Source organism: Garra rufa, chromosome 18 (genome assembly GCF_049309525.1).
Source record: "Garra rufa chromosome 18, GarRuf1.0, whole genome shotgun sequence".
Taxonomy (NCBI): Eukaryota; Metazoa; Chordata; class Actinopteri; order Cypriniformes; family Cyprinidae; genus Garra; species Garra rufa.
This window is the reverse complement of record NC_133378.1, coordinates 13,429,667-13,500,103: the sequence shown is the minus strand read 5'-3', so window position 1 is coordinate 13,500,103 and position 70,437 is coordinate 13,429,667. Positions and strand designations below refer to the sequence as shown.

General features: G+C 35.9%; 1 protein-coding gene across 1 annotated transcript; it reads left to right on the top strand.

Moving 5' to 3' along the window:
- Window positions 1–10,306: 10,306 nt before the first annotated feature.
- LOC141290523 (PR domain zinc finger protein 5-like) lies at window positions 10,307–62,283 on the top strand. Its single transcript, XM_073822650.1, has 11 exons — window positions 10,307–10,530; window positions 13,708–13,791; window positions 24,606–24,728; window positions 33,119–33,293; window positions 38,404–38,581; window positions 38,675–38,770; window positions 38,875–38,996; window positions 45,651–45,730; window positions 58,584–58,668; window positions 58,759–58,916; window positions 62,170–62,283. Exons 1-11 carry the CDS (start codon window positions 10,432–10,434, stop codon window positions 62,281–62,283), a joined length of 1,314 nt encoding a protein of 437 aa, XP_073678751.1. The 5' UTR covers window positions 10,307–10,431.
- The last annotated feature ends 8,154 nt before the right edge of the window (window positions 62,284–70,437 follow it).

Genomic DNA, 70,437 nt, shown 5'->3' with positions numbered 1-70,437 from the left:
GTTGTACATATCATGGCATTTGTGTTTGAAAATTATGTAGTTCCTACCCTTAACCTATGCTAAACCTACAGCCAACAAAAGCAAACAGGATAAAATGTATTTGCTAAAGCAACCATGCAATTTTAACCTGTTTTCACAAGACTTTCATGCTTTTTTTTTTTATCTTGACTTGCATCGAAGTGCTTCACATTGTTATTGCAATGCTGTATCAGGTGCGCTACTAAGCAAGTTTACTTTGTCAAATATGCCATCTGAATCTGGCAAAATGTATTAGTTTTCAAATCATGCACTACACTCTTAAAAATAAATTCATCTCTTTCTTACCTTTTTATAATCTGAAGAACCTTCTTTCGCCACAAGGAACCTTTTGTGAAACAGAAAGTTTTTTCAGATGTTTAAAGTTCTTTATGGATCCATTTAGATGTTCTTTTATGGCACCGTGAAGCACCTTTAATTGTAAAAGTATAGGGTAACAGTCATGAAGTTAAAAAATTTAAATTGTGTTAAAATAACATTAGAATGTCGAAGCTACTCTTTCTTATACAACAGCAGTTGACCATGATCTGTTAAACTCCAAAAAGAGATATAAAAGCAAAAGGTTGTGTGCAAAAGTTCATGTCTTCTAAAGACATATAGCTTTGTGTAAGGAAATGTCTGAAATTTCTGCCATTTTTCACAAAAAAATCTCCCATCATAGCTCTCAAACTTGCACTTTTGCATACTCAAACATGGCGAGTCACAATCAGATTTTGGTGTATTCATGTTCAGTGTTGGGGGTAACGCATTATTTTTTAATTTACTTACTTTTTTAAATAAGTAACGCCAGTTACCCCCAATTTATTGATTGAAAGCTCTCCTGTCCCAATGTTGAGAGAAATCGGGAATAAGATAAATGTGAACATGCATTAATTCATCTCACTCACAAAAAAAAAAAAAAAAAAAAAAAATGTGTCAGTATTCCTCAAAATTAATAAAAACAAAATTATTAACCAGTGTCTTTGCTGCTGACCTTCGATTATCCAATTCATTCATACTAATAATAAAAAAATTACTAAAGATAAACTAACATTTGTTCTTTCTTTTTTTTCTACTTTCTACTGTACAGACATGAATTTACTTTTCCTTCAGCCTGAGGCTTTTGGTGTGAAAGGGTTTTTAAATTAGCCAAAAATAGAACTTTTTATATTAAAAACAAACAAGCAAGCCCTGCACAGATTTAAAAAGTAATGTACTGCATTGATCTGTGGCAACAATATTTGTCTGTTTTCCCAGAATATGTAAAGATGATGCATTTTGATATATATATATATCAAAATGCATCATCTTTACATATTCTGGGAAAACAGACAAATGACTAACAATAGCTAGTAGCAAATCATGGCTTTGCTGAACTGTGATGTAAACTATATATATATAAAAAATGATATCCTACACTCACTTCTTGTTTCAATAGGAAATGCATCATTACATCATCACAAGAAAGAAAATGCATGCATTTTTAGCTCAGTTCTTTAGCTCAAATGCATGTGTTTGTGTGTGTGGTCAGCATTAGTCTGTGATCAGTGACTCTAGCTGAGAGAGTAAAAGTTGATGCTCAAGTGTGTGTGTGGGTGTGCGTAGGGTCAGGTCAGGGGTCACTGAGTCCTAATCGATGCAACTCTACATCCACAGACTCCTCACTGCAGGCATAGCGACAACAGGGATCAGCGGGGTCCCGGAGGTCACTGGGGGTCAGGGGATGGAAGAAGATGGGCCACACAGAGATCACTCTCACAACTTCTGTCACTCCAAATACTCTTCATCTCTACAATGCATTCAGTAACCTCTCAAAGACCCCATGAAATAGTCCGACAAGCAGTTTTTCCCCTTTTGTTGATGCATTTACTATTGAAATAGGAAGTTGGGGAGGAATGTGTTGATAAGCTTGATGGGCCTTCATATTAGACTGTCCATATACCATTCATATGTATTTTTGTTTTCAGACCTTGTGGATTTCTTTATTCAACATGTATTATCTTTGTTGTTTTTGTTTTTCCAAAAGAGAATAAGGTAAATATGTGCATCTACTATGAGTTCATTTATTACACTGGTTGTCTCAAATGTACTTAATATGCAATAAAAGGCACTAAAAGGATTTCTTGGGAAGTTTTCTATTGTGTATATCAGGGATTTTCTAAAAACGTTCAATGTTACAAATACTACTATAAAGCTGAACAATAAAAGCCTTTCCATAGTACACATTTATTGTTAGATAACTAAGTTTACACCAGTTTACCAAGTACATTATTAAGCTTGCTAAAGAAATTCCTTACGAACAGTGGCTCAGGAAGTGACATGCATGTAAATGCTAATGGATAGCTTATCTGCAGGAAATTATAGTCCTCTTAGGTTATGAGCAGTGTTGGGGGTAATGCATTACAAGTAATGTGACTTACTTTTAAATTTAGTAATGCATTGCTTTTAAATTTACAAGAAAGTTACATTTTGAAATAAGTAGCGCAAGTTACTTATTTGTTTTTTCCCATCTAATCACTGACATTTCTCCTGTCCCGTATTGAGAGAGTGAGGTGCCACTTCCCGAGGCTTATTAATTTCACTTTTGGTTAAAAAAAAAACACTTTTGGGTTTTTGTTATTAAAAACAAGTAAGCAAATCCAATTCAGGTAACCAAAAAAATAACACAAAAGTAACATAAGGCATTACTTTTCATAAAAAGTAACTAAGCAATGCAATATTGTAATGCATTACTTTTAAAAGTAACCGCTCCCAACATGAAGTCAATAGGAACTGTCACGTGACCCTGTAAGCCAGAAGTTCTTGAAATAAACAAGCATGGAAAAATGAATAAACAGCAGTGTTGAGTATGTTACTAGTTACTTCTCACAAATAGTAACTGAGTTAGTAACTGAGTTACATCATTATAAAGTAACTAATTACCAGGGAAAGTAACTATTGTGTTACTTTTTGAAAAATGTTCAAATATGTCAAATAACTTGGATGCCTCCAATATTAAATATGGCAAATGAATAAAACATTGTACACTAATCTACACTATTTTAATGTTGCTGTGGGACAACGCGAGACACCTTTCAGGGGCTAAATATCATGTTATTGGGGTAGCTTCAACCAGCGGACATGAAAAACATCCCACGGCAACGCTTTTGTCGCACCGATGCGGCCGTCTCGTTTTTTCCGCGAAAAGAACTAAAAATTCTTTGTCATTTTGAAACTGCAAATGGTCTAATTTTTTAGTGTGTAAAGTCATAATAACTAGAAAACAATGTGCTTTTGTAAAATAAATAAAATAAACAGGTTGCGTTCTCTGCAATCTCTGTCTTCGTCAACTCTCTTCACAGACACGTAAATAAACCTGAATCCCCACGAAATATATGTATAGAAAGCTTGAAATGTCTACATTTAAAGGTGCCATAGAATGGAAAACTGTATTTACCTTGGCATAGTTTAATAATATCAGTTCTGTACATGGACATGACATACCGTGAGTCTCAAACACCATCGTTTCCTCCTTCTTATATAAATCTGGTGTTTGCAAGAGACCACTGAAAAATAGGCTAATCCTAACATAACGGAGACTATTATGTAAGAGTTATTAATTAACTCTTTAATAGTTACGCCCCCAACATTTGCATAGCCCAATCATCAGAAGTTCTGCAGCTAGGTTATTGTGAAAAAAACCAAAGCGAGGACAATAGCGAATTGGCAGATCACGGGAATAAATGTTATGTTTTAGGTTGTGCAGGAGATGTTAAGTGCAGGGATGGTCGGTGTCTGTAGCTTACTCAGAAAGTCAAGGAAAACAAATAAGGTGATCTAATAAAATAAGGCGAGCCACTGGAGGGACATGGTTAGCTTACTGCTAGCGATAGCCTGTTATATTGCAGTACATAAGATTTCACTTACCACATAAACAGAGAGATGGCTGTGCGGACGATGCCGAATGATTTACAGATCCTGAGCATCACTAACAAGCATCTAAACTTATGTGGTAAGTACTGCAGTTTCAATAAACCACATATTAATAGCGGCACGAGCTCCGTAAATAAATATATATTTTCCCCCATGTGTGAGCTACTGAATGAGCCACTCTGTGAAACAGCCAATCAGAGCAGAGCTCATCATTATAATTCAGGAACCTTCCAAATAAGGTAATAACAGACCATTTCATTCTAGGGACAAATCCTAGGGTTGTAAATGGACCTGTAAAACCGTTTCTGGAGAATTTTTGCCCTTTCCTATGCCATATACCTTCTATGTAGATTTCAGAGAACAATTTAAAATATTGTATCAATGCATTCTATGGCACCTTTAAATGTGTAAGTCACGTCGAAAATAAATATTATCTGATAAAGTTGTCCGTATGATACAAATGTGAACTCCAGTATTTCCCATCTAAACTTATATCTAATGTAATCACGGCCACAAGCGGCTTCGCTTTTCAAATTTTAAAAATCCACATGAGATGCGCGGACATGTAGGTAAACGCCCACCTCCGTGAACGGCTACTTTTAGTTTCTGAAAGAAGATGCGCTGAGAGGAATAAAGCCAGACTTTACCTCAGAAGAATGCAATGCGGAAATTATAGTAATGCCCAGGGACGTGCACAGACATTTTGAGGGGCAGGGGCTCAAGTGAAATAAAGGGCACTTCTCATAATTACGTTTTTTTTTTCCTTTTTCTTTTTTTTTTTAACAAAAAAGTATATATATTAACGCAACACTGACTTCCTTATAAAAAAAAATAATTTAAAAAGTTAATTTTATTTTCCTCAAACTCATGCAATTGTTTAATTTTCAAAAGATGTCTACAAAATAATCAGTTCACACAGAAACCATGGTCTCCTTAGTATTCACTGGGTTTATAGAGCAGCAAAGGAAACCATTCCACAATGTGCATGTTTTGAAAACATTTTCTATGCTACTAGAAAAATTCAATAAAAGCCAATGTCATGTATGTATTTGTGGTTGTATGGAATACTATTTTATAAAGGTTTAGAGGAAATAAAAAAAAGTTAAATTACTCATAAATAAAAAGTTAATTTATAAATATTGTTATTTTTAATGTTAACTTATTTCTACTCAGTTTTATTGATTAATGTAGCAGATGCAGTTACTCAGATTTACTACATTTTTTAGAGTGTACTGTATCAATCCTCCATCTGCTTGCATCTGTAGATTTCTTTTAAATTCACCAATTTATGCTATGATATATGCTTATTACTAACTTATTTTATTACATGATGGCTTGGTTGAATTCCAATGTAGAATGCGGTCTGTTATTTCTTGATAAAAGACCGCTGTGCGGAGTATGTTGCGTTCACACCGGACGCGAATGAAGCGGCAAGCGCGAGTGATTTACATGTTAAGTCAATGCAAAGACGCGAATAGCCATTCTGCAGCGCGAAACGCGCGAATGCGGCGGCGCGAAACTCGCGAATAGCGCGAATGAAGCGGCGCTTCAGAACTATTCTTCAATAAATATATTTGTTTGACAGGGAAGCTGTGCGCAAACAGGAATATATATTATTTTTCAAAAAAAAAAAAAAGCACCCCAGAAAAAAGGGCACTTTCTCTCCAGGAATATAAAGGGCAGGTGCTCAAGCCCCCTTTGATGTCTATGTGTGCACGTGCCTGGTAATGCCGCATTTTATTGTCAGTAACAGCTTTGTAACAGGGAAAACAGTAACTTGTTTGATTACTCGTTACTGAAAAAAGTAATGCCGTTAGAAATGCCATTATTTTAAACACCGCTATTCCCAACATTGATGAACAGTGCATGACAATGCCTTTGTGTGACATTAACCGTTCGCCATAAGGTGTTGGTTGTTTAAATCAAAAGGCACGGAGGTAGTGGTCTCTCTACACTGCTGCAAGTACATCTTGTAGGCCCGATGATGGCTTAACTGAGGATAAAAGTCGATGTAGGAGACCTCCAAATTTGTCTACCTACTGTTGGAACTTCCAGGTACACAAGCTGGTTGTATTTTTTAAACTAGCTCCTCTTCTGCTTGCTCCTCCATCTCTTCTTCCTCCACTTCGGTCCTTGGTTCCTGAACAGGAACACGTGGTTGAGCCGGTGTACTTACTACAGCAGGGGGCGGGACCATTTTGTAAGGCACCAACTCGTGGAACCTCCAGACTTGAGGAGACTGGATCAGGAGCAGCTGAGACAGTATCCTCAACTGCTGGAGGTGCTTCTGAGTGACTGACAGATGCCACTCCAGCTCTGCCAGTTTCAGTTTGGGATCATCCCCACGCAGATGAGGAACACCAGAGCAGTCCAGCTATTGTGAAATCCACCCAGGCCTTTCTTGGACTGCAGTGTGTACCAGAAATGTGGCTACTGGCTGTACCACGTGGTGCAGACCCAATCCATTTTCATTGTCCTGAAAAGGAACAAGCATCGGAACTGATTCTAGGGGATGGTTCATCAAGGGCTGTACGAAAAAATGTCTCGGTTGCAATACCTCCTGGTACCCATGACACACCAAAAAGACGTCCTCCAACCTCGCATCAAATGACATCAAAAAAATAGAAGAGGTTAAAACCTACATTTACATACAAACTGACGCCATCTTACTTTTTAGCTCAACTGTCATTGAATCGAATGGGATTATGGGATGTCATAGGCAACGAAAGATACGCTCCCTTCAAAAATTAATCATATGAAGGTATCCCAGTAGACTGGATTTGACATGAACACTGGATTCGGATGTGCCTTGTTATCTTTGTCTACCTTCGTATATGCTGCCTGTGGGAGCCACATTTTTCATCTTTCGGATGCAGTCTTATTTACAGATAATTTACCCCCTTGTCATCCAAGATGTTCATGTCTTTCTTTCTTTAGACGTAAAGAAATTGTTTCTTGAGGAAAACATTTCAGGATTTCTTTCCATATAGTGAACTTCCAAAATACAGTTTCAATGCAGCTTCAAAGGGCTCTAAATGATCCCAGCCGAGGAAGAAGGGTCTTATCTAGCGAAACGATCTGTTATTTTCTAAAAAATTGACAATTTATATATATTTTAACCTCAAATGTTCATGTCTAGCTCTGCGTGAACTCTGTGTATTCTGGTTCAACACATTTAGGGTATGCTGAAAAACTCTCATTTTCTCCTCCAACTTCAAACTCGTCCAACATCACTGTTTTTTCCTGTTTTTGTAAAGGGCGTTTGATCTTCTTTGTATGTTTACAAACTGGGTCAGTACTTCTGTAGCGATTTAGGATGATTTTGAAGTTGGAGGAGTTTTTCGACATACCCTAACTGTCTTGAACCGGAATACACAGAGTTTATGCAAAGCTAAACAAGATGAGCATTTTAGGTTTAAAATATATAAATTGTCTTTTTTTTTTTTTTTAAATAACCGATCGTTTCGATAGATAAGACCCTTCTTCATCAGCTGGGAATTGTTTCGAGCCCTTTGAAGCTGCATTGAAACTACATTTTGGAAGTTCAAACTCGCTTCATGATGCCATAGAAGAAACTTTTTTGTCTAAATGGTTCCATAAAGAACCTTTAACATCTGAAGAACCTGAATGTTTTCCTCAAAAAATAAAAGAAAGATATGAACATCTTGGATGACAAGGAGGTGAGTAAATGATCTATAAATCTTGGTTCTGGAAGTGCACTTCTCCTTTAAGCAAGTTTGACAAACACCATTGGTCCTGATAACTGATCGTCCAGAAGGTTGAAATTCATGTGATGTCACACCTGTATAGAAAAGCCCACCTAGAAGGTAAAACAAGACCTTCCTCTGCTGACTATCGTTTATTATTATTATTATTATTATTTTTTTTACCAGGTTTGTAATTAACTAAGACAGTGATATTAAAAAACTAAACTTAGTATACACCTTGTTGATGACGCATAATATATACAGACAAACAGACAATCCTACAATATGAACACAGCTTGCTAAATAGCATATTAAGCATTTTCAATGGAAAACAAGAAAATGCTTAATATGGCTAAATTCATTAATGCGTTTATATTCTGGGGTCATCTGTTTGCCTCTAAATAGTTGTATCATCAATAAGGTGTATATTTAAGTAGATCTTTCAATGACCCTGGCTTAAGCATTTTTCGCATTAAGCGTTTTATTATATCCTGCTGTAGTGATTGAAATACTGCAGTGGGTGCTGTATATGGATCGCAAGTGCCCAAAACTTGCAGTTTGTTCACATATCTTTGTTTTATCCTTTTGAGAGGTGATCTAAATATTTGTGACTTGAAACAAATGGAAAACACAGGCTTTCTGCAATTCTATGGATGTTTTGCCACCAAGTCTTCACACCAGACATGTGACTAAAAACTATTATGTACCTTTGAGGTACAGCTGTCCAGCACAATTCACAATTGTACAAACCATTGAATATGTACTAAGAAATTACCCACAGACACTGGTTTTAGTCTAACGGCCCTTGGCCTTAAAAGCCCTGTGTGTCTGTATGCCCATTTTCCTGTTTTTCTCAACAGAAACCTCTTTAAACGTCTTTAATACATCCAGGTTGGCAAAAGGGCCATTACACTGCATCTAAACATGCATGGCACACAAACACTGAGCTGTGATTGTTAGCGGGAACTCATATTCACATCCATCTTACGTTTACTGCGGCTGATTGTACGACCGGCTTGTTTATAAAGCATTAAATCAAATAGCTTTGAAAATCAATTAAAGAAAACACAATGTGTACATGAAACAGAGACCACACAGACAGACTAGAGGCTAATGTTCATACTGAGGTGCATTAGCTCTGTTTGGAAGTCAGATGTAAATATAACATGTCAGTAAACGGGTTATGTTAATTTAATTTAATGCTGCTATATATTTAAATCGTTAAACTGTCGTTTAAATTTATAGGGAGCTGCGGCAATTTTGTTATGGGATGCCTCCTTCCTTTGCTGAGCATGTTGAGTAGGCAATTTAAAAAAATAAATAAATAAATAAAAAAATAAAAATTATATATATATATATATATATATATATATATATATATATACTCAATATTACTCATCTTTTATTTAAATTTGAACAAAAAGTGGCATGTCCAAAATTATTCATACCCTTTGCAAACTGTCACAGTCTATGGGAAAATCCAAAGTTCTATACCATTCCAAAAAGTCCAAGATGTTCTAAAGCATCCTAATTACCCTGATTCATTGGGAACAGCTGTTTTAATCAACTCAACAGGTGAAAAACAGAAGCTCTCTGCTGTTGGTTTGTGGACAGTCATGGCTAAGACAAAGGAGATGACTGAGGACCTGCGGCTGCGCATTGTGGCTGCTCACAAGTCAGGAAAGGGCTATACGACCATATCTGAATGTTTTGAAGTTCCAGTGGTTACAGTGCAAAGTATTATTAAAAAATACAAGACGTTCTGTGCTGTGAAAAATCTCAGAGGACATGGTCGGAAGCCAAAAGTGACACCTGTGCTGGCCCAGAGGATAGTGAGTGAGGTAAACAAGAATCCAAGGATCACCATCTGATGAATCTGGGCTCTGCTGGTGGCAACATCTCAAGGCAGACAGTCCAATGGACACTGCACACCGCTGGGTTCCACGGACGCAGAGCAATGAGGACACCACTTCTCCAGGTAAGGCACACAAAATCCCGCTTGGCTTCTGCAAATGCTCATCTGGTCTGGACATGCAAAAAGCTGGTCAGCAATTATAGGGAGTCTTTGATTGCTGTAATAACCAATAAAGGCTTTTCTATTGACAATTTAGAAGGGTATGAATAATTTTTGACATGCCACTTTTTGTTCAAATGTAAATAAAAGCTGAGAAATATATTTTTTTTTTCCCACAATGATACCTCTTGTACATCGTCTTATTATCTTCTGGGAGACGTCTGTGTCATTTCTACTAAAAAAAAAAAATGCTGGTTGAATAAAAGTAACTTTAAGTCATAATTTGCCAGGGGTATGAATAGTTTCGGGCTTGACTGTATATACTATGTATTGTACTGTATGTATTCATGTATTGTGTATTATTTTTAATAATTATTATTAGCCACACTATTATTATTTTGCTGATATTATTTGTTGTATGTGTTATATTAATTCTATTTCGTTTTTCTAGAATGATATGATGAACTTTCCTGTGCAAGTAAAATATGTAGCTCAAGGCAACAAACTTTCCACCAATCAGATTACAGAAACCAACTCCGTTACTGCCACTAACGTAGAGGCTCAGAAACTTTCGACCAATCAGAGCGCAGAAACACATTCTCTGTACGGCCAACAGCCAATCGGAACGCAGAACCAGTCTCCTGTACAGACAGTAACATGGAAGACCAGACTGGACTGAGATTTACAAACACAGCGAGCAGAGAATATCAAAGCAGCTCCTAACCTGTCTTTCCGAGCGCGTTTCCTCTGTTTTGTTTTGAAGAAGGCTTTTTTTCTGAAGTAATGAGAATGTTGGGCATGTATGTGCCGGACAGATTTGTGCTGAAGTCCTCTAAAGTTCAGGACGGGATGGGGCTGTACACTGCCAGAGCAGTCAAAAAGGTTCGTGCATATAAAACAAACTCTCAGCATGAAAGATAAAGTATGCGTAGTGCGGTAACTTTTTTTTGGCCTACTGGTTTTACTCTGCGCGTAAAGCATTAAGTATATACGCTGGTTGTAGTTGCATTCCTCTGTGTATGTGCTTACGTATGCTGCCACGTCCCTTACAAACAATCACCATGGTTACCATCGTTTCCGCCAAAAATGCATCATGCCAACCACCGTTTCCGCTATAATGTACAAGTACTGGAGCAATACTCTTTGACTGGAGTTATTGATATTACAGAACAACTGTGGGAAGGCGTTATTAGCTTCCTGTTAGAATCCACTGGCATTAAAACAACAACAACAACAACAACAACAAAAAAAAAGAAACAAATATCAAAAACTGTTTGAAAGAGAACCATGTTAACTTTTAAGTTAAATAAATCAATAAATAAAGTAAATAAATCAGGTCAGGTCCTTCTCATATTTCACCCCAACATACGAAAATAGAGATTTTTTTTTTTTTTTTTTTTTTAAGTAACAGTAAAACATGTTGGTGTAAATTAATTACAATCAAGTAATTATGATTATCTTAAATACATAACATATATATTATATTTTGCACTTAATAATTAAAAATATTTCCACATAATTACACTCTTTTGCAAATATGCCCTTGTAAAAAATAAGTACACTTTTATAGCACATACAGTTGAAGTCGCAGAATCTGCAAAATGTCAGTTGTTTTACTAAAATAAGAGAGATCATACAAAATGCATGCTATTTTTTCATTTAATACTGACCTGAATAAGATATTTCACATAGAAGATGTTTACATATAGTCCACAAAAGAAAACAATTTACAAAATTTATAAAAATGACCTCGTTCAAAAGTTTACATACACTTGATTCTTAATACTGTGTGGTTTTTTTTCTCTTTATTTATTTAATCAGGGACAGTGCACAAACAACATTAGTCTAAAATAAGAAAAGATGTCATGTGCCAGTTACCTGAATGATCCACAACTGTGTTTTATATATATATTTTTTTTGTTTAATGATAGTTGTTCATGAGTCCCTTGTTTGTCCTGAACAGTTAAACTGCTGCTGGTCTCCAGAAAATCCTTCAGGTCCCACTAATTCTTTGGTTTTTCAGCATTTTTGTGTATTTGAACCCTTTTCAGCAATGACTGTATGATTTTGAGATCCATCTTTTCACACTGAGGACAACTGAGGGACTCATATGCAACCATTACAGAAGGTTCAAACACTCACTGATGCTCCAGAATGAAAACACAATGCATTCCCGGCTCTTAATGCATCATGTTTCCTTCTGGAGCATCAGTGAGCGTTTGAACCTTCTGTAATGGTTGCATATGAGTCCCTCAGTTGTCCTCAGTGTGAAAACATGGTTTTGAAAATCATACAGTAATTTTTGAAAAATGATTCAAATACACAAAAATGCTGGGAAACCAAAGAATTTGTGGGACTTGAAGGATTTTTCTGAAGAACAGCAGGCAGTTTAACTGTTCAGGACAAACAAGGAACTCATAAACAACTATCACTAAAAAAAAAAAAAAAAAAAAAAAAAAAAAACAGCTGTGGATCATTCAGGTAACAACACAGTATTAAGAATCAAGTGTATGTAAACTTTTGAACAGGGGCATTTTTATAAATTCAACTACTATTTTCTCTTGTGGACTATATGCATATGTCTTTTATGTAAAAATATCTTATTCAAATCAGTACTAATTACAAAATGCATGCAATTTTTTTTATGATCCCTCTTATTTTGGTGAAATAATTAACATTTTGCAGATACTGCAAGGTGTATGTAAACTTCTGACTTCCATTGTATTAGGAAAATAATATACTTTAAAATAATATATTTATAAGAGCAAACTAAATGTAATAATTTCAGACACTTACTGTTATTGCATGTTATTTAGAATTAAACTGAAAATGTGATATAACATATAAACGTATATTAAACGCAGCTAGTTGAACTTAGTAGCGCAAATGCACCCACGGATTTTGACTTAATAACATTGGTATGTCATTTCATAATTACTTTGATTATCTTTGAAATATGGTTTAAGTGTACTGTCAAATGTACTGACAATCATTTATGTCATTTCTGTTGAAATTTGCATGTCATGAGTTTAAATGTGACCCTGGACCACAAAACCAGTCATAAGGGTCTTTTTTTTAAAATTGAGATGTATATATTATCTGAAAGCTGAATAAATAAGCTTTCCACTGATGTATGGTTTGTCACAATATTTGGCCGAGATAAATCTATAAAAAAAAAAAAAATCTGAGAGCACAGAAAAATCGTATCTAAAATCAGACTAAAAATCTGTGAGAAAATCACATTAAAGTTGTCCAGATGAAGTTCTTAGCGATGCATATTAGTAATCAAAAATTAACTTTTGATATTTATGGTGGGAAATATACAAAATATCTTCATGGAACATGATCTTTACTTCATATCCTAATGGCTTTCAGCATAAAATTGATCATTTTGACCCATACAATGTATTGTTGGCTATTGCTACAAATATACCTGTGCTGCTTAAGACTGGTTTTGTGGTCCAGGGTCACAAATATGTTTGTAATGATACAGTTGCATTTTAATATTTGAAAAAAAAAAAATCTAACTTTAAATGTAATATCAAATTACAGTCTAAAGTTAAAATTGTAATGCTCTGTACATGTGCTTTAGTATGTTAGTCAACACATCAAAATAAGTGTACTTCTTTAAAGCATGACAAAAGATTATTAAAACATAATGATTATAACCTTATATTTCTTATAAAGATTCAACCAGAGATCTCTTGTTTCAATTTTTACTGGTTGTCTTGATTTTTCAGTTTGTCTGATCTTAATTGGGCCAATCATCTTAAGAATTCACAACATCTGCACAAGCCTTAGAAAACGTCCTCAGAAGATTTCATACCATTTTTAATATATATTACATGTTTTGAAACTGTCTGAGGCTTGTATCTCTAAGTGTACTGTCTCAGAATAAGCTCTATAAGTGGAGAATGAACCCATAGAGTCTTAAAGATCCTGCAGAGCCTTTCCTTGATCACGTTCAGATAGCACACAGCCTCACAGAAACTGCTGGATGTGACATCAAAGCTCAGTCACATACACACACTCACACACACGCTGGCTCTTTCTTCACAGGGTGAGAAGTTTGGTCCGTTTGCAGGTGAAAAGCGAATGCTGAGTGACTTGGATGAAAGCATGGATCCACGACTGATGTGGGAGGTGGGTGACTAGACTTAACAATCATTCCATCGCATTACCCACAATGCATTGCTATAAGCTTTTTGTTTTTGTGTCACTTGGGAGCACTTCAAAGGCAACTTGTATCTTGGCTGTTTTATGATTGTACAACATTTATGTTTTTCTGAGGAGAATGTGGGAGGTTGCCCATATTAGTTCATGTTAGAGTGTTTGTCCGGGTTGCTGTGGTGTTTTGAGTGGATTTTAATTTGTTGATTTGCTAGGTAGTACCTAGAGGTTTATGTCTCTGTGATATATATGGGTCATTCAGTGTTATATCAACCAATTTTCAAAAACTTCCCCAGGTCAAATGATTGATTTTGCTAATATTTGTTAGACATATTTAGTGATGCAAGCCAAAAGATTAAATGTCATGGATGAATATTTACTGAGTAATCCACTATTTTGTAGAGGGGGTTCAAAGTGGCAATTTTCAGCTGAGATTCAGAGTCAAATTAAAAGGGGGTGAAACTGACTTCTGAAAGATGGCAGCGTCATAATGTTATTTTTACACACAGATTGGTGGACTTTAGCAATCTTTGTTGCATTATGTGCCAATAGTGACAGGTCAAAAATGAGAAAACAGCACTTTTCAAGTTTTTTCTCCAAGGTTTGCACGCCTGTAGGTCAAGAAGTATTAAAGATATCCTAACGCCCTTTTAGATATTGGTTCTAACAAACTTTCCATTTGGCATCTTCATTTTTTAAGGACCTGTATGGTTTGGTTCCAGAGATATTGGAAGTTCAATATGAATGCCTTTGTGCCCTTTTAGACATTGGGTCTTAACAAACTTTTCCTTTCCTTTACTCATTTTTATTCCACTTTAAATACAATAAGTATCAGCTGTATACAAAGTGACCAACATTTGGTTTTCAACCAAATGGTTGTTCTGAAAAAAGGAAATGAGATACATCTCTAGTTTTAACATTATTTGTTGTAACATTATTTCAAGTGACCCACATTTGGTTTTGACCACTGAAAAATTATCAAATGAAATGATTTTCTCCTGGAGCCATAGTAAAATTCCAATTTTGGTTCTCTGGAACCAAACCATACAAGTCCTTAAAAACTGAAATGCCAAAAGGAAAGATTGTTAGGACCCAGTATCTAAAAGGGCGTTAGGATATCTTTAATACTTCTTGACCTACAGGCATGCAAACTTTGGAGGAAAAAAAAAAAACTTGAAAAGTGCTGTTTTCTCATTTTTGACCTGTCACTATTGGCACATAATGCAACGAAGATTGCTAAAGTCAACAGATTTTACTAATAGAGACACCAATCTGTGTGTAAAAATAACATTATGATGCTGGCATCTTTCAGAAGTCAGTAAGACCTTTATTTATCTTCTGAACCCAAAAAGATTTGGCGCTTTAAATGTTTTTTAAAGAGATGGTAAAACTAAACCATATGAATCTCTTTATGCACTTGTAAACATTGGGTCTTAACTTTTCCTTTACTTTACTCATTCTTATTCCACTTCAAATACAATATCAGCTGTATACAAAGTGACCAAGATTTGGTTTTCAACACTGAAAATGGGTAATATTCAACAATCTGAATATGGAGCCTGAACAACGTAGGGCCTTGAAAATGAAAATTCCCAAGAAAAAATAAAACTCATGAAAAACTATAATCTACAATCATATTGCGATATATTTAATACTTCTTGAATCACAGGCACACAAACTTCAGAAAAATAACATTTATGCCACTCAGGTATGTTCAATGTGGTTGTTCTGAAAGTCTGAAATGAGATACATCTCTAGTTTCAACATTATTTGTTGAAAATAAGTAACATATTTTTGCAAAGTGACCCACGTTTGGTTTTTGACCACTGAAAATGTGTACAATTAAATTATTTACTCCTGGAACTATATTGACATTCAAATATCTCTGGAACCAAACCATACAAGTGCTTAAAAATGAAGGCGCCAAAAGGAAAGATTGTTAGAACCCAATATCTAAAAGGGTATTAGGATATCTTTAATACTTCTTGACCTACAGGTAGGGCTGGGCGATAAAACGATAACGATAAATATCGCGAAAGACAAAAGATCGATATCAATAATAAATGTGTTCGATAAAACGTTCGATATTTTGTATTCTACGTCAGCCCGCCCAGCCCCCCTTTAACGTTCAGTTCATAGCGCCAGATCACAATAGAAGTTAAGGTTATCTTTCCTACAGAACGGGTCCATGTTGTTGTATTAAACAAACTAAATAGCCTTATGTTATTTATCTTATTCACACGACGGAATGTGATTTCTGTCTCTACATGATCGCGCGTTTACAATGTCTCCTCACAGACGCGATCGCGGACTCCATTCATAAAAACGGACTTTACTATAGGGCGGAATGCCGCGGAATTCGTCGATTTTTGGACCAATAAATCAAAAGTTGGTCTGTTAATTAATTCAGATCGCGATATGGACTAGTGTCTGTGAAAACTGAAATGCAAAAAGACCGTTTTAATAAGAATCCTGCATGTTCCGTTTGCCTTTATATGTATGAATGGAGGAGACTACTCGCATACTGCAAACGTGACGCTCCCGCTAATTTTTGGCCTTTGCATCTCACATGAACAGACAAACTCCAATAAATACATCTCCAAAGCTGCTGTGAGTGTCACTTTTTGTCAGTTTTACCGTTTCATTAGTGAAACTAGCATCATTCATACTGTATTACACACTGAAACTTCACGGCAACCTGTCAAAATAAAAGTGCGGTTTAACGTGTAACAATATTAGTCTTGTATTACCTTGTGTACATGGGCGTAAATCCCGGGGGGGACGGGGGGGACATGTCCCCCCCCATCCGAGGGTTGTCCCCCCCCCTCTAAAAAAATTATTAAAAAAAAATCGCACTCTCTATTGTGAAAAATATATGTATGTATACCTACTCGTGTAAGTAGAAAAACCCCCCGCAAAAAATGCATTTAGAAACAGTTGAGTTCCCCCTCCCCTTCCTTACAGTGGTTTGGCCCACTGCCTGCTTTACACACACGAGTCAGGTGTGTGGCTGCGGCTCAATTAATGCTGAACTCCAGTAAATAGGGTATTTCATTAACTTTAAATAAAGCGATTCTCTTTAATGTAGTTGATGCAGACTCATTCATAAATTAGTTGCGGCAAAAATGCTGATTACCGATGTAATTTTCCATGAATCTGCTATATTAGCAATTAAAACATTACTTATCTAGTTAACGTTAGCTTGTTTACCATAGCTTGTTGCATAATGCAATGCAAGACGCCAAAGCCGTTTCCCATGCATTGTTTTATTTGTGACGACTTGGCATAATGTTAACTTAACATTAACGGCCACAATTACAATGTTGCAGGTATACCTCACTTCCTTGATGTCAAGAGATAAACTAGCGAGCGTTATCAGTAGGTCCAGCCTTTAGCCCTTTTGTTAGCGCGTCCGCCTCCCGTGCCGGAGACCCGGGTTCGAGACCCGCTCGTCGCGAGCGTGTGGCGTTTCATTTAGCTGTGCATTTACTAAATGAGCACTGTGTTACGTCCGAACAAACCTCACTATAAATAAAATTGTAAACCTTTTTTTGTTTTTGTTTTTATTGTTGTGTATCTTTATAAGTACAATTTGACTGTATTATTTTGCGTCCCCTTCAAAAATTGCTCATGAGAAATTTTATATTTATTGTCCCCCCCTACTGTTAAATGAAATTTACGCCCATGCTTGTGTATAATGTAGGTGTTTATATGTTCACATTTAAATAATTTACATAAAACAATATATATGATAAAAAATAAAATAAAATAAAGAGTCACCACCTAATTGTTGAAAAAAATACTATTATTATTAAACCTTTTTTTAACTGAATATAATTTTTCTTCTATGTATTAATTTTAACAGTAAAGCTCAATTTATTTTTATTTTTAAAAATAAATCAGTGATTTTGTTTTCATTTGATTATCAGAAAAATTAATACAAGAATTTCTGAAAAAAAAAAAAAAAAAGATTGTAGGGCCCTATTGTTCAAAATGTTGAAAGTTTTGGACTTAATTTTTCATTTAAATAAATATTTTTGTTATTACACAAAGTATAGGCTAAAGTACCGGGAAAGAAGTAATGTTGGCTACTGGCAACCAGCAATCTGTGCAGAAATAAATATTATCAGCCAAGTACTTTGCAACAACCTCTGACCTGTGGTCAAGCCGTACTTCTGGGCCATACATTAGCTTGACCATTCACTTCATCGACAATGAATGGGGTTTGAATTGAGGATTAAGAGATAATTAAGTGTATATTGTGACTTATGTTTACATTTTAATTATTTGAGTTTTCCATGGTTGTTGACATTTCTGTCTTAATAACTGAGGGGATTATGATCAGAGGCAGGTTAAGTTTAAAATAAAAATGCTTGAGTGTAATATATTTTTCTCCTGGTCCTTATTTTAAATGGGTCATAAAAATATCAATAATTATCGATGTCGACCGATATGAAACACTGATATCGTGATATAGTTTTCAGCCATATCGCCCAGCCCTACCTACAGGCATGCAAACTTTTGAGAAAAAAACTTGAAATGTGCCGTTTTCTCATTTTTGAGCGGCCACTATTGGCACATAATGCAACAAATATTGCTATAGTCAACAAATTTTACTAATAGAACCAGAATGAGTAAAGTAAAGGAAAAGTTTGTTAAGACCCAATGTCTAAAAGGGCACAAAGATATCTTTATTACTTCTTGAGTTGCAGGCATGCAAACTTTGGAGAAAAAACTCGAAAAGTGCTGTGTTCTCATTTCTGAATTGTGACACATTGACACATAATGCGACAAAGATTTCTAAAGTCAACAGATTTTACTAATAGAGCCACCAATCTTTGTGTAAAAAGTCATTTTTAACCCTCTATAATAGACTGTCAAGAGAGGGACAGAAATCACTCTTGAAGTATGTAAAAGTTTGTTAAGACCCAATGTCTAAAAAAGCACAGAGAGATTCATATGCATATGCTGGTAATTGCAAAGACTGTCAATAGAGGGACAGAAATCTCTCAGACTTTATTAAAAAAAGATAAACAAAGGTCTTTCTGACTTTAGAAAGATGGCAGCATCATAATGTTATTTTTACACACAGATTGGTGTCTCTATTAGTAAAATCTGTTGACTTTAGCAATCTTTGTTGCATTATGTGCCAATAGTGACCACAAAAAAAAATGAGAAAACAGCACTTTTCAAGTTTTTTTCTCCAAAGTTTGCATGACTGTAGGTCAAGAAGTATTAAAGATATCCTAACGCCCTTTTAGATATTGGCTCCTAACAATCTTTCCTTTTGCCATTTTAATTTTTAAGGACTTGTACGGTTTGATATTGGAATTTAAATATGGTTCCAGCAGCAACTTATTTAATTGTACACATTTTCAGTGGTCAAAACCAAATGTGGGTCACTTTAAATAATGTTACATCAAATAATGTTAAAACTAGAGATGTATCTCATAACCACAAGGAACAGAGGCATGTTATTTTTCTCAAAGTTTGCGTGTCTGTAACTCAAGAAGTATTAAATAGATTGCAATATGATTTTAGATTATAGTTCTTAATGAGTTTTTTTTTTTTTTTCTTCTCTGGAATTTTCATTTTCAAGGCCCTACATCGTCCAGGCTCCATATTCAGGTTGCTGAATATTACCCATTTTCAGTGGTTGAAAACCAAATGTTGGCCACTTTGTATACAGCTGATACTTATTGTATTTAAAGTGGAAAAAGATTGAGTAAAGTAAAGGAAAAGACCCAATGTCTAAAAGGGCACACAGATATCTTTAATATTTCTTGAGTTGCAAGCATGCAACCTTTGGAGAAAAAAACTTAAAGTGCTGTGTTCTCATTTCTGAATGGTGACCATTGGCACATAATGCAACAAAGATTTCTAAAGTCAGCAGATTTGACTAATACAGCCACCAATATCTGTGTAAAAATAACATTACGATGCTGCCATCTTTCTAAAGTCATTTTTAACCCCCTGTAATAGACTGTCAATCAAGGGACAGAAATCTCTTAGACTTCATTAAAAATATCTTCATTTGAGTTCAGAAGATAAAAAAAAGGTATTTCTGACTTCTGAAAGATGGCAGCATCATAATGTTATTTTTACACACAAATTGGTGTCTCTATTAGTGAAATCTATTGACTATAGCAATCTTTGTTGCATTATGTGCCAATAGTGACCACTAAAAAATGAGAAAACAGCACTTTTCAAGTTTTTTCTCCAAAGTTTGCATGCCTGTAGGTCAAGAAGTATTAAAGATATCCTAATGCCCTTTTAGATATCGGGTTCTAACAATCTTTCCTTTTGGCGCCTTCATTTTTAAGGACATGTATGGTTTGGTTCCAGAGATATTGGAATTTCAATATGGCTCCAGAAGTAACTAATTTAATTGTACACATTTTCAGTGGTCAAAAACCAAACGTGGGTTACTTTGCAAAAATATGTTACTTATTTTTAACAAATAATGTTAAAACTAGAGATGTATCTCATTTCAGTCTTTCAAAACAACCACATTGAACATACTTGAGTTGCATATAAGTTATAGTTTGTGTGCATGTAACTCAAGAAGTATTAAATACATTGCAATATGATTTTAGATTATAGTTCTTAATGATTTTTTTTTATTCTCTGGAATTTTCATTTTCAAGGCCCTACATCGTTCAGGCGCCATATTCAGATTGCTGAATATTACTCATTTTCAGTGGTTGAACCAAATGTTGGCCACTTTGTATACAGCTGATGCTTATTGTATTGCAAGCGGAATAAGAATGAGTGAAGTAAAGGAAAAGTTTGTTAAGACCCAATGTCTAAAAGTGCACAAAGAGATTCATATGCTTTAGTTTTTACCATCTCTTTAAAACATTTTTGAAGCATCAATGTGGTAATTGCAAAGACTGTCAATAGAGGGACAGAAATCTCTCAGACTTCTTTAAAAAAGATAAACAAAAGTTTTCTGACTTTAGAAAGATGGCAGCACCATAATGTTATTTTTACACACAGATACACACAGATATCCTAACGCCCTTTTAGATATTGGGTTCTAACAATCTTTCCTTTTGGCCATCTTCATTTTTAAGGACATGTATGGTTCAGTTCCAGAGCTATTGGAATTTCAGTATGGCTCCAGGAGTAAATAATTTAATTGTACACCTTTTCAGTGGTCTAAAACCAAATGAGGGTCACTTTGCAAAAATATGGTATTTTCGACAATGTTAAAACTAGAGATGTATCTCATTTCAGACTTGCAGAACAACCACACTGAACATACCTGAGTGGCATAAATGCTATTTTTCCGAAGTTTGCATGGCCGTAGGTTAAGAAGTATTACATATAATGCAGTATGATTTTAGATTATAGTTCTTAATGAGTTTTATTTTTTTTCTCTTCATTTTCAAGGCCCTACATCGTTCAGGCTCCATATTCAGATTGTTGAATATTAGCCATTTTCAGTGGTTAAAAACCAAATGTTGGTCACTTTGTATACAGCTGAATACTTATTGAATATAAAGCAGAATAAGAATGAGTAAAGTAAAGGAAAAGTTTGTTAAGACCCAATGTCTAAAAGGGCACAAAGATATCTTTAACCAGTTAAAATGTCTGTTTAAAGTATATAATTGAAGTACTGTTTTTAAAGGTCTGCTAAAGTTTATTCTCTCATTCATTGTAAGTCTTTTGGACCTTTTTGCCAGTTTTCTTTTTGTATACCAAACAAAAACATCTCTCAACAAGTCACATGATTAGTGGTTTCATTCATGTCTGTAGCGCAAACAGTGCAGGATGAGTTGCACACCAATGTTTAATACTTGCGGTTAGAGGTTTGTTCAGATAATGCTAACACTAATGGTGATGTTTGTCTTTGCGAAGACCACTAATATGGTGTTCAGTTTTTGTATCCTTGAGATCACTGAGGTCTGCCTGAATTTTAACCATCTTGGAGAAGTTGTTGCCCCTCTTGTTGAGACAGACGCATCACTGCTCATCTCCAGGCAACCATTAATTGGACGAGACGTGCCAGCATGAACTCAACTCACGCTGACTCTCCCATGCCAGACACGTCTCCCAGTGCATGCCGTATCTAATATCCCATGAAATATCTGCTCTTAAAAGATTTGGGTTTATTTTCAGCTGCATTAAAGTTTTAATTATAACGCAGACCGGGTCGGGTTCACCCACATTAGAGTTGTGATTTATTGATCTGCCTGTCCTGATGACACTATTCTGCTCAAAGTATAGTGAGTTTAACTCTTAAATTACACACTTGTGCGTATAATTATTATGATAGATCATCTTAGTATGCAATCTTTCTCTGCGCCGCTCTTTCATTCTGCTGGTGTGTTGTGATGAAGGCAATTTTCAGGGAATTTACCTTTCAAGGTTAGTCAAAATAAGTCGCTATTAGTCGGCGTTTCAGTAAGTTAAGAACGAGAAATGCCTCAAAATAATAATTTGTATCCAAAAACAGTGGGCCATAGATGCTCGTCAGATTCGGGGAAAAAACATTCCTGTGGGAAGTGAGCAATGCTCCTGATTTAAGACTGGAATTTCAGAAACCAGCCTACTGTCTGTGTGCTTACAATGATGAAAAGATGTCCTGTTTGAGAATATGATCACACAAACATAGGTTGTACTTGTACTTGTGTACAATGCAGCAACTGTACTCTCAATGTAATTCTGTTGTGTAAGCAAATTTGTTAGTAAAAAGTGCTTGACAGCTGCTGTGAAGGTACATTGAAATACATCATCACTGGATACCCTAATAAAAAAGTAATATATTTAAAATACATTTATTTAATACTTAGTATAGTGCAAATCTATTAACGTATTTACTGACATATCGCTTGACACTTACCAATATAAAAATGACTAGTACACTTTATGTGGAGTGCTACTTGTGCACAATGAAGCCTAAAATGTGTTTTAATATAACTTTTAATAAGGATTGTATGATCTTTGAGTATCGGTCTTCAAATGCAAAATATTTAAAGGAGTAGTTCACTTACAGAACAAAAATTTACAGATAATTTACTCACCCCCTTGTCATCCAGGATGTTTATGTTTTTCTTTCTTCAGTCGATAAGAAATTATGTTTCTTAAGGAAAACATTTCAGGATTTCTCTCCATATAGTGGACTTCTTTGGTGCCCCCGAGTTTGATCTTCCAAAATGCAGTTTCAATGCAGCTTCAAAAGGCTCTAAACGATCCCAGCCGAGGAAAAAAGGTCTTATCTAGCAAAACTATCTCTCTTTTTTTAAACAAACTCACTATTTATGTACTTGCTAACCTCAAATGTTTGTCTTGTCTATGTCTGCGTGAACTCTGTTTTTAGGGAATGTCCAAAAACTCCCATTTTGTTTTCTTCCCCAACTTCAAAATCGTCCTACATTGCTGCAGAAGTACCGACCCAGTGTTTACAAAGTGAACATGCAAAGAAGATCAAACGCCTTTTACAAAACAACAAAAAAAAAAAGGTAAAACAGCGATGTAGGACAATTTTGAAGTTGAAGAAAACGAGATGGGAATTTAATTTTTTATACCCTAACTGTATTGACCTGGATTACAGAGACGAGACAAGAAGAGCATTTGTGGTTAAAAAGTATATAAATTGTCAATTGTTTTCGAAAACGACTTATCGTTTCGCTAGATAAGACCCTTCTTCCTTGGCTGAGACTGTTTACAGCCATTTAAACTGCATTTAACTGGCATTTTGGAACTTGGGGGCACCATAGAAGTCCACTATATGGAGATAATTCCTGAAATGTTTTCCTCAAGACACATAATTTCTTTACGACTGAAGAAAGAAAGACTTGAACATCTTGAATGGCAAAGCGGTGAGTAAATTATCTGTACATTTTTGTTCTGGAAGTGAACTAATCCTTTAAAGTGCACCTTAATTATAATTGCAACAGTTTCATTTTAGCACAGTCAAATATACTTCAGTATATATTTAGCTGGACTTCAGCACTACTTCTGCACAATTAAAGTGCATTAAACACAAAATTAGTTCCAATTTAGTAGACTTTAAGAATACCAGTTTAGTATACTAAAAATGCAATTGCAGGGTATTTTGATTAAGTACATAAATATGTCAATGTATTTGTAGGATATTTATTTTTCAATAGGGTAGACTTGCCAACATGGTTGTATCAACAAAAAATGTAAATATACTTGCATAATAAGGGATCTATTATTACAATTCTGGTTGATATTTCTGCTTTTTCCATGTTACGACTGATAAATGGCAGATAAAAATGTATACGTTTCTGTCTAAATTAAAATTCTCACGGATCTATGTTCACTGGAGAAGAGACTCTAAATGCGTAATTTTGGGTCCCGTCTGGACGCTACACTCTTAAAGGTGCTTTAAAAGGTTCTTCACAGCGATGCCATTGAAGAACCTTTTTTGGTTCCACAAAGAACCATTCAGTCAAAGGTTCTTTAAAGAACCATCTCTTTCTTATCTTCTTATAATCTGTAGAACCTTCTTTCACCATAAAGAACATTTTGTAAAACAGAAAGGTTCTTCAGATGTTAAAGGTTCTTTATGGAACCATTTAAACAAAAAAAGGTTCTTCCATGGCATCGTGAGGCACCCTTATTTTTAAGAGTGTGTGCAGTTCATGAAAGCATCTTGAGTGGTATTTCCTTTGGAAAAACCTTTGGGTTGTTCATTGAAGACCACACTTTCATTGGCTGTTTGTAGGTTGTGGAGAAGCAGCTTTGAAGAGCAACATTGCCACTTTGATTCTGACTGAATGGTTTGTAATCTTTTAATCTCTTCTCTTCTGCAGGTTCGAGGGAATAAAGGTGACGTGCTGTATATCCTGGATGCTAGTAACCCCCGCCATGCTAACTGGCTTCGCTTCGTACATCAGGCCCCTTCACAGGAGCAGAAGAACCTGGCCGCCATTCAGGTATGACAAGATGCCACAGTCTGATAACCACAGAGATCTCTTTACACACTCTTACATACACACTGTTGCTGGGTACTGACTATATAGATAGCTGACTTCTGAAGAACTTTTATTTGGATGACTAATTTGGAACACTGTGTAGACAAAAGGTTGTGTAAGTAAGGCTTGACTCATAATTGAGTTTGGGGTGAGAATGTTGCTAAGCTTATACTGGAGGACTTTAAAGGTGTGGCCACATTTTCATGTGAGAGTAAAAGATCGCCCCATACAGATGTCACAACAAATTTACCAAACTGATCAACAGAAAGATGCTTAGTTTGAAGTTTTGTGTGAGCTTTTTGTGTGCTTAATACATTACCACACTGTTAATAATAGACAATAATAATAGGCACAACCCATAGAAGAAATCAAAGAAGTAAAAAAAAAAGTAGAAGAAAAAGTCGAAAAGGCAGAAGCCATAGAAGGAGTCAAAAAAGTAGAAGTCGAAGAAAAAGACGAAGAGGCAGAAGCCTTAGAAGATGTCAAAGAAGAAGAAATTTGAAGAAAACATCGTAGAAAAAATAGAAGAAGACAGAAGCCATAGAAGAAGTCTAAGAAATATATTTGGAGAAGTAGAAGTCGAAGAAAAATCAAAGAAGTAAAAGTCGAAGAAATATCTAAGTAGAAGTCAAAGAAAAAATTGAAGATGCAGAAGCCATAAAAGAAGTGGAAGAAATAGAAAGACGAAGAAAAACTTCAAAGAAGTAGGAGTTAAAGAAAAAGTCAAAGAGGCAAAAGTCATAGAAGAAGTTGAAGAAATAGAACTCGAAGAAGTAGAAAGTTGAGGAAAAAAATTAAGTAGAAGGTCAAGGTCAAGTTTATTTAAAAGCAACAAGTGCTGACCAAGGTGCTGCACAACCAAAGGTCGAAGAAAAAATACAACCAGTAGAAGTCGAAGAAAAGTTGAAGAGGGAGAAGCCATAGAAGTCGAAGAAGTAGAACTCGAAGTAGAAAGTTGAGGAAAGAAATTTTATTAGAAGAAAAAATATAAGATGTAGAAGTCAAAGAAAAAGTTGAAGAGGCAGAAGCCATAGAAGAAGTCGAAGAAGTAGAACTCGAAGTAGAAAGTTGAGGAAAAAATTTAAGTAGAAGAAAAAATATAAGATGTAGAAGTCGAAGGAGTAGAAGTTGAAGAGGCAGAAGCCATAGTCGAGGAAGTACTAAGTCGAAGAAAAAATCGAAGAAGTAGAAGTCGAAGAAAAAGTCAGAGGCAAAAGCCATAGAAGAAGTCGAAAAAGTAGAAAGTCAAAGAAAAAATCTAAGAAGTTAGAAGTTGAAGAAAAAGTCGAAGAAGTACAAAGTTGAAGAAAAAAATCGAAGAAGTTGAAGTAGAAGTCACAGAAAAAGTCGAAAAGGCAGAAGCCATAGGAGTCAGAAAAGTAGAAGTCGAAGAAAAAGACGAAGAGGCAGAAGCCTTAGAAGATGTCAAAGAAGAAGAAAGTTGAAGAAAACATCGTAGAAAAAATAGAAGAAGACAGAAGCCATAGAAGAAGTCTAAGAAATATATTTGGAGAAGTAGAAGTCGAAGAAAAATCAAAGAAGTAAAAGTCGAAGAAAAATCTAAGAAGTAGAAGTCAAAGAAAAAATTTAAGATGCAGAAGCCTTAGAAGAAGTCAAAGAAGAAGAAAGTCGAAGAAAACATCGTAGAAAAAATAGAAGAAGACAGAAGTCATAGAAGAAGTCGAAGAAATAGAACTCGAAGAAGTAGAAAGTTGAGGAAAAAAAATTAAGTAGAAGGTCAAGGTCAAGTTTATTTATATAGCACCTTAAAAGCAACAAGTGCTGACCAAGGTGCTGCACAACCAAAGGTCGAAGAAAAAATACAACCAGTAGAAGTCGAAGAAAAGTTGAAGAGGGAGAAGCCATAGAAGTCGAAGAAGTAGAACTCGAAGTAGAAAGTTGAGGAAAAAATTTAAGTAGAAGAAAAAATATAAGATGTAGAAGTCGAAGGAGTAGAAGTTGAAGAGGCAGAAGCCATAGTCGAGGAAGTACTAAGTCGAAGAAAAAATCGAAGAAGTAGAAGTCGAAGAAAAAATCAGAGGCAAAAGCCATAGAAGTCGAAAAAGTAGAAAGTCAAAGAAAAAATCTAAGAAGTTAGAAGTTGAAGAAAAAGTCGAAGAAGTACAAAGTTGAAGAAAAAAATCGAAGTTGAAGTAGAAGTCAAAGAAAAAGTCAAAGAGGCAGAAGCCATAAAAGTCGAAGAAGTAGAACTCGAAGAAGTTGAAAGTAGAAGAAAAAATCAAAGTAGTAGAAGGTCGAAGAAAAAATATAAGTAGAAGTCGAAGAAAAGGTTGAAGAGGCAGAAGCCATAGAAGAAGTTGAAGAAGTAGAAGTTGAAGAAAAAGTCGAAGAAGTAGAAAGTCATGGAGAAAAAAAAAAAATGGAGAAGTAGATGTCTAAGAAAAAAATCACCAATGGATCCGCAGTGAATGGTTGCCATCAGAAAGAGAGTCCAAACAGCTGATAAAAAAACAAAACAAAAAAACATCACAATAATTTTAAAGTAATCCACACCACTTCAGTCCATCAGTTAACAGTTTGTGAAAAGAAAAGCTGTGTGTTTGTAAGGAACATTCATTAATAAGATTATTTAAATTTAAACTGTTGTTTCCGAAGTCCATAATCCATAATATGGTTTTCTCCAGTAAAAAAGTCATCTGCACAGATTTAGCCCTTTTCTCAAGCGAAAACAGTCCAAAACAGCTTCAAACAAATACATTGGTGGATTTTGATGTGAAAGGACAACAGGTGATGCTCTTTTTCACTGGAGGAAGCATTATTATGGATTATGGACTTGTATATAATGTTTGAAGAAACGTTTGGCCAGAAGTTTGAAGTTAAAAACGTCTTAATGATGGATTTGTTTCTTACAAACACACAGCTTTTCACTTCAAAGGATGTTAATTGATGGACTGGAGTGGCGTGGATTATTGTGATGTTTTTATCAGCTGTTTGGACTCTTATACTGACGGCACCCATTCACTTCAGAGGATCCATTGGTGAGCAAGTGATGTAAAGTTACATTTCTGCAAATTTAATGAAGAAACAAACTCTTGGATGTCCTGAGAGTGAGTATATTAACAGCAAATTTCAATTTTTGAGATAACTATTCCTTTAATGTGCAATTTCTCTCACTTCTGATCATTTGTTTCCACTAAGATTGTCACACTGCATTTGCAGCCTTAAAATTTTTGTTAAAATGAGTTTAAAATTATTAAAGGGCACACCTATGGCACCTTGAAGTGCTCCCTACTTAGGCCACTCATTAGGTTTTGGTACAGAGTGTGACAGCAGCTTTGCATAAGGTTTTGAAACAGAAGGAATGAGATGGAGTGAGTTGTTTGTTATGTCTGGCAGTGTTGATGTGCTTTCGCAGTGCCTGAGATCTGAAAACACCAAAGAGTGTGGAGATAAGAGAAGTGTAATGAGGCTTAGATCAATAACACACAAGCATACGCACACACACCCACATGTGGGCATACACTGTTGGGCGTGCACTTTTGAGGTCACATGAGTTGGATACAGCAGTTGAGTTGCAACCAATAGTGACCTGGCAACCTCTAGTGCCCTAATCACAATAAAAACATCATGATTCTGATGCAATTATGGGAATTATGTTGTGATTACAGAATGGTCTCACAACTCATCTTGCTGGAGGGTTCACTATAAAATTGATCACAACAAAAATAGAATAGAATTGTGCAGCATGATTCTGCATGTTAGACATGTTCCTAGGGTTGCATGATAATGGTTAAACTGATCATTATGGAAGATTATTTTGTTAAAAAATTCTTACAACAAATATTAATCAAAATTGTTTTTGTTTAAAAAATGTCTTTATACATTCACATGAGCACCAACATCAACTTTAAATGCATTGCTTGTTTTATCTAGTTCACGGATTTATTACGTTTATCATATACATTAACACAGTGTTTCTCAACTCCAGTCCTCGGGACCCACTGCTCTGCACATTTTGTATGTCTTCCTCATTTAAGGCACCTGATTTTGATCATCAGCTCATTAGTAGAAAGATTCATGAACTGAACTGAGTGTGTCAGACTCAGAAACATACAAAATGTGCAGAGCAGTGGGTCCCGAGGACTGGAGTTGAGAAACACTGCATTAACACACTCTCTACCTTACGGAAACTGGCATAAAAATCTTCTATCAGAAGCTAAAAGAGTAAAATGCCTAACATTATTTCAGAATATTCAAATTATCAATTGCAGTTAATTTCAGTAATTTTAAAAATGTAAGAAAAATTTGTTACATTTTTTGTAAAAAGAAAATGGCGGTTGCCAGATCCTTACTGTAAAAACAATGGTAGGATCGATCATACTAGTAACATGTAAGAAACATGCTAGAAACAGTCTAACGACATGCTAATCTTGCTAATAACTTGCTAATCATGTTAGAAACATGCTAACAACATGCTGATTAGGTTAGAAGCATATTAACATGTTAACAACTTGCTAACAACATGCTAACCATGCTAGAAACATACCAACAACGTGCTAATTAGGCTAGAAACATGTTGACAATTCTAGTTGTTAACTAAATGTTAGTTATGCTAGTAATGCTAACATCATGCTAGTGTCATTCTAATCATGCTAGCTACACACTAGTAACATGCTAATCATGTTATAAACATGCTAGAAACATGTTAACAGCATGCTAATCATGTTAGAAACATACTAGTGCCTTGCTAATCATGCTAGAAACATGCTATTAACATACTAACAACATGCTATTGACATGTTAATCATGTTACAAACATGCTAGAAACATGTTAACAGCATGCAAATCATGCTAGAAACATGAGAATCATGTTAGAAACATGCTAGCAACATGATAATCTTGCTAACAACAGGCTACTAATCTAACATCATGCTAGCGATATTCTAATCATGCTAGTAACAGGCTAATCATGTTAGAAACATGCTAGAAACATGATGCTAGAAACATGTTAGCAACATGATAATCATTGCTAACAACAGGCTACTAATCTAACATCATGCTAGCGATATTCTAATCATGCTAGTAACAGGCTAATCATGTTAGAAACATGCTAGAAACATGAGAATCATGCTAGAAACATGCTAGCAACATGATAATCATGCTAACAACAGGCTACTAATCTAACATCATGCTAGCGACATTCTAATCATGCTAGTAACAGGCTAATCATGTTAGAAACATGCTAGAAACATGAGAATCATGCTAGAAACATGTTAGCAACATGATAATCATTGCTAACAACAGGCTACTAATCTAACATCATGCTAGCGATATTCTAATCATGCTAGTAACAGGCTAATCATGTTAGAAACATGCTAGAAACATGATGCTAGAAACATGTTAGCAACATGATAATCATTGCTAACAACAGGCTACTAATCTAACATCATGCTAGCGATATTCTAATCATGCTAGTAACAGGCTAATCATGTTAGAAACATGCTAGAAACATGAGAATCATGCTAGAAACATGCTAGCAACATGATAATCATGCTAACAACAGGCTACTAATCTAACATCATGCTAGCGACATTCTAATCATGCTAGTAACAGGCTAATCATGTTAGAAACATGCTAGAAACATGAGAATCATGCTAGAAACATGTTAGCAACATGATAATCATTGCTAACAACAGGCTACTAATCTAACATCATGCTAGCGATATTCTAATCATGCTAGTAACAGGCTAATCATGTTAGAAACATGCTAGAAACATGAGAATCATGCTAGAAACATGCCAGCAACATGATAATCATGCTAACAACAGGCTACTAATCTAACATCATGCTAGCGATATTCTAATCATGCTAGTAACAGGCTAATCATGTTAGAAACATGCTAGAAACATGAGAATCATGCTAGAAACATGCTAGCAACATGATAATCATGCTAACAACAGGCTACTAATCTAACATCATGCTAGCGATATTCTAATCATGCTAGTAACAGGCTAATCATGTTAGAAACATGCTAGAAACATGAGAATCATGCTAGAAACATGCTAGCAACATGATAATCATGCTAACAACAGGCTACTAATCTAACATCATGCTAGCGATATTCTAATCATGCTAGTAACAGGCTAATCATGTTAGAAACATGCTAACAACATGTTGATTAGGTTAGAAACATATTAACAACATGTGAAAAACATGCTAATCACGTTAGCTACATGGTGGTAACATTCTAAACAAGTTAAAAAATGCTAGCTACATGCTAGTAACATGTTAAATAAGTTAGAAACATGCTAGCAACATGCTAAAACATGCTATCTTTCCATTTATCGATCCATCCATCTGACAGACTATATTGGCTTCAAAACATTACAGCTTTAAGCTTTAAAACTACTTTAAACTTCAATCTTTTTTTTGATCAGGCTTTTTCAAGCCAACTTAAAGTTTGTCTTGACAAAAAAATTACAGCCAGAAACAAACAAACAAACAAACAAAAAACTATCTATCCAAGCCTAGCAACTAGAATCATGTTAATGACATGCTAATAAGGCTTTGCTAATCATGTTAGTAACAGGCTAATCATGTTAGAAACATACTAGAAACAGGCTAACAACATGCTAATCATGCCAATAACTTGCTAATCATGTTAGAAACATGCTAACAACATGTTGATTAGGTTAGAAACATATTATCAACTTGCTAACAACATGCTAACCATGCTAGAAACATGCCAACAACATGCTAATTAGGCTAGAAACATGTTAACAACATGCGAATATGGTTAGTAACTTGTTAATTATGCTAGTAATGCTAACATCATGCTAGTGTCATTCTAATCGTGTTAGTTACACGCTAGTAACATGCTAATCATGTTAGAAACATGTTAACAACATGCTAATCGTATTAGAAACATGCTAGTGCCTTGCTAATCATGCTAGCTACATGTTAGTAACATGCTAAATAAGTTAGAAAAATGCTAGCAACATGCTAAACATGTTACAAACATGCTAGAAACATGCAAATCATGCTAGAAACATGCTAGTAACTTGTTAATCATGCTAGCTACATGCTAGTAACATGCAAAATAAGTTAGATAAAATGCTAGCAACATGCTAAAACATGCTGTTGACATGTTAATCATGTTACAAACATGCTAGAAACATCCAAATCATGCTAGAAACATGCTAGTAACTTGTTAATCATGCTAGCTACATACTAGTAACATGCTAGCAACATGCTAGCAATATGTTAATGATGTTAACAACATGCTATCAACATACTAGCAACATGCTATTGACATGTTAACCATGTTACAAACATGCAAATCATGCTAGAAAAGTGATAATCATGTTAAAAGATGCTAGCAACATGCTAGTAACTTGCTTATCATGCTAGTAACATGCTAAATAAGTTAGCAACATGCTATCTTTCCATTTATCTATCCATCCATCTGACAGACTATATTGGCTTAAAAAATATTCAAGCTTTAAGCTTTAAAACTACTTTAAACTTCAATCTTTTTTGACTGAAAACCGTAAAAGTTCTAAAACCTTTAAAACATTTTAAAACTGTTTACATTTTTTACTCAAAAACAAAAAACTTTTAAACTTTTTCACACTTTCTCTGATCAGGCTTTTTCAAGCCAAATTAAAGTTTGTCTTGACAACGTTTAATTGTACATTTGATTTGATTTTATTTATTTTATCATTATTGTTTTTCACATGGCTGGATGCAGACTCATTTGCTCAATCATTGCAGTGTGTGTGAATGTGTCTCTGGTGAGTTAGAGATGTTGGTGATCTGATGGCCATTACAGCAGAATCATGAGAGGAGAGTCTGTGTTTCATCACGCATGACACTCCTCTCACCGTCTCCCTGTGGATAAATCTGTGACTATGTTTTTGACATAATGTACATCATTTGAGCTTATTTCAGCGTGACCTTTAAGGAAATGAAGGTCTGATAAAGCCATTAAACAGGGGTTTGAGTGTTTGGCCTTTGACCTTAATCAGGAAGCGCTGCTGATCTTACGCTTCCCTTCGTGTGAACGTTTGATTGCGGCTCCCAGCAGATCTCAGTCGTGTTGTCTGTTCAGTGTCAGACGACGCCTGGATCTTTGCTTTTCAATGTCTAATTCAGTTTATGTGCTTAAAAAGACACACACACATGCAGTATTCTACTAGTATCTACTGACTGCTTTAACTCAAGTTAATAACATGTATACCTCGTTATTTCTTTTTGCAGGATTCTGTGGTAAATAGAAAGCGTAAAAGAATAGTATTTTCTGAAACATAAATCTCTTCTAACAAAGTCTTTGCTGTCACTTTTGATCAGTTGAATGTGAATGAAGTAGTTGATGCTGTTTCTTTAAACAGGATGGAGAGAATATCTTCTATCTGGCTGTTGATGACATCGAGACAGATACAGAGCTTCTGATTGGCTACCTGGACAGTGATATGGAGGAGGAAGAGGAGGACCTGGAGGAAGACCAGGACATCAAAGATGAAGATGGGAACAGTAAAGACAGCAAACACCTCAGTGCAGAAACAGGTATTTGCATTAAAAATGAATGTTTTTATGAACAATTTACAGAGAAATGCATTTTTGGGTCTACAGATAACCATCTAGAGCACAAACATTTGTCATAAGATCAAAAGTTTGCATCCCCCTTTTAATCTGCAGAATGTAAATTATTTTACCAAAATAAGAGGGATCATACAAAAAGCATGTTATTATTTATTTAGTACTGACCTAAATAAGATATTTCACATAAAAGATGTTTACATAATAGTCCACAAGAGAAAATAATAGTTGAATTTATAAAAAATGAACCTGTTCAAAAGTTTACATCCCCTTGATTCTTAATACTGTGTTGTTACCTGAATGATCCACAGCTGTGTTTTTTGTTTAGTGATAGTTGTTCATTAGTCCCTTGTTTGTCCTGAACAGTTAAACTGTCTGCTGTTCTTCAGAAAAATCCTTTAGGTTCCACAAATTCTTTGATTTCCAGCATTTTTGTGTATTTGAACCCTTTCCAACAATGACTGTATGATTTTGAGATCCATCTTTTCACACTGAGGACAACTGAGGGACTCATATGCAACTATTACAGAAGGTTCAAACACTCACTGATGCTCCAGAAGGAAAAACTAGGCATTAAGAGTCGGGGGTGAAAACTTTTGAACAGAATGGAAATGTGTACATTTTTCTTATTTTGATATAAAATTTTGAACGGGGTTCTCTCTCTTGTGGACTATATGTAAACATCTTTTATGTGAAATATCTTATTCAGGTCAGTACTAAATCAAAATAACATGCAATTTGTACAGTCCCTCTTATTTTGGTAAAATAATTAACATTTTGCAGATTCCGAAAGGGGGATGTAAACTTTTGACCTTAACTGTATGAACAACAACATTAGTAACGATAACTGTTATGAATAAATGCAAAGTTCTCAGTGTTTTTATTGTAGTCTAATGGTCACAAAATCGTGACTATGTCAAAAATGCAGCAATTAAACAATAATTAAAAACTGTTTCTGCATATTGGTTATAAAAAGGAATCGTTCACCCAGAAATGACAATTTGCTGAAAATGTACTCCCCTTTGAGAGTTGAAGAATTGTTTCTTCATCAGATATGGATAAACGTAGCACCCCACTTGCTCACCAATAGATCCTCTGCAGTGAATGGGTGCCGTCGGATTGAGATTCCAAACAGCTGATAAAAAAAACATCACAATAATCTACAATTAATCCGCACTACTCCAGTCCATCAATTCACATCTTAAGAAGCAAAAACCTGTGTGTTTGTAAGAAACAAATCCATCATTAAGATGTTTCAAACTTGAAACCATCACTTCTGGCCAAAAATAATAACGCTTCCTCCAGTGAAAAAGTTCATCTCCTGTTGTCTTGTTGTCAAAATTCACCTTTGTTTAGAGCTGTTTTAGACTGTTTTTACTTATAAACAGTGCTTGTTTTGTGCATATTTCTCTCCTGATTCGAATGAGATGATTTACACTACCACTCAATAGTGTTTGAACAGTAAGATTTTTTAGTTTTTTTTTCTCTTTTGCTCACCAAGCCTGCATTTATTTGACCCAAAGCTTGACCCAAACAGTTCAATTTTGAAACATTTTTACTATTCAAAAGACTATTTTCTATTTGAATATATTTTAAAATGTAATTATAGAAATTAATACTTTTATTTAGCAAGGATGCTTTAAATTGATCAAATGTAGTAAAGACATGTATATTGTTACATAAGATTTCTACACTGCAATGCTTTTCTCACTTAGATATTTTGTCCTGTTTCCAGTCAAAAAATCTCAAAATTCTTAAAGGTGCCATAGAATGCATTGAAACAATATTTTAAATTGTTCTCTGATATCTACATAGAAGGTATATGGCATAGGAAAGGGCAAAAAATCTCCAGAAACGGTTTACAGAAACAGTCCATTTACAACCCTAGGATTTGTCTGTTTATTTGGAAGGTTCGTGAATATTAATGATGAGCACTGCTCTGATTGGCTGTTTCACAGAGCTGTTCATCTCAATAGCTCGCACATGGAGAAAGTATATATTTAATTATGGAGCTCTAGCCGCTTTTAATATGCGGTTTGTTAAATCTGCCTTTTTGAATCCGCGACATTTTACTCTCACTATTGTGATCACGTGCTCTGTGTAACGTTATACTGCAGCGACACAAGTACTTACCACACAAGTTTAGATGCTTGTTAGTGATGCTCAGGATCTGTAAATCATTGGCCATCATCAACGCAGTCATCTCTCTTTTTATGTGGTAAGTGAAATCTTATGTACTGCAATGTAACAGGCTATCGCTAGCATTAAGCTAACTGTGCGACTCGCCTTATTTTATGATGTACTGAAGTTACTGATGATTGGGCGATGCAAATGTTGGGGGCGTAACCATTAACGATCGGGACTATTGCGTAATAGTTGGTGTTATGTTGGAACTGATCTATGTTTCAGTGGTCTTTTGCAAACATCAGAATTATATAAGAAGGAGGAAACGATGGTGTTTGAGACTCATGGTATGTCATGTCCATGTACTGAACTGTTATTATTTAACTATGCCAAGGTAAATACAGTTTTTCATTCTATGGCACCTTTAAAACCAGAAGGTTTCTAGACAATTAGACAAGATTTTCTAGACAAGTAAAAATGATTTTCTTGTTTTCAGAAAAAAACAAGTCAAAATTAAGTTTTTGCTTAGAACAAGCAAAATAATCTGCCAATGGGGAAATAAGACTTTTTTTGCTTACCCCATTGGCAGATTATTTTGCTTGTTTCAAGCAAAAACACACTTAATTTTGACTAGCTTTTTCTGAAAACAAGAATAATAAATAATTTTTACTTGTCTAGAAAATCCTTCCTGATGTAAGAATTTTTCTGATATTTTGGCTGGAAACAAGACAAACAATCTAAATAGGAAAAGCATTTTTTGCAGTGTATTTCACATAAATGCTGTTCTTCTGAACTTTCTATTCATCAAAGAATCCTGAAAAAAATCTACTTAGCTGTTTTCAACATAATAATAATAATAATAATAATAATAATAATAATAATAAATTTTTTTTGAGCAGCAAATCAAGAATATTAGAATGATTTCTATAGGATCGTGTGACTGGAGTAGTGTCACACCCCCGGACTTTCTTGTTTGGTTTTTCCCATTTTCCCCGCTGTTCTGAGTGTTTTGGTTTCTCCGTCATTGTCTGCACCTGTCTGTTTAATTAGTCTGTTTGTATATAAGGTGTGTGTTTCCCCTGTATTCTTGTCGGTCTTTGATGTTATGTCTTACCCTGCTGTTCCTGTGTCTGCTTGTATTCCGTTGGATTTATTAAATATTCGTCTTTTACTACGTCGTTGTTCATGTGTTCCTGCCTACATCGTGACAGAAAGACCGACCTAAACAGTTTTTTTTTTTTGCGTATTCCACCCCGTTTTGTTTTTCGTTCTGAGACGGAAAGCCCGAGCCCGGAGCGACAGCAGTATGGAGTGCCGACGGGGGCAAAACTGCTGATCAGGTGCGTGAGCCGACTATTACATCTGCGACGGTGGAGTGCATCGTGGAGCAAGAGAGGGCGGTAGAGAGCCCCGCCCACTGCACTGTCACTGAGGGTGAGCTGGAACAAGATTATGGGGATGTTATTGACTGTGTCATGGAAATACCTATCTGCCTGGATTTCCCACCCACCCTCCCTCTTCTGCCTAGTCCTGAATCTCCGCTGGTTCCGCCCAGCCTACCTGAATCCCCGTTGTCTGCTGTCTGTCCCCTTGCTCACCCTCAGCCCACCATCTGTGCGGTGGGTTCGCCGCGGGTCTGCCAGTCTCCATCGGTGTCATGGCTGGAGGATCCCTCACCATCGCCTCCAGCCTCAGAGTCCTGGACTCCGCCTCGGCCCTCCGACCCTGCGGCTCCACCCCGGCTCTCTGCTCCCTCGTCTCCGCCGTCGCCCGGCGATCCACCAGCTCCACCGGGCACCATCGTCCCTCCGGCTCCGCCCTGGTCAGTCGTCGCCCCACCTTCGCCTCTGGACTCTACTCCTCCGGCTGTGCCTCGTCGCGCCGTCCCACCGGCTCTGTGGACCTCCTCCCTCCCGCGGGCACAGCCTCGGTCCTCTGTCGCTCCGGCTCCGCCGCGGATCTCCGGATCTCCATCTCCGCCTTGGTCGCCAGAGCCTTGGGTTCCGCCTTGGCCCTCCGGATCCGCGGTGTCACCCAAGATCATCGGCTTTCCGTCTCCGCCTCGGGCTCTCCCACCACCTGCTCCGCCTCCGTCGGTCGGCCCCTTGGAGTCGACAGCCCTTCCTCCACCATGGCTCCTCCCTCCATCGGCTCCACCGTGGGAATACATCTTGGCTGCGTTCTGGGTCCCACCTGGCTCCTCCTGCTCCAGCCCATTCCTGTCACATCCTTGGCTCCTCCCTCCGTCACCACCCTGGACTCCATCTTGTGCCCTCCTCCCGGGATTCCGTCCTCCACCTAAGCCCCCTCCAAAGACTTTGTTCTGTTTCCTTTGTCTGTTTGTCGGCACGAGGACGTGCCTTCCGGGAGGGGGAGGTAATGTCACACCCCCGGACTTTCTTGTTTGGTTTTTCCCATTTTCCCCGCTGTTCTGAGTGTTTTGGTTTCTCCGTCATTGTCTGCACCTGTCTGTGTAATTAGTCTGTTTGTATATAAGGTGTGTGTTTCCCCTGTATTCTTGTCGGTCTTTGATGTTATATGGATGTCTTACCCTGCTGTTCCTGTGTCTGCTTGTATTCCGTTGGATTTATTAAATATTCGTCTTTTACTACGTCGTTGTTCGTGTGTTCCTGCCTACATCGTGACAAGTAGTAATGCTAAAAATTCAGCTTTGAAATCACAGGAATAAAATATATTTAAAAATATATTCGAATAGAAGTCAGCTATTTAAATAGTACAAATATTTCAAATATTTTGCTGTACTTTGGATCAAATAAATGCAGGCTTGGTAAGCAGAAGAGACTTCTTAAAAAAAAAAACATTCAAAATCTTACTGTTCAAAATCTTTTAGTTGCATTATGTTGTATGATAAATATGGCAGCATTATATCAGCTAATGCAAATCAGTGAAGCACTGATTCATAAAGTACATGTATGTGTGTGTGTTTGTGTAGAGCTGGTGATTAAGAAGGAAGATTACCCGTGTCTGCTGTGCGAGAGCAGCTTTCCCAGTGAAGAAGTATTAGCTGAACATCTTCAGAGTCTTCATCAGAGAGGAAGTACAGAGGACAAAGAGTTCAAATGTCGCTCTTGCGGAAAAGAGTTTCCTGTCAAACAGGCCCTGCAGCGCCAGTCAGTCAAACACACACACACATAGACACACACTCACAGTATACAGCTTGTAAGTGCCTTATGTATTAATGCTGATGTCCTGTTGATTTGCAGTGTTCTTCACTGTACAGAGAGCTCCGCTTCATCAGGAGATCCTTCAAAAGCTCATCAGTGTGTCTTGTGTCACAGCACCTTCTGTTCAGAGTCCAGGTACATCAGTCCTCCCTTTAATATCTTGTTTAACTTGGAAACATGCCACATTACAGAAGAGAGCATATTGATTTTAAGCTAAAACTGAGTGTGTGTGTGTGCAGTTTTGAGCAGCATAAAGAGGTGTGTAAAGGAGATGGTCGGTTCATCTGTAAGGTTGAGAGCTGTGGGAAAAGATTCAGGAGTAAAGACGCTCTAAAGAAACACAAAGGCAACGTCCACACAGGTTGGTCACACGCACACACATGTGAGAGAGAGACTGAGGCGTGTGTGAAATACCCGTCTGTAATGAGAGTCTAATCAGCGGCTGTTTAACATCTTCATTAATCTCTTCATTTCTGATCCGCTCTTCATCCCCTCTGTCTGTCAGATAAATGCTAAGCGCTCCCTCCCTCTCTACACTCATCTTTTCAGCAGACTCTCAGCGCGTCTGTCTCTCTGCCAGAAGCGCAGACATCTGAGAAAATTAGTCAAAGACTCCTAATCGGCTGATGAAAGCGCGTATCAGAATGTTTTCAGTGTTATTGTCGGTAATTATAATTGGACAGTTTAGCCACATGCAAGTGAATCAGTCATTTGCAAATGAACCCAAACAGTAAGCTAAACGATTAACTGAGCGCTTGTGGAAGTGCTTACAGCTACATTAATGATTGTTGTATGTTTTGCTATAAATAGAGTCTTTAAAGTGGACATGAAAACAGGATTTTGCTGTTTTGAAATAAAGGTTTGATGTACTGTGCAGATGTAAACATTACAACACAAATCTCTCTCCCTAGTCTAACCACAACTCTTTTTCACGGTTTCGTTATGTGCTTTCAGGGCTGTAAATATAGACTCTGAATTGGTTCCTCAAACATGCTGAGGGGCGAGATAGTGTTAAGTTTTCAGAAAACTAAGGTCACATTTATCTTTGTGCGGCAAAATGCACTCATTTCGTGTTGATCAGTATATATCAGTATATATCTGTTAAAGCTATAGGTCACCCAAAAATAAAATTTTTGTCTTTTTCTCTCCAAAAAGCCAATGGGAATTAGAAACTTGGTGTGAGATAAAGTCACAATTCGGTGTTATGAAGTCACAATTGTGTGTTATAAAGTACATTTTGAGATATAGTCACAATTGCGTGTTTAAAGTCACACTTGAATGTTATAAAGTCACAATTGTAAGATATAAAGTCACAATTACGTGTTATAAAGTCACAGTTGCGTGTTATAAAGTCACAGTTGTGTGTTATAAAGTCACAATTGCATGTTATAAAGTCACAGTTGCGTGTTATAAAGTCACATTTGCGTGTTATAAAGTCACAGTTGCGTGTTATAAAGTCACAATTGCATGTTATAAAGTCACAGTTGCGTGTTATAAAGTCACAGTTGTGTGTTATAAAGTCACAATTGCATGTTATAAAGTCACAGTTGCGTGTTATAAAGTCACATTTGCGTGTTATAAAGTCACAGTTGCGTGTTATAAAGTCACAATTGCATGTTATAAAGTCACAATTGCAATATATAAGGTCATTTGTGAGATATAGTCATAATTGCGTGCTATAAAGTCACAGTTGTGTGTTATAAAGTCACAATTGCATTTTATAAAGTAACAATTGCAATATATAAGGTCATCTTTGAGATATAGTCATAATTGCGTGTTATAAAGTCACAATTGCATGTTATAAAGTCACAATTGCAATATATAAGGTCATTTGTGAGATATAGTAGTCATAATTGCGTGCTATAAAGTCACAGTTGTGTGTTATAAAGTCACAATTGCATTTTATAAAGTAACAATTGCAATATATAAGGTCATCTTTGAGATATAGTCATAATTGCGTGTTATAAAGTCACATTTGCGTGTTATAAAGTCACAGTTGCATGTTATAAAGTCACAATTGCATGTTATAAAGTCACAGTTTCTTGTTATAAAGTCACAATTGCGTGTTATAAAGTCACAGTTGTGTGTTATAAAGTCACAATTGCATGTTATAAAGTCACAATTGCAATATATAAGGTCATTTGTGAGATATAGTCATAATTGCGTGCTATAAAGTCACAGTTGTGTGTTATAAAGTCACAATTGCATTTTATAAAGTAACAATTGCAATATATAAGGTCATCTTTGAGATATAGTCATAATTGCGTGCTATAAAGTCACAGTTGTGTGTTATAAAGTCACAATTGCATTTTATAAAGTAACAATTGCAATATATAAGGTCATCTTTGAGATATAGTCATAATTGCGTGTTATAAAGTCACATTTGCGTGTTATAAAGTCACAGTTGCATGTTATAAAGTCACAGTTGTGTGTTATAAAGTCACAATTGCATGTTATAAAGTCACAATTGCAATATATAAGGTCATTTGTGAGATATAGTCATAATTGCGTGCTATAAAGTCACAGTTGTGTGTTATAAAGTCACAATTGCATTTTATAAAGTAACAATTGCAATATATAAGGTCATCTTTGAGATATAGTCATAATTGCGTGTTATAAAGTCACAATTGCGTGTTATAAAGTCACAATTGCATTTTATAAAGTAACAATTGCAATATATAAGGTCATCTTTGAGATATAGTCATAATTGCGTGCTATAAAGTCACAGTTGTGTGTTATAAAGTCACAATTGCATTTTATAAAGTAACAATTGCAATATATAAGGTCATCTTTGAGATATAGTCATAATTGCGTGTTATAAAGTCACATTTGCGTGTTATAAAGTCACAGTTGCATGTTATAAAGTCACAATTGCATGTTATAAAGTCACAGTTTCTTGTTATAAAGTCACAATTGCGTGTTATAAAGTCACAGTTGTGTGTTATAAAGTCACAATTGCATGTTATAAAGTCACAATTGCAATATATAAGGTCATTTGTGAGATATAGTCATAATTGCGTGCTATAAAGTCACAGTTGTGTGTTATAAAGTCACAATTGCATTTTATAAAGTAACAATTGCAATATATAAGGTCATCTTTGAGATATAGTCATAATTGCATGTTATAAAGTCACAATTGCGTGTTATAAAGTCACAATTGCATGTTATAAAGTCACAGTTGCGTGTTATAAAGTCACAATTGCATGTTATAAAGTCACAACTGCGTGTTATAAAGTCACAATTGCGTGTTATAAAGTCACAATTGCGTGTTATAAAGTCACAGTTGCGTGTTATAAAGTCACAGTTGAGTGTTATAAAGTCACAGTTGCGTGTTATAAAGTCACAGTTGTGTGTTATAAAGTCACAATTGCGTGTTGTAAAGTCACAATTGCATGTTATAAAGTCACAGTTGCGTGTTATAAAGTCACAATAGCATGTTATAAAGTCACAATTGCATGTTATAAAGTCACAGTTGCGTGTTATAAAGTCACAATTGCGTGTTATAAAGTCACAGTTGCGTGTTATAAAGTCACAGTTGCGTGTTATAAAGTCACAATTGCGTGTTATAAAGTCACAGTTGCGTGTTATAAAGTCACAATTGCATGTTATAAAGTCACAGTTGCGTGTTATAAAGTCACAGTTGCGTGTTATAAAGTCACAGTTGCGTGTTATAAAGTCACAGTTGCGTGTTATAAAGTCACAATTGCGTGTTATAAAGTCAAAGTTGCGTGTTATAAAGTCACAGTTGCGTGTTATAAAGTCACAATTGCATGTTATAAAGTCACAGTTGCGTGTTATAAAGTCACAATTGCATGTTATAAAGTCACAATTGCATGTTATAAAGTCACAATTGCAATATATAAGGTCATTTGTGAGATATAGTCATAAGTGCATGCTATAAAGTCACAGTTGTGTGTTATAAAGTCACAATTGCATGTTATAAAGTCACAGTTGCGTGTTATAAAGTCACAATTGCATGTTATAAAGTCACAGTTGCGTGTTATAAAGTCACAATTGCATGTTATAAAGTCACAGTTGCGTGTTATAAAGTCACAATTGCGTGTTATAAAGTCACAATTGCGTGTTATAAAGTCACAATTGCGTGTTATAAAGTCAAAGTTGCGTGTTATAAAGTCACAGTTGCGTGTTATAAAGTCACAATTGCATGTTATAAAGTCACAGTTGCGTGTTATAAAGTCACAATTGCATGTTATAAAGTCACAATTGCAATATATAAGGTCATTTGTGAGATATAGTCATAATTGCATGCTATAAAGTCACAGTTGTGTGTTATAAAGTCACAATTGCATGTTATAAAGTCACAGTTGCGTGTTATAAAGTCACAATTGCATGTTATAAAGTCACAGTTGTGTGTTATAAAGTCGCAATTGCAATATATAAGGTCATTTGTGAGATATAGTCATAATTGCGTGTTATAAAGTCACAATTGCGTGTTATAAAGTCACAGTTTTGTGTTATAAAGTCACAATTGCATGTTATAAAGTCACAATTGCAATATGTAAGGTCAATTGTGAGATATAGTCATAATTGCGTGTTATAAAGTCACAATTGCATGTTATAAAGTCACAATTGCAATATATAAGGTCATTTGTGAGATATAGTCATAATTGCATGCTATAAAGTCACAGTTGTGTGTTATAAAGTCACAATTGCATGTTATAAAGTCACAGTTGCATGTTATTAAGTCACAATTGCATGTTATAAAGTCACAGTTGCGTGTTATAAAGTCACAATTGCATGTTATAAAGTCACAGTTGCGTGTTATAAAGTCACAATTGCATGTTATAAAGTCACAGTTGTGTGTTATAAAGTCGCAATTGCATGTTATAAAGTCACAATTGCAATATATAAGGTCATTTGTGAGATATAGTCATAATTGTGTGTTATAAAGTCACAATTGCGTGTTATAAAGTCATAGTTGTGTGTTATAAAGTCACAATTGCATGTTATAAAGTCACAATTGCAATATATAAGGTCATTTGTGAGATATAGTCATAATTGCATGCTATAAAGTCACAGTTGTGTGTTATAAAGTCACAATTGCATGTTATAAAGTCACAGTTGCGTGTTATTAAGTCACAATTGCATGTTATAAAGTCACAGTTGCGTGTTATAAAGTCACAATTGCATGTTATAAAGTCACAGTTGCGTGTTATAAAGTCACAATTGCATGTTATAAAGTCACAGTTGCGTGTTATAAAGTCACAATTGCATGTTATAAAGTCACAGTTGCGTGTTATAAAGTCACAATTGCATGTTATAAAGTCACAGTTGTGTGTTATAAAGTCGCAATTGCATGTTATAAAGTCACAATTGCAATATATAAGGTCATTTGTGAGATATAGTCATAATTGTGTGTTATAAAGTCACAATTGCGTGTTATAAAGTCATAGTTGTGTGTTATAAAGTCACAATTGCATGTTATAAAGTCACAATTGCAATATATAAGGTCATTTGTGAGATATAGTCATAATTGCATGCTATAAAGTCACAGTTGTGTGTTATAAAGTCACAATTGCATGTTATAAAGTCACAGTTGCGTGTTATTAAGTCACAATTGCATGTTATAAAGTCACAGTTGCGTGTTATAAAGTCACAATTGCATGTTATAAAGTCACAGTTGCGTGTTATAAAGTCACAATTGCATGTTATAAAGTCACAGTTGTGTGTTATAAAGTCGCAATTGCATGTTATAAAGTCACAATTGCAATATATAAGGTCATTTGTGAGATATAGTCATAATTGTGTGTTATAAAGTCACAATTGCGTGTTATAAAGTCATAGTTGTGTGTTATAAAGTCACAATTGCATGTTATAAAGTCACAATTGCAATATGTAAGGTCAATTGTGAGATATAGTCATAATTGCGTGTTATAAAGTCACAATTGCTTGTTATAAAGTAACTTGTGAGATATAGTCACAATTCCGTGTTATAAAGTTACAATTGCTTGTTATAAAGTCACAATTAGAATATATAAAGTCATAACTGCATGTTATAAAGTCACTTGTGAGGTATAGTCTCAATTCCGTGTTATAAAGTCACAATTGCATGTTATAAAGTTACTGTAAGACAGGGATCATCAAATCTGGACCTCGAGATCCATTTTCCTGCAGAGTTTAGCTCTTACCCTAATCAAACACACCTGAGCATGCTAATCAAGGTCTTCAGGATCATTAGAGAATAACAGGTAGGTGAGTGTGATCAGGGTTGGAGCTAAACTCTGCAGCGCATTGGACCTCCAGGGTAAGATTTGGGGAACCCTGCTGTAAGATATAGTCACAATTCGGTGTTATAAACTCACAATTGCAAGATATAAAGTCACAGTTTTGTGTTATAAAGTCAGTTTTGAGAAATAGTCACAGTTGTGTTTTTAAAGTCACAATTGCACGATATAAAGTCTTAATTGCGATAATATAAAGTCACAATTGCATATTATAAACTCACAGTTGTGTGGTATAAGTCAGAGTTGTGAGATATAACATGATACATGAGGCTGAATAAATGATGACAGAGTTTTCGTTTTTGGGTGAACTGTTCCTTTAAGTTTCGAAAATATGCCAGTATGCCTATATCTCTAGAGAGGTAATTTACATATTCAGAGTCAGTTTAAAAACACTCAATTCTGACTGATTTTACTGCAAGAAACCCTTGACTAACATTACAGTGAATTTATTACAGAATAAAATGCTACAAAGTGTAGAAAATGACCTTTTAAAGCCTTTAAAAATACTAGTGCTACCAGTTATTGATGGATCTTGTGTCTACTTCCTTTTCTACAGGAAATACGTATTAGCTGACCTTTCACCCCTGTTAAATATAGCTGTTTTCGTCTTGGTGTTGTACTTCATGCTGAACTAGGAACTGATTTATGTAAGGACTTCCTGATGTTTATTTGGAACTGATGCAGTGTCTCCATTAGCAGCTCCTCATGCCATCAGGATGTGTCCTGCTGCTCATGTGATGTATGATATGTGTGTGTGTGTGTGTGTGTAGGGAGTGCTCGCAGGAAGTTGGTATGCACCATCTGTAATAAGAAGTGCTCATCCTCACTCAACCTGCAGGAGCACCGCAAGGTCAGATCATCCCTCCATAAATCTCCTCTTATCGTTCATCCAGTCCATCTCTTCTTATTTCTTACCTTTTGCTCGTCTATTTTGGCTTTAATCTTTCTCCTCTGTCACGGCATCTATCCGTCTGTCCTTTCTCTGGCCCTGTCTCAAATGGCACCCTCAGTGCTTGCAGTGCTCCATACTTTTTTTTAGCACTAAATTTATTATGCAAATCAGGTAATGGAATGAACATGATCAAAAATCTAGCACTAAACACAATTTGCACCACGCAGTTCTCCATCTTGCAAACTGGATCTGAGTGCGTGGTTGAGAAGTATGTAGCAGACGATTACAATCTGACGTACTTTACTAGGACCGTAGAGCATCCTATAATTCACCACTGGGATCCAGATGCTTGAATCTGCTTATAAATTGCAAAATGAGTTTTACGGCCTGCTGATTGTGACAGGCAAATACTGCTGCATTTGTGAATTAAACACAGTTATAAATCTGTATTAAAGATTAAACTTACCTTTAAGAACTTCTCCAAGAACAAAAAAACAAACAAACAAAAAAAAAAAAAACAGAATATGAGTAATTTTGGATATATATGGAAACCTGTTTCCAACACAGTAAATAAAAATAAGTGACTTTTTTTGACCACTTTTCTTGCAATTGCAAATTACATCTCACAATTCTGATTTTTTTTTTCTAGAATTGCATGATATAAATTTGCAATTCCAATTTTTTTTGCAAGACCTAAACTTACAATTGTGAGTTATGAAGTCAAAAATGTGAGTTATAAAGTTTTGTTGCATGTTTTAAATTTAGAATTGTGTTTTAAAGTCACAATTGTAAGATATAAAGTCACAGTTGCGTTTTATTAAGTCACAATTGTGTATTATAAAGCCAGAATTGCTTTTTATAAAGTCACAACTGTGTGTTATAAAGTCATAATTGTAAGATGTAAAGGCACAAAAGTGTGTTATAAAGTCAGACTTGCTTGGTATAAACTCAAAATTGCATGTTATAAGTAACAATTGTGAGATATAGTCACTACTGTGTGTTATAAAGTCACAGTTGTGAGATATAAAGTCACAACTGCGTTACAGTCACAACTGCGTTTTATAAAGTCACAACTGCGTTACAGTCACAACTGCGTTTTATAAAGTCACAATTGTGAGATATAAAGTCACAATTGTGTGTTATAGAGTTGCAACTGTGTGTTATAAAGTCACAGTTGAGAGATATAAAGTCACAACTGTGTTAGAGTCACAACTGCGTTTTATAAAGTCACAATTGTGTGTTATAAAGTCACAGCTGTGTGTTATAGTCACAATTGTGAGTTAGAACTTCACACTTGCATTTTATAAAGTCGGAATTGCGTGTTATACAGTTGCAGTTGCATGTTATAAAGTCACAGTTGAATGTTATAAAGTCAGTTGTGAGATATAGTCACAATTGCATATTATAGTGTCAGAATTGCTTGTTATAAACTCACAATTGCATGTTATGAAGTAACAATTGTTATATAAAGTCACATTTACGTTATAGGCACAATTGCATGTTATAAAGTCACAACTGTGTGTTATAAAGTCAGAATTACGGGATATAAACTTTTTGACTCTTTGACTTTTCTTTCGCAATTCTGACGTTTAAAATGCTATTCTGACTTCTTTTCTGAGAATTGTAAGACTACTGAACTACACCATTTAGGACGAGGCCTCTGTCTTATATCTCACTTGAGTTCTCAACTTCCTCTTTTTCCTCTTTCTTTGGCTGCTGTCTGATCCATATATGTAATTTTGTCATCATCTGTTTCATTGTTTTTGAAATGCTGGAAATAATAAGAAATGTAGCTGTTTTAGGCTCTGGTTCCCTCTTGTATGCCGTCCATCTCTCTCTGTCTCTCAGTTGGAGGTGGGCTTCATGTTGATGTTGTAAGGTTTTCCACTGGTGTGAATGTGTACAGAAAGGTCGTCTTTTGTTTCACAAGCTCATCCCCGCGGCCCTCGTGAAACTTAAGAGTTGGGGAGTCCAGACTGCCCGACCTTCCTGCTGGCGTCAGGGTTCCTCTGCACAAAGACCTGAGGAATATCAAACAAATAGCTTCATCACCATCTCCAAAATCACCACAAGAGTCAGAGCTCTGAAACTGGTCCTGCTCCATTTTCTCTCGGGAAGATTCATGGCTAGGCTGTGTGGGTGTCCTTTTCAAAAATATATAGCACTTTTTAGATGCCTTTCAATGAAACCGCAACGCTAAACTTTGGCAAAGCGATTCGAGAGTGACAAATGAAGGTAATTTAATTTTCTGACTGAAGGAGGTAGGTGAAGAACCACAATTCAGGTTTAATGTTCTTACAACTGGAATGCATCCCAAGCTTCCACTGCTCCACCAAACCAACATCCCGCTCTGTTTTGGCCTGGAGAATGCTATCGCCACTCTCTTTGCCTAAACTTGACGTAAAACAGGCACTTCCTCTTGTCAGCGTTCACTCATCAGCAGTTATCAGTGCAGCCGTTCTGAGAGCGAGCCTTTCCAGTCACAGCTGTCCAGATTTGGCTTTAACCTGCAACAGCATCATCTGCGTTTGCTGCTCTAGTGTGCATTTCTGATTGTACAGCAGTGGTCAGTCTCTCTCTCTCTCTCTCTCTCTCTCTCTCTCTCTCTCTCTCTCTCTCTCTCTCTCTCTCTCTCTCTCTCTCTCTCTCTCTCGAGGAAACGCTAATGTTTCTGTAAAATTTGTCCTGCGGGTACTGTTAAATCCAAACCTGTTTGGCGCTTCTATGTCGTTTTGTTTTATTGGACACTTTCTTGCTCTAAAACAAAGATGCATTCAAATGATTTAGGATTATTTTAGAAATTTGCCATTTTAGGTAATTCATGCATACATAACACATGTACGTGTATGTCAATTTCTCACTGACGAAAGAATTTTGGCATTACAGGTCTAACAAAAAATGAGACTCCCCCACAGCATGATGAATTTAAGTTTCATTTAAGCAGAATGAAGTTTAAATCTCTGTGGCCTTACTTAATTTCCTGGGCTGCCCGTTATACAAACACACAGTTTGGTCACAGACCTTTTTCCTGGCTTTCCATTCCTCTCCATCATTGTCTGCGTAATAGATGTCCAGCCTTGCTTTTTGCACCAGACCGTGTCCATCTGACTGCATGTCGCTCGTACCAGCCGTGTCCTTTGGAAAGCCTGCAAATATGATTTGCTCTGAGAGTGGAGACTTGAAAGCTTTCTGTAGAGTCTTTCCCACATGCGGACAGCTTCTCTATACGTTTATAAACTGCCCTGAGAAGATTACAAGTGCCAAGCATTTCACAGAAAACTAAGCCATCAGAGCTTTCAATGGAGCTGCCGAGCTTGTAGCTCTGCTCTCAGTATTTAAAGACACAAAGAGAAGAGTTTCAGCGCGTTAATAGAGAGACATTTCAAATTAAATGACCATACAAAATCAGATATGTTCACAGGAGGAGAGTGGGGAAGATGAGCCAGTTTTTTTTTTTTTTTTTTTACATAAAATAACAATTTATTCAAAAATGGAAATTCATCCTCAAGTTGTTCCAAACCTATAAGGCTTCTGTTTTTGTTCAAACACCTAAAGTCGAGAACACACTACACGATTTTCATGCCGATTATGAATGGAATTTGGTCTCGATCATGGATCGTGCCTAGTCGGACACAGTCTGTACCAGTCGGGCTCAGTCGCTGTTTGTAGTCGTTGCAAAAAATCGGGTCTGCATCCTCCTTAGGATCCTTCCTACCCGGTTGAAGGAGGAGGGGTCCTCCGACGACCGCAAAACCCAGAAGTAGGTGTCTGTGAATTTGGACAGCCTACCCTTCTTTCAGTTCCCTCACCCGTTGCTCATATCCTGTCGCCTAGCAACCGTGACAGCGTTCGGTCTGCTCTTTAGTCCCTAAAAGCGTTAAAAACAGCTTCAACCACTAACAAGAAATTAGCTGTGTGTAAGGGGATATTCACACAGGCAGTAAGAAAGAAGCTAGTTTACGGAAGTTATGTTTTTTTAACATATAAACGTACAAATGTAAAAAAAATATGCTTAACGCTAAAACCAAAGGCCTAACTAGACAACCGCTGTAAAAAATATTTTTTGAAACACCAGTTTTTAAAAAACTTACATCGAAAAGCATATTCCTCTACCGCTCGCATCGTCCGCCATTATTTGAAAATTCCGGAAGCGCTCTGCCGAAAGGAATTATGGGATAGGTAGGACGGGAAAGGATCCACCAGACCCATCCTTCCAATTCGGGGAAAAGGAGGACGTATTTGTTGGCCGCATTTGAAGGATCCTACGAATTTGGACAGCCTTCGTCGCGGCGCTGTGACGTAACATCCTTCAAATGAGTCCTCCGAAGGATGTAGACCCTGAATTTAGACACAGCCATAGTGTGTGGTGTCTAAAGATTATAATCTTAGAATTCAAGAACCAGTCGTTGCCAGTCGTTTTCACTAAGATTTTTTTAAACATGTTTAATATTTGCGACTGACACCAGCGATTTTATTCAGCTATGCGGTGGAGATGCGTTCACTATCATTCGGCATTAATTAGGTATTTTTTTCAAAATAAATGTTCTTGATTACAAGAAAAATACAGATTGTTCTTGATGCGATTTATTTCGCCTTTCTTTTAATTTATAACTTAAGGCTATACAGATTTAAATAGTTTCGTTTTCAAAGTAGGGGAGCGCAGGGCACAACCTAACACTTATTGAATTTCATGGTTTGTGCAAGTCCACGTGGGGTTCAGAGTACAATTTTGTCCACATTATTTTCACACTTGTATAGTACAAATATGTGGCTTTGTTTCATATTTACAGTGTATACGTTTTTCGTTATTTACCTCAAAAGAAAGGAAGTGAAATGTGACAATATGCCCCGTAGGTGGGGTACATTGTAACACGACCATATGACAGCTTAAAATGTTATCTGGTCGAATGAAAAACATATATACACAACAAACTAAAATATTTTGTCAATAAAATACATGCATTAACTTTTTCAAATAAAGTAATGACGTTTTTTTTTTTTTAAATCTAATTTTGGAGTTTGACAATGAACACATCGCAACAATGCTTGGAACGGCCCTGATCGCAACACACAGCTGTACAGTAATTCAAAACAATGTGGACAAATACAGGGGCGGACTGTGACAAAATTTCAGGCCGGGAAATCTCACACTTATCCAGGCCATCCCACACACCCACACCAAATTTTGAAACCACGGAAAACAATATTTTTTTTAATATTTTTTATCATGATCACAGAAATTTTTTTTAAATCGACTGGGTAAAAAAATTAAAGGTTATCTCTTGAACTTCCAATTTCCTTATTAGTTTGTTTAATCTGTCTGTCTCTCATGTGTGTTTACTTTTTTAAACAAATTTTCTTACCTGTCCATACCTGTCACTTTTTTCATCAACCTTGTTACAAAACAACCATCTCATTGTAATTTGTTTTCACATAGAATAGGTCAATAGGTACATCTTGAATATATCTTTTTTTTTTTATCTTACAACTGAATATGTTTTTGCATTAACATAAGTCATGTTTATGCAGTAACCTTTTTTTTGGCAGTTTGATTCCTATTAGTAGGCTATAATCAGAGTTTTACTACAAATACCATGGTGAAACTATATAGTGTAGCAAAGCCATTGTTCATTTGTGGTTACAATGGATTCGCCTAACTTTAGTAACCATGGTTAATTTTCATAAGGGTTGTGTTGAATGCCTTAGCTCCTAAACGTGTTTTCAAACGATGTGAATATTTTTTTACGGCTAAATTCCTACGCGTTATAATTGTAATTATGTTAATTCGTTAATTATGCAGTAATTGACTGCTACTGCTAACATTTGCTAGCAGTTTAATGCTTAAGTAAACAAAGACAAAACTACAATAGTCTATTTACAGATGCAACTGAATTGCACTTTAAGTCCTAAACAAGACAGTTTTGTGTCTCTGCTCCACCTGGGCACTTCCACTTCACTCTTGAGTCTCGCGTCCATTTGGCGGACGCGCGGATGCGCGCGAGGCAAAATGCGTTGCCAGTAAAGGCTAACCGATTCATGAATTATTTTATATAGTTTTATTATTTTATTATTCCGAAATAACCACTTTAGTTCATTCGGCAGGCAACAAAAACAATATTAAAACAACAATATTAAAAATAATAATAATAATAATAATAATAATAATAATAATAAAAATTGGAGGGCAGCGGGCCAAATTGGCTGCCAAGCCATCCCGGTTCTCCCGATGGCCAGTCCGCCCCTGGACAAATAGATGAAACCCATTTAGACATTCAGAAAAACACTCACCTCCCTGCATATACAGCTCTCATAGAATACCCCTGATGAAAAAAAAAAAAACAGCTAAAACCAGCCTAGGCTGGTTGGCTGGTTTTAGCTGGTCAACCAGCCTGGTTTTAGCTGGTCATAGCTGGAAGGCAGGCTGGTTTTAGAGGGGTTTTGGCCACTTTTCCAGCCTGGCCAGGCTGGTCAGGCTGGGAAACCACCAGCTAAAACCAGCCTGACCAGCCTGGGAGACCAGCTAAAACCAGCCACTTTCAGCTTAAACCAGCTAAGACCAGCCAACCAGCTTAGGCTGGTATTAGCTGTTTTTTTTTCAAAACGAGTCAAAATGCTTTACATTTCTTGAAATAACATTAAACATCAATTGTCAGCCTTTATTCACCAATAAAATCCATAAAAGTCAATATTGTATCAAATGGATAAGAAAATTATAGTGCCTTGAATTTATTAAGTAATGTTTAATTTCGTTCGTTTCGTTCTCCGCAAATGTAAAGAGAAAAAAAATACAGTTTTTACCTGGAACCAACTGACCTTATGCACGGATCGTTCTTTAGAACTTCCGCATAATGATAAGCCAGCTCCTAAACTTCCGCTGAAGCTCATTTTATATGTGCTATATATTAGGTGGATACTGTTGAGACTCATCTACTGCCTCGTTCTTATCAGAAACTGAGAAAAATTATAATTGCAACATTATAAACAATGTTAGCGGCATGAACATTCAGTTTCATATTATTTAACAACATATCATTTAAACGCGGAGCCTGGTCATCCCATACTCTCCGTATCTGCATAGTTGTACATTTACATGCTGACAGCTAAACACTATCATAACGTGTTTAGGCTAACGTTAGCTAGCTAGTGATACTTCTCTTCAAGGACATGTTAATCATATTCTTGATAATCACTAAATTGCCTTCATAGTCATGAACACATGACTTGCAATATTTTAAAGCCTTTATTATTTTCTAACTCTACAGCTGTGAAATAAAATTTACTTCAAGGACTCACTTTTCATTCATAAAAACGGCATCGGAGAAAATGACTTTTCACGGAAAACAACGTCTTTTTTAGGCTAAAATGGAATTACCCATATAACCAATAGATGACAGCAGAGGATTATTTATTATGCAGCTGCCTTTTAAACTCCGTATATTTTTCAAGATGTCTTGCTTTTCGATTTATTATAAAATTACTAGTATAATAAATTGTAGTACTTTTACTACCCTTAAGTATATATAGCAAGTGCAGAAAGTCATTAAGCTCAGACACAAACAGCCAGGTGAATTATTTAAATACTAATATATAGTTCACTACAAATACGTTAAATATTGATGGTATAAGAATTAAATAATGCACTCAATATGAATCGATAGGAATTTGAAATATTTTATGTAATTTAATAACTACATCTTTTAAGTTTTATCTTGAACTGTAAAAGTTATACTAAATATAGGCTATAGCCTATTTAATCAACACAAACTTGTTACTGCTGTAGTTTTGTTACTCTGAATTTAGTCAGAATCGTTTAAGCTCTGTTTTGGACATCAGATGTTTGGTCCGGTTATTACTGTCAATCATAGCAATGACTCGTGCATATTTAGCTGATTTACTTGTGTATTGAAACGGTATACATGGACGTTTGGTCCTCTTAGACAAACAACACTTTTCTTCGATTGTGAATGGATTATGTAGAGAAAACGAACAAAGTACGCTCATATTATGGCACAGTACAGTTGACCGGAAATTACTACAATTTATGCAAGTCATTAATGTTTATATGAATCTCCTCAATTCATATGGATTACTTTTACAATTTCTTTATGAATCATCAGCATTTTGGTGCATTTTATGATACAGCTTATCCACTGGCACATCTTACCCCACCCTGCCCTCTACACAGTTAAGGTCAAAAGTTTATATATACCTTGTAGAATCTGCAAAATGTTAATTATTTTACCAAAATAAGAGGGTCAGTACTTTTATTTAGTACTGACCCGAATAAGATATTTCACATAAAAGTCATTTATATAGTCCTGAATAACTATTATTTTCTCTGACATTTCTGTTATTTTATCTGAATGTTTTACAACTGTGTTTTTCTTTTTTTTGTGAAAGTTGTTCTTGAGTCCCCGTTTGTCCTGAACAGTTAAACTGCCTGCTGTTCTACAGGAAAATCATTCAGGTCCCACAAATTCTTTGGTTTTTAAGCATTTTTGTGTATTTGAGCCCTTTCCAACAATGACTGTATGATATTGAGATCCATCTTTTCACACTGAAGACAACTGAGGGACTCATATGAAACTATTACAGAAGGTTCAAACGTTCACTGGTGCTCCAGAAGGAAAAACAATATATTACGTACTGGGGGTGAAAACTTTTGAACAGAATGAAGATGTGTACATTTTTTTTTTTTTGACTAAATATCATATGTTTTTTATTTAGTACTGCCCTTCAGAAGCCACAGATGATACTTACATGTTTCCTCAAAGACAAAATAAGTTAAATGTACTCTGATCTTCAAATTCCAAAAGTTTTCATCCCCTGGCTTTTAATGCATTGTTTTTCCTTCTGGAGCATCAGTGAGCGTTTGAACCTTCTGTAATAGTTGCATATGAGTCCCTCAGTTGTCCTCAATGTGAAAATCAAAAATTGTATCTCAAGGGGTTCAAGTAGACAAAAATGCTGAAAAACCAACGGATTTGTGGAACCTGAAAGATTTTTCACTGTTCAGAACAAACAAGGGACTCATGAACAACTATCACTAAACAAAAACACAGCTGTGGATCATTCAGATAACATCACAGTATTAAGAATCAACTGTGTACAAACTTTTGAACGGGATCATTTTTATAAATTCAACTATTTTTTTCTCTTGTGAACTACATGCAAACATCTTTTATGTGCAATATCTTATTCAAGTCAGTACTAAATAAAAAATAACATGCATTTTGTATGATCCCTCTTATTTTAGTAAAATAATTAACATTTTGCAGATTCTGCAAGGTGTATGCAAACTTTTGATCTCAACTGTACGTCTTTATAGGTTCTCACACAGATGATGTTTAAACATAATATTTATTTAACATCTTAACTTTTTAACAAAACAGAAGGAGCCAGAAAAGGGCAATAAAATACCACTGGAAAAATCCCTCAGATTTATAGTTGGGCCACATTTTTTGACAGCGACAGATTATTCACAGTCGTGTAAAACTTCAGTGAGAGTTTAATTGGACAATTACTTTGTGTAAAACCGCTACATACTGTAGTTTCAGCAGTGCAATCTGAGCAGGACTGACAACACTGCTTTATACACTAGCATGACAGTAGCTCAGACAATTTTATAGCTTAACAGCAGTAACAGCCTGTTTGATCTAACAAGTTGTGGTAAAGTTTGTGAGAACATGACTGTTTTTTGTATTGCACTGGAAGAAAATAATTGCACATACTCCCAAAATGCTCTAAATGCTTCTTTTATCTATATAGAATTGAATACAACTAATGTTCACTCTTGATGTTAAGGTTGCTACTGCCTCTTTTAATGGCTTCGATATATGTGGCTTTATGTGAGTAGCTGTAGTGTAGCCAACTACATTTCAAAAGAGTTAGAAACTACAAATTTGTAAGAATTCAAAGCGGTTAAACTAATTTATTAGTAGCTTGTAGCTTGGAAAGATAGTGTTTCAAAGTACCTCAACACTGGTTTTACATCACGTACTGTGACACATGTGGCGCCGTGTTTTCATCATATCGGATGAAGTAGCAGAGAAAATTTGACAGTTTTATTATTGAGCGTTTGTAATTTTCAGCGGAAACTGACTGGCTAGGGTTCACAGTAATTTGTACCTCCTGATTCCCTGTGAGAAATCGGACTGAAATGTTCAGACGGACTGAAATGTGAACATTTTTCACCCAAAGAGCAGAATTGTGTTTAGCAGCGGAGTTATTCAAAACCCCTCAGAAGTTTAATTGCGTTTCCATCTGTCCGAGTGTAAGTGTGTGTGTCGTCCTCTGTGGGTTGGGTTTAGGATATTTTCAAGGTCACACACCAAGAACAGGCAACTAAATCCCACCCAAGAATTCAACAATCACCCTCAACGGTCCATTAAAAGACCTCAGATGTGTTCTGGTCATTACGTCCATACACTGAGCGTTCAATTCTGGCCTGGTCTGTCAGTGTGTTGTACTTTGTGGTTACTAAACACAATTGGTGACACTGAAAGTTCACTGTTTGAAAGTTATTGTTTTGAGCCCTCAAAGAGCCCTCATGTCATTTCAAACTTGAATGAAACTTGGAAGATTTGTGAGAAATGCCTCAACGGTTTAGTTTGTCAAAACAATCGAATTAAATGGTAACCAAAATTGTTTGGTTCAAAATATCTTCTTTTGTGTTTCAAGAAGGGGTGTGGACGATTAAAATGTCTCCGATATGCTTTTGAAAAAATATCGTAGTATCGTGCTACAGTGTGCCTCCGTCTTAATATACTGTACAACACGACATACATTCACTCACGAGACACTGCACTTATTTACAATCACAAAAGTACCTTATTTGCATGTGCTTTAAAGCCTTGCCGGTTAAATAGTGTTATTTCGCCCACGCGCTGTTCTGGAACGCGCTTCATAAGGCCGTACACCTGAAGCGCGCTAAAAGCCTGTCAAACAGCACCTGATTACTGGACTATCTTTCGCATCTGATTCGCTAATACTGTCAAAAACACACAAGGTTTACATATAAACACAGTTGGTTATGTCTAAAATGAATGTAAACAGCTGAGAGAAAAACGGACATGCGCCTGTATATATTAGATGCGTGCAGCTCTTAAAGCTTCAGAACTAAACATGCTGCCGATTGTCATTAAAGGGGCAGTTCACCAAAAAATTACTCAGATGCAGGGGCGTAGCATCTGGGTATGCAGGGTATGCAGGTGCATATGGGCCCGGGCAGATTAGGGAACTTTTAATTGAAACGAGGGAACGACTAGAGTCCTGCACAGGCCCAGCCCTGGCTCGAACCTTGTCCTGGTCTGACAACCTATCAGAACAGAGCCCGTATTGCAGCCATTAAAATAGTGAAGTTTTGGATTTTAATGGCAAAGTGATTAGATTTTGTTTCGTTTCTTTATTAAGTTAATTTAGAAATATGTTTGGAACATTTGATGTTTGTTAAATTCAGCTTTTGTTTTTTAAAGTAATGAACAAGCGGTCAGCGGCATTGAGTTGAGCATGTTTGATCAATTTAGCCTTGCCTAAAATAAAATCTGTAGACCTAGAGCACTTGATGCATTTCAAAATATTAATTTAAACATTTAACCTAGATAAATGTGCCCTGTTAGATGCATATTCAACCATTTGTGCGGAGAGTGGAAGCTAAAGCGCGCTTTGCAGGACATCAAAGCGCCAGCGCAATCAGTTGCATTTTTTTCTTAATAACAGTGGAAACCTAAAATACGCCATCATTTTTGCACATAAAGGTAAGAGTAATACATCATTCGGAACTGCAAGTCTACTTTTATTTGTGTGCACTCACAATATCAACAAAACGTTGTGCTTTTGTAAAGTAGCTAAATAAAACAAACATGCGCTTTCTGCCTGTCTGGAGGAGGAGCACTTCACAAAAATGATCCAGAACTTAGCGAACATTTGCCTCACAGACATGATAAATATATCTATAGAATGCCTTAAATTACTACTTTAAATACTAAAATGAAATAATTCATGTAATAACCCCCCCCCATAAAAAAGAAATATAGGCTTGAACTCAGTTAACTGGCTGATTTATGAGAAAAATAAAACAATGTTGGCAAACATAATAGGCTTGTTGGCTTTTCTGAGGTAGGCTAAATATTGTTTCTATTATTATAACTTATTCACAAGATGTTTTATTGACGTTTTTTTTTTTTTTTTTTTTTTTTACTCTGATAATTTTTTTAACATGCCTTCAAATATTTTTTTTCATGTTCATTTCGTTCTGCAAATATTAACACAGAAAAGATCGTTGATTCACATGCCGCTTGATCTGAGGCTAATATAGTTTTCTTACTACAAATTAAAGATCGTAAAAACACATTTATTGTTTGTATTTTATCATAAAATTGACAGAATTTATATAGAATTTGTATATTATGTGTATATGTGATGTAGTCTATCTTTGTTCTTATTTTGTTATTTAAAAATAACAAAGATTTTTATCTTCATCCAATTTAGCATAAACATCTGCCATTCTTTTTTTATTTTATATTTCATTACCTTGTAAGGCTTTGGTTTTAAAATAGGGAAATTAGTTTGGCTGTGCTGCTCAGACAACTTGCAAAATAGTAAAACAAACATGACAAAGAATCGTGATAAAATCGTGAATCGGGATATTTCTGAAAAAAATTGTGATATGATATTTTTGCCATATCGCCCACCCCTGGTTTGAAGAGACATGAGAGTAATTGTTGACAGAAATACATTTTTTTTTTTGAGATCACATTATTGTTTTGTATTATTTGTACTTACACCTCATACAATATTGGTGTGTTTTCAGGTTCATGAAATATTTGACTGTACTGACTGTGATAAAAAGTTCATCTCCACGAATCAGTTGAAGCGACACATGATCACACACTCTGGTAAACAACACACACTCACATACAAATAATGTACAGTAATTTGTGGTTTATTAAGAAGGTGTTGGTGTTGTATTTGTAACGTGTGTGTAGAAAAGCGTCCGTACACCTGTGACATCTGCAGCCGAAGTTTCAAGCGTCTGGATCAGGCCACTGCTCATAAGATCATCCACAGTGAAGATAAACCCTACAAGTGTAAGCTGTGCTGGAAGGAGTTTGCCCACCGCAACGTCTACAAGAACCACAAAAAGGTACCGATCTCTGTTTGTGTGTGAGTGTTTGTTTTTGACGTCTTGAGAGGCCTTCGTTTCAGTTCAAAGTCAGGCAGAGCAGCAGAATTAAACAGGAAAGACAGATGGTTGGACGGACAGAGAGACCGATAGATCGATCTGACAGATTTTTGGCTAAATAAACTGCTGGCATCTTATCTTAATGGTGATCTGGAGCCCAATCAGCCACTGTGGAGCCTAATCAAAACCTTCAGCCTAACCCTGACCTGTAATGACCTCATGTGGCCCCTGACCTTTACACCCTGCAGATAACATTAACCCCAAAACCCCACACAGCTCTGAACGGAGAGAGTGTGTGAAATAGAGAAAGAGAACAGAAAGCACGTTTCAGATCTAGAGGGATAACATTTACTTTCTTAATAAATGACTTCAGTCCAGACTTTTGAAATGTATTAACTTTCTGTGCTTCTGAAATGACCTTTTTGCAGATTTAACCAAGAATCCCTTGTTTGTCCTGAACAGTTAAACTGCTTGCTGTTCTTCAGAAAAATCTTTCAGGTCCCACAAATTCTTTGGTTTTTCAACATTTTTGTGTGTTTGAACCCTTTCTAGCAATAACTGTATGAGATCCATCTTTTTACACTGAGGACAACTGAGGGACTCATATGCAATTATCACAGAAGGTTCAAATGCTCACTGACGCTTCAAAAGGAAAAACTATGTATTAAGAGCCAGGGGTGAAAACGTTTGAACAGAATGAGGATGTGCACAATTTTTTTTTTTTTTTTTTTGACTAAATATCATGTTTTTCATTTAGTACTGCCGTTCAGAAGCCACAGAAGATACTTCGTTTTTCCTTCTGGAGCATCAGTAAGCATTTGAACCTTCTGTAATAGTTGCATATGAGTCCCTCAGTTGTCCTAAGATGGATCTCAAAATCATACAGTCATTGACTACGTTTACATGGACACCAGTAATCTAATTAATGACCTTATTCTGAATAAGACAATAATATGATTAAGCTGTTTACATTAGTTGCTTTTAGAATATTCCTTTCATGTTCCCGTTTTACATGTTATTGGCCCTAGTACATAGATCGATTAATGACACACATCATTACGTCCACACGCGACACTATCAGTTCATCTTCCTTATAGACTTTTGGATTTTTCGGTTTTAATTTTACAAAAAGCTTGAAGTGGCACTGGACATATGCAACAAATATTTTAGAATGTGTGAGTTCAAATTTGCCGTGGTCGCATTTGTGCGAGTGCATGCTGTGCTGCTCCAAAGCGTCTGCTCCATACAGCGAGCGTTTCAGAGCCAGTCAGTTTTTAGGAGAAAAAAAAATAAAATAAAAAAAATAACACGCAAGCACAGTCCCCGAAAGCCTGTTTAGTTTTACTTTTTTTGTTTGTTTTCATTTTGAAAACCCTGTTATCTTTGCCGTTTACCTCACATTACGCTTTGGAGGCTTTCATTTATATTTTTTATTAATTAATTTGATTGCACAGTGTTTGCGCGCCCTGTAATAAATTGTTTAGTCGGCATATAACACAGCATGCGATGGAGTCCATTCCTCGTCTTATTAGTTTTTGTTAATAAATGCTACATAAGCTAGTTTTATTTTATTGTTATGCTGTTTAAATAACAAATCCATCTTTTAAGAATTTGTTTTAATCTTAAAATTGATAGGTGTAGCCTATATATGTAAGCAAAATCAAGATCATGAATTCGAAAGTAAAAGTGAAAAGCATCCCAAGACATTCCAATAGCGGAAATCCCGTTCACAAAATTAAAATCACAAATAATACTAATGAAAAAGAACGGGTTGAATGTTAAATACGTTTTCATAAAACTATAAATTATGATAACAGACAAACTATTTATCAGCAATGAGCATTGATTAATCCCATGTTGTAGCAAAAAAATAAATAAATAAAAATGAAACCAAAGCATATGCATGTGCGACCAACTGAGAACGTTATGCAGCGTTCCAGGCAACACGTTACCCGTGTTTTTCCATAACTTCTACCTGTGAAAGTGCACTGGAAAGGCACTCAAACCCGTGAATTCCCACTCACATAGCCCGCGAAACAACAATAAAGCCTGTAGGGGTGCGGTGTTTATGCAAGTGGCACACGGTGGAAAAATAGAGTTTAGGACAATATAACGTCGCAGTCAAATTATTAATAATATAAAAATAATAAATGCTTGGCGTGACTTGCCTGGAATGCTAAAGTCCTGAGTCGTGGTTTGAAGACGTGATTTACAAGCTCAAAAACCTGCCTAGAACGCAGCATTAGTGTGTATCCTGTCGCAAAATGTGGCGAAAAGTCCTACACAAGGGTAATAGTGTGACTAAAATAGGAATACTCCACCTGTCTTAATTCGATTTGTGTTTACTTCGATTATGACTTTAGTCGGATTAAATTAATCAAAAATCTCAGTTTACATGGTTGCTTCTTAATCAGAGTATTGTCTTAATCGCATTAAAATCGGATTATTGTTGTCCATGTAAACGTACTCATTGTTGGAAAAGGTTCAAATACACAAAAATGTTGAAAAACCAAAGAATTAGTGGGAACTGAAGGATTTTCTTGAAGATCAGCGGGCAGTTTAACTGTACCAGACAAACAAGGAACTCATGAACAACTATCACTAAACAAAAAAAAACAAAAAAACGTTGTGGATCATTCATGTAACAACACAGTATTAAAAATCAAGCGTATGTAAACTTTTGAACAGGCTCATTTTTAAAAATTCAGCTAAAATGTTCTCTATGTAAACTTTTTTTTGATTAATTTGTGTTTTGAAGATGAATGAAACTCTTACAGGTTTGGAGCGACATAAGAGTGAGTAAATGATGACAGAATTTATTTTTTATTTTTTTGGTGAACTAACCCTTCAAGTGCACAACAACTTTGATAGATTTAATTTCCCCCACTTTCCACTCTAATTTTTTTCACAGTCCCCCTACACCCTCATTTGCGGCCCCCTTGTTTTATAAACCGCTGTTCTATGTCTTTGCCTGGGTGTTTCTATGTGGCTTCTAGGGTGTTCTGGTTGATTAATTGGTGGTTCATACAACCCAAGTCAGTATCGTCCACCAGAGAAAAGTCTGAAAAAGTAACACAAACCTCGACAAGCCATGGAAATATGTCACATTATGGAAGTTTAATGTATCATGAATGGTGTTTCATGTTATTTTTAATTTATAAATAAAACCTTTGCCTTCTTAAAACACTTCTCTGACCTGTTTTTCTGTCTGCAGACTCATTCAGAGGAGAGACCTTTCCAGTGTGAAGAGTGTAAGGCCTTATTCCGCACCCCGTTCTCCTTACAGCGCCACCTCCTCATTCATACCAGTAAGTGTGTGTTTGTATGATATCAGACAACTCTCCAAACACACATGCAACACGGGCACTCTGTATTTGTGTGTATACAGTGGTGTAAAAAAGTGTTGGCCCCCTTCCTTATTTTTTTTTTTTTTTTTTTTGCATGTTTGTCACACTTTAATGTTTCAGATCATCAAACTAATTTAAATATTAATCAAAGATAACACAAGTAAACACAACATGCAGTTTAAAAAAAAATATATATATATTATAAAGGGAAAAAGAAAATCCAAACCCACATGGCCCTGTGTGAAAAAGTGTTTGCCCCCTAAACTTAATAACTGGTTGGGCCACCCTTAGCAGCAACTACTGCAATCAAGCGTTTGCCATAACTTGCAATGAGTCTGTTACAGCGCTGTGCAGGAATGTTGGTCCACTCATCTTGGCAGAATTGTTGTATTTCAGCCACATTGGAGGCTTTTTGAGCATGAACCGCCTTTTTAAGGTCATGCCACAGCATCTCAATAGGATTCAGGTCAGGACTTTGACTAGGCCACTCCAAAGTCTTCATTTAGTTTTTCTTCAGCCATTCAGAGGTGGATTTGCTGGTGTGTTTTGGATCATTGTCCTGCTGCAGAACCCAAGTTCACTTCAGCTTGAGGTCACCAACAGATGGCCGGACATTGTCCTTCAGGATTTTTTGGTAGACAGCAGAATTTATGGTTCCATTTATCACAGCAAGTCTTCCAGGTCCAGAAGCAGCAAACCAGCCCCAGACCATCACACTACCACCACCATATTTTACTGTTGGTATGATGTTCTTTTTCATGAAATGCTGTGTTACTTTTACGCCAGATGTAATGGGACACACACCTTCCAAAAAGTTCAACTTTTGTCTCGTAAGTCCACAGAGTATTTCCCCAAAAGTCTTGGGGATCATCAAGATGTTTTCTGGCAAAACTGAGATGAGCCTTTATGTTCTTTTTGCTCAGCAGCGGTTTTCGTCTTAGAACTCTGCCATGCAGGCCATTTTTGCCCAGTCTCTTTCTTATGGTGGAGTCATGAACACTGACCTTAACTGAGGCAAGAGAGGCCTGCAGTTCTTTAGATGTTGTTGTGGGGTCTTTTGTGACCTCTTGGATGAGTCGTCGCTGTGCTTTTGGGGTAATTTTGGTCGGTCGGCCACTCCTGGGAAGGTCCACCACTGTTTCATGTTTTCGCCATTTGTGGATAATGGCTCTCACTGTGTTTCGCTGGAGTCCCAAAGCTTTAGAAATGGCTTTATAACCTTTTCCAGACTAATAGATCTCAATTACTTTCTTTCTCATTTGTTCCTGAATTTCTTTGGATCCCAACATGATGTGTAGCTTTTGAGGATCTTTTGGTCTACTTCACTTTGTCAGGCAGGTCCTATTTAAGTTATTTCATTATTGTGAACAGGTGTGACAGTAATCAGGCCTGAGTGTGGCTAGAGAAACTGAATTCAAGTGTGATAAACCTTCATAAACAAAACCTTCATTTAAAAACTGCATGTTGTGTTTACTTGTGTTATCTTTTATTAATATTTAAATTAGTTTGATGATCTGAAACATTAAAGTGTGACAAACATGCAAAAAAATTGAAAAAACAAGAAGGGGGCCAACACTTTTCCTCACCACTGTACTCATGAATAAATGTAAGCAGCTCAAAGCAGACTGACAAGAGCCCCCAGCGCCCACCCCCCGAACCCTGAGCTCTGTGACTGCGGGTGCAGGGGCTCGTGGAGCCGACTGGTCCGGGCAGGATGAACCTCAGCGCTGCTCTGCCCGGTCTAGACTGATCACACTGAGATTATTGAGCTGGAGGAATTTCCTGCTGTCCTCCCCAGAGACACTCTCACACACACACACACACACACACACACACACACACACACACACATATATATATATATATCACTGAGAACTACTGGGCTCACACTCTTTTATGTATCTGGAGGACGGGGTTACGCAGAGAGAAACAAAGTGTTGTGTGGGTTTGGATTTGTGAGTGGTTACTCTGATGTCGGCTGTATTTACAGTATGTGCGTATGTGTGTGCGATCACTTACGGCCCACTGTGACATAATCTGATCCATCTGTGTCAATATTTGCTTTTGAAATAAAGCCGTTTTTGTGACCATCTATTAAACACACATTATCGTTTTTAAAAGGCCCGAGTGGCTCAGTAGGGTAAGTCCTCCACAAATATTTCACAAACACCCCCCTGATTGTGTGTGTGTGTGTGTGTGTGTGTGTGTGTGTGTGTGTGTGTGTGAGAGTGTGTGTGTGTGTTTGTAGTTTAGATCTTCATCAGGGCCTTTTGGCAGAGTGTCTTTTACACTTAATCAAAGATCAATATTTATATTGCAGAAGCTATTCACAAATCAACTCGTTTTTGTTATTTTTGGTTTTGTTGTTGACCTGACAAGACCGTAATACCCAGTTACTTATAAGAAGGTATCACACAAGCTTATGAACTCTGATATGTCCAAATACTGACAAAACCATCTCAAGAATGCAAAGATCCCTTATGAAATATAAGTTTATTCAAGTGTGCTATTAGTATACTTCTTTTAAACTAATATAGGAAAGTATACCTTCAGTCTACTTTTTATTTACTTCTCAGAAATGTACTTAAAATGACATTTAAGTATGCTTGACTAAGTATATTTGAGCTATACTTGTGCTCTGAGAATCCGTGTTTTCATTGTTATACGCTAGGGGCAATGTTATATATCTTTAGTACAGAATTTTTTCTAAAACACAAGTGAAGAAGAAACCGAAACAACAGATTGTCGGACATAAAACAGCATCAAAACCATAGATATGTAAAACTGTTTTTATTATCATGTAGTTTTTAGCTTTTTGTTTAAAATGTTGTTTATTTTTTATTTATGAAACTTACTCACATTCAAGTGTTTATAAAAAAGAATGCATGAAGCTAGAATTATTTTTTTTTTCGTTTACAAACAGATACCCTGTTCTTTCTTTTGATGTTTTGTATGTTCAGATATTCATATAACAAAATATATACAAAATAATACCTAAATAGGGACATAGTAGTATACTTAAAGTATGATGTAAAGTTCACTAAAAGAAAACTTACGAGTATACTTAGAGTATAAAACTACTAAACTAGTAGTTTACGGAGACTGTACTTCAAAATGTACTAAAATGCATAAAAAAGTATTTAATTAGTACACTATCAGTATATATCCTATAAGTTCACTTTTAGTATACTTGCAGTAAAAACTAAAAACATAGATGTAAACTAGTTGTGTACTCAGGTTTACTACTGTTATACTTAAAAGTATACTTTTATATACTAGAAAGTGGGCCAATTTAGCTTCAAGGAGTATTGAAATAGTACACTTCAAAGTATACTACTAGTACACTGATATTTCTATACTTACTACATAAAGTACACTTAAAATATTCTTGAACTTTACTTTAAGTATACTAAACTTCTTTTTTGTAAGGGATTCACTGGTACAGAAAAGAAGGAAGATTAACATCTCATATGATGACAAGGCTGGCGTAGCCGTTCTGCTTGCCCATTAATTTTAAAAGAATTTAAAGGTTTTTATAACCCAGCATTCAGTCTGTTCTGCTGGTGATTAGATGCGGTGACATGTTGGACTCGATTCAACCATTTATAGACCAGAACTAGAGTTTTGGCACAGATTCTGCGTGTTTGTTACAGAAGACATTGTTTGAGCAGAAGAACCTCTATAGAGCTTTTCACAGCACATATCTGCAATTTTGTGGGATTTGGAGAAAGTTTTAGAAGAGCAACAGAAAAGAATTGTGACCTTCTCTGAGAGATAAACATTTCACTGCTTTTCCTACCTGATCTTTTATCACTCCTCTTTAAACCTTTTCCAAAACAACAGGAAATAGAGGTCTGACATCCTTTTCTTCCAAAGCAAAAAGTGGCTCATAAAAGGATAATGGGACTCACTTTGTGTCCGAAAGTGGGTTCGGACACAAAGCGAGTCCCCTGTTAGGCTACGCTTTTAAATGGGGTACAATGGCCGTGAACATTTTTCTAAAGTTTGGCGTCTCGGGGAGTCTGGGTGTGACGTTAGAATGGGATGCTTGAATCACAGAGGCGCTGTGACTGCAATCGTATGCCTTTTTCTGCTCTTCTCCGTCCAGGTGAGAGAACGTTTAAGTGTGACCAGTGTGACGCCACCTTCAAGCGCAAGGACACACTCAACGTGCATATTCAGGTCGTACACGATGGCCACAAGAAGTACAAGTGTGATCTGTGCGAGAAGGCCTTTGTTACACCATCTGTGCTCAAGAGCCACAAGAAGGTGAGTTCATAATTAGAGACATTTGGTACTAAAATACAGAATAATCCAATAATAATGTTTGTCCTGAACAGTTAAACTGCCTGCTGTTCTTCATAAAAATCCTTCAGGTCCCACATTTTTTTTTTGTTTTTTTAGTGTATTTGTGTATTTGAATCCTTTCCAACAATGACTGTATGATTTTAAGATCCAAATTTTCACACTGAGGACAACTGAGGGACTCATATGCAACTATTACAAAAGGTTCAAACACTCACTGATGGTCCAGAATGAAAAACAATGCATTCAGAGCTGGGGGTGAAAACTTTTGAACAGAATCAAGATGTGTACATTTTTCTTATTTTGGTTAAATATCATATTTTTTTATTTAGTACTGCCCTTCAGAAGCTACAGAAGATACTTAACATGTTTCCCTAAAGACAAAATAAGTGCATCGTGTTAATGCATCATGTTTCCTTCTGGAGCATCAGTGATTGCTTGAACCTTCTGTAATAGTTGCATATGAGTCCCTCAGTTGTCCTCAGTATGAAAAGATGGATCTCAAAATCATACAGTCATTATTGGAAAGGGTTCAAATACACAAAAATGCTAAAAAAAACAAAGAATTTGTGGGACCTGAAGGATTTTTCTGAAGAAAATCGAGCTGTTCAGGACAAACAAGGGACTTATCACTAAACAAAAAAAACACAGCTGTAGATCAATCAGGTAACAACACAGTATTAAGAATCAAGTGTGTGTAAACTTTTGAAGGGGCTATTTTTTTTATAAATTCAACTATTATTTTCTCTCGTGGACTATATGTGAACATCTTTTATGTGAAATATCTTATTCAGGTCAGCATTAACTAAAAAAACAACATGCATTTTGTATGATCCCTCCTATTTTGGTAAAATAATTAACATTTTGCAGATTCTCTAAGGTGTATGTAAACTTTTGACCACAACCGTGAACTGTATTTATAACATGTTTTGTAAGATTCACCTAGTGTATGTTTTATGGAACAACTGCAATTTCAGTATAAAAAGCAGTTATGCTCTTTTCTGATATAAGCACATATATTTCTAACAATTTATTTTTCATCTGAACTTAGTTCACATATAATCCAGCACATTAATGTTTCCAATCTGTGTTTCCACACACGGTGAAACTGAATTCCATAATCATCTTATATCCTGCATATTGTATAACCAGCATTCACTCCAATCATAACGGAGCAAAGCTCGATCATGATTTATTGCCCCGTTTACACAGAGGATGATTGTATTCACATGCCATCAACTTCATATTTAATTTCATCTCAGATTTATACTTCAGTTAAAACACTTAATATGAACAGCAGCACAGTGACACCAAACGCCTATATGGTTTTTAAAGCCGTGTATGTGATTACAGTTGAGATAGCATGGGCTGAATTTGACATTGTGTCATCTAATTTCAGACAGGACTGAAATGTGACCTGCTGCTGGCCCAAGAGTAAAGCAGCTTTATCATATTCAATTACTTTCTGACAGAATAAGGAGAATAGAGGCCCAGCTGCACATCAGATACACCATCACTAAGATGATACTCTTAAACAGGAGTTATGATCATGAAATCAAAATCGACTGTGCACAATTCACCAGTGAACACTATTCCAAGGAAAAATATGTTGGTTTTCAACTCTACTGAGAGTTTGAATGCCATTTATTGATTAAAGGGTTAGTTCATCCAGAAATAAAAAATAGACCATGATTTACTCACCCTCAAGGCATCCTAGGTGTATATGACTTTCTTCTTTCAATTGGAGTTGCATTAAAAATTATCCCTGCTCTTCTAAGCTTTATAATGGCACTGAGTGGGTGTTTCTGTCCAACAGTCCAAAAGAAGTCCAATAAAGTGCATCCATCCATAATAAAAAAAAGTGCTCCACAAGGCTCCAGGGGGGTGAATAAAGGCCTTCTGTAGTGAATCGATGTGTTTTTGTAAGAAAAGTAGCATATTTAAAATGCTCCGCTGAGAAGTGACGAATGCAGAAATGCAGAGGACAGAGCCAAACAAAACAACAGACAAAATTAGAAATACAAAACGAGGATTTGTTAAAAAAAAAATGTCAGAGGATTTCGATATAAGCCAAGAGGAGACTGGTTTTCCTTTGCTAAAGGAAGGAAACTTTTTGTGTGTTTGTAAGAAACAAGTTCATCATTAAGACATTTTAACCTTAAAACTGTTGCTTCCGTATTAAATATGAATCCATAATCCATACTATTGTTTCCTCCAATGAAACCTAAGAGTGTAAAGGTGTGATCACATTCCCTGCGAATGACATCTAGTAATTTTCAATAGGAATCCACACAATCCCGAAATCTGTGAGTGCAAAAGATTTCAACACGTTTTACAGCAGATTCAAAAGGGAAAGCTGCTTGATTTGAACGTGACTTCTGCGTGCATGATTCATCAATGCACTTTGTTCCAAAGACAAAATGTGAGTCTTCTTAATCTTTTAAGCAAATGTTACAACACTCCTGGCATCTGTAAGGACTTTCGTGCTAGCATAACTAAGACCACATGGGAGGAGAAAATGTCTAAACAAAAATAGCATAGCTAAGCACATTTCACTTACATTACAGTATACTATTTGTAAAAGAATAGTGAACCCAAAAATGTAAATTACACAATTTATTGACTGTCATGTCATTTCAAAACCTCTTTGAACGCCTACCAAAGTAATTGCATTGTAGAAGGTTCTGACTGTGTGGGAATGGACTGTATCAAGCTCAGTGACAAAATTGTAATCTTTGGGTAAAGTATTCCTTTAATTATTTGTTTTGTTTTGTTTCCTTTCGGTCCTTAGTTAGGGCAGAAGTGGTATCATACGCTACCTTACCTTGTGTTTATCACTCCTTCCTTATAATCAGTCTCTCTCTCACACACACTCACTCACTGCCATGATAGATAGATTTCGGTCTTTCTTTTCTTAACATTTTAAGCAAAAAGCTCTTTTATCCTGATGGAGTGTGTGGCAACTGAAACTTTACTGTATTATTACAGGATTACATTTGTGAGTGAGTGAGTATTTGTGTAATATAGTTATGTAAGATATAATATACACAGTTAGCTGGTCATTATTGCAGAATAAAGTTTTTTTTTTTTAAATATATCTGATGCTCACTAAAGCTGCATTTATGTTACTAAAATATAGTAAAACAGTATTTTTTTTTTTAAATATTACAATTGGAATTCCCAGGTAAAAAAAAAGTGCACTAAAATGCACTTTATTTAAGTATACTTAGTACACTTTTCAGTAATGTACTAAAAGTGCTCTATTTTCGCACACTAATTTTGTACTTAATGTACTAAAAGATAGTATTAAGTATATGTTAAGATAAACTTAATACCATCTAAGTGTACTCAACTGTGCTATTTTGAGACACCCTGAAATTGAACTAAAATGTGCTTTTAACATACTATATCTGTATTTTAAAAAATATATTTAGTTAAAACTAGAAATACACTTGAACCCTATTTTTAAACATTTATAAATATATTTAAGACTAATTTAAAGTATAATAGTAATATATTAAAAGAATATTCAAAATGTGAAAAAAGTGTGCTAAAATACACTTTAAGTATACTTAGTACACTTTTCAGTAATGTACTAAAAGTGCTCTATTTTCGCACACTAATTTTGTACTTATTGTACTAAAAAATAGTATTAAGTATATGTTAAGATAAACTTAATACCATCTAAGTGTACTCAACTGTGCTATTTTGAGACACCATGAAATTGAACTAAAATGTGCTTTTAACATACTATATCTGTATTTAAAAATATATATTTAGTTACAACTAGAAATACACTTGAACCCTACTTTTAAACATTTATAAATATA

Coding starts and splice junctions, on each gene's coding strand:
- LOC141290523 (XM_073822650.1), top strand. CDS start 10,432: ATGAGAATGTTGGGCATGTATGTGCCGGACAGATTTGTGCTGAAGTCC. Junction 38,582..38,674: donor AAACAGGCCCTGCAGCGCCA/GTCAGTCAAACA, acceptor GTTGATTTGCAG/TGTTCTTCACTGTACAGAGA. Junction 38,771..38,874: donor ACCTTCTGTTCAGAGTCCAG/GTACATCAGTCC, acceptor GTGTGTGTGCAG/TTTTGAGCAGCATAAAGAGG.